The sequence below is a fragment of the Symsagittifera roscoffensis genome, chromosome 9 (assembly GCF_963678635.1).
Source record: "Symsagittifera roscoffensis chromosome 9, txSymRosc1.1, whole genome shotgun sequence".
Classification (NCBI taxonomy): domain Eukaryota; kingdom Metazoa; phylum Xenacoelomorpha; order Acoela; family Convolutidae; genus Symsagittifera; species Symsagittifera roscoffensis.
Genome location: NC_087070.1, coordinates 658411 through 730499, shown reverse-complemented (window position 1 = coordinate 730499; position 72089 = coordinate 658411). Strand labels below are relative to the sequence as shown.

The 72089-nt window shown below is 34.9% G+C and overlaps 1 protein-coding gene across 1 annotated transcript; it reads left to right on the top strand.

Moving 5' to 3' along the window:
* The first annotated feature begins 13126 nt into the window (after positions 1 to 13126).
* Positions 13127 to 61417, top strand: LOC134853923 (ephrin type-B receptor 4b-like). The gene is made up of 15 exons (XM_063869894.1): positions 13127 to 14101; positions 16415 to 16491; positions 33323 to 33468; positions 35699 to 36340; positions 38078 to 38388; positions 40456 to 40674; positions 43114 to 43200; positions 45750 to 45962; positions 48077 to 48229; positions 49557 to 49722; positions 50685 to 50803; positions 54758 to 55026; positions 55340 to 55495; positions 58029 to 58258; positions 60661 to 61417. Exons 1-15 carry the CDS (start codon positions 14017 to 14019, stop codon positions 61127 to 61129), a joined length of 3342 nt encoding a protein of 1113 aa, XP_063725964.1. The 5' UTR covers positions 13127 to 14016; the 3' UTR covers positions 61130 to 61417.
* Positions 61418 to 72089: the final 10672 nt, after the last annotated feature.

The following is a 72089-nucleotide window of genomic DNA, read 5'->3' as shown; positions in this document are numbered from 1 at the left end:
GAACGCAGCGTGTGTTTTCGGCATAATAAATGACAAAATTATCTTCGACGAAATTTTTTATTTGTAATAGGTAATTAACTGTTTTTTCTTGTGTCGAGTTACGTGTTCTTTTTGAATTAACGTAACCCGTATCGTTTTTAAACTTAATCACATCAACTCTCATTATCTCTTCTTTATCATTATCACTTCCATAGCTAGAATGTTCATGGGATTTTTACTGCAAAATGCGATGAAGGGACTCCAGACTGTAACCTCAGTTACTATAATACCTTGACCTTCTGTTTAACACTTAATAAACTTATCGCAAAAATTAAAATTTCTGCATTTCGGCTGATCATGTAAAAACAGCAAAAGTACCCTAGATCAAACTCAGGTAATTCAAAAACTTTTTAAAGTCTTTTTAGTCGTGATTTTCAAAGAATTTGTTGCTTCGAGAATAGTGAGTTCAAAATCCACCAGCAACACCAAACTTCTACAAAATAATGGATAAAACTTTTTCTCTCCTTTAACTGCTTCAATTGTATAAGAGAGAGAGAGAGAGAGAGAGAGAGACTTAAGTTTAACCAGCAAGGGAGTTTACATAATGAAAAATAAAACAGAAAAGCTTAGATCTGCAGTTTATGCAGGGACAGTAGGTTAAGCTCACCATATTCGCGTTGAGCTTGTGTCTATAAAAGCTTAACACGTTTTCTTCGAACTTGGGAAGAGATAAATCACGATCTGGTCTCACTGTCCTCAGTATATGGACTGTTCTAACAAAAAGGTTTTTCCCCGTTGGTTCATATTTGAATGTAATTTTGATACCTAAATGACATTTTGCATCCAGATGAAGATTGCACATAGTCTAGCAAGTTTGGCAACTATCATAAAGTAGCCGGTAAAATAAAGTTAAATCATTTATCTGTAGTTAATAACAAATTGGAAATAAATTAAAATTCAAAAAGGCAGCTTTGTAATCGCCATGTTAAATCCATTAAAATATCTTCTGATGAAAATATCCAATTTAGATAAATCCAGTCTGATATGTGACCCAATAGCTTGAGGCACAGAAAATAGTGGTAATGGTTTACGACTTGTGCAAAGGCAATTTGCCAGCCATATATGCAAGAATTTCTTTTGATCATGTGGTAAAATTTATTACATTTACCTTAATTATCTCATACGTGATGTAATCATTCCATCACGTAGGAGATAAATTATCAAGTACTGTATCAAAAAAACTGCCTGGTTTTTAATGTAACTATCATAATTAACAATAGCATAGCTTAACGTAAAAAAAAAGAATTTGAAGAAGCGCACAATTTTACATTTCGTTGGATGTAATTGAAGATCATTGCTTAAACACCGGTATAAATACTATCAAAATTGTGCTGTACCGCTGTGTAATCCGTGCTGTTTTTTTTTGAATCGTCGGCTAAGATAAAAGGATGGGATGCAAAATTAACGCTAAGAATACCGCCTTGAGGAACTCCACTGGAAAAAAAAGCAATTTAGGAAAGGACAAAATTAACACGAACTCGTTTATTACGTCCAGATAAATAACTCTTGATGAGTCTAAGAAAAAAAAATCGAACTCAAGCGCTGCCAGCTTTGCATTTATTTTGTGATGAGGAACAAAATCAAACGCTTTCATAATGTCTGCGTAAAACACAAATAATGATAACTCAAGATGAGCACTTTTCAATATGATCGCACAACATTAGAAGTTGAAGAATAGTAGAACGCCCCGACACAAAACCAAATGTTTGTTCAAATATTTTGTGTCTTATTCGCATTTGAAAAAAAAACAAAGATTTGTCGTTCAAGACAGAGTGATAGGCTAGGTAAAATACAAATAGGCCGAAAACTTACCACCTCAATGTGACTGCTTTTTGACTTATATAAAGACATGATGTATGAACACTTCCAATCAGCAGGCCGATTGGGAATAACATCGTTGAATGGTGCTTCAACTATTGGCGTTAGTTGGCTTGCGCAATTTTTGAGATAACCAGAAGGAATATTATCTTACCAATTACGAGAATCATCAACCTTTTGGAGATAACCAGTGATTGCAGGAAAATTATTGATAAAATCATCTAGTTTTATTTCACAGCTAGTAGTGATCATATTTGGGGAACTCCTTTGGAAAAAAAGCAGTATAGGAAAGGACAAAATTATTACGAACTCGTTTATTACGTCCAGATAAATAACTATTGATGAGTCTAAGAAATAAAAATCGAACTGAAGCGCTGCCAGCTTTGCATTTATTTTGTGATGAGGAACAAAATCAAACGCTTTCATAATGTCTGCGTAAAACACAAATAATGATAACTCAAGCTGAGCACTTTTCAATATGATCGCACAACTTTAGAAGTTGAAGAATAGTAGAACGCCCCGACACAAAACCAAATTTTTGTTCAGATATTTTGTGTCATATTCGCATTTGAAAAAAAATCAAAGATTTGTCGTTCAAGACAGAGTGATAGGCTAGGTAAAATGAAAATAGGCCAAAAACTTACCACCTCAATATGACTGTTTTGTGACTTATATAAAGACATGATGTATGAACACTTCCAATCAGCAGGCTCAAGATCTCAATCTTATCGTTCTTCTTTCGTGTTCGTTTTTTGTTGCCCTTGCGAGCTGAGTCCTCAACAAGACCTAGGCCTTCCATGTTTTGTGATATGCACCAGTGTTCCCGCGAGGGAACATGCGGCTTCAGGTTGTCACGTGAGCGGCACTTCCTGTGCCTAAGCGATAGAACCTAATTTTTGTGGTACCTCTGTTATTTCAAAAGGTGCCACCCACTTCTTCAGTAGCTTTTTTTGTACCTTTCGGTAATCACACTCCGGAACAGCCACACGAACTAATCCACTGAGTAACGTTTGGCTTCCATCTTTTTTGATCGTACTTCTTCATCTGTCGCATCTACGCAGTGTTGCGTCTGCATTGTTGCGTCTTCACAGTTCATTCAACTCTTCTCTTGTTGCCTCAGGTAGTCTCCTTTGATTATGGTTGAGATGAAATCCTCTCGCCTTCGTACTCAGGAAAAAAAGACGGTCGGTGGCATCGCCCTTTTTTTTCCAGTCACCATCAGGATAGGGCTAAAGACTGTCGTGGAATTTTGTGTGCTATTGCAAGCCGCTACTACCTACAGCAGGTGCATGTTACAATTTTTTTTGCTGATCTATTTGTAAAATCTTGTTGAACTCTGCAATTAACATAACTTGGTTTCCCATCGGTACGCGATGCTTTTTCTCGCCGTTAAACATGTTCAAAAATATATTCGACAGTTTTCGCGTCTTTTTGAAAACGCGCATTGACAGTCTACTGAAAATTCTAGGGTATACATTGAAGACAAAATTAATCTTAATTTGATTCTTAAGTGTTTTGTGGTTGTAGTTGCTCATGTGTAAAACTCGACGGCGGTGCTTGGTTTTCAGCGTATTTGCAGCAGCTGTTTCATTGTGTGCAGTTGTTGTTTCAATAAAAGAAGTTACCGTTCACAGGAGATAACGCTTTCAGAATAGAACTGGTAGTAAGGACACGGGAAACTGCATCGCGCAACAAACAGATGAGGTTTTCGTTTTTCACAGAAGCAAGGAACTTGTTCAGTTAATCGGGTCCAGCCAGCAGAAGTCTGAACATCGTTGGGTAGTAGTCATTGGATGAGGGTAGCCGGCTGGAGTGACCCCAGTCACTCGAGCCCTGAAATATACCTGAAACTATTTAATAGATTTATCACATCAATTACACTAGTCAGGCACTTCTGTGCGCTTTGCAACGGCAACCGGTTTTTCTTTTCAAAGTTTTTACTGTTGATTTATGTGTTGGAGTGCTGTTGAAAAGACTAGGAATTAATCTATTATATAATCAAATGCGAGCTTCACCATCTGATCATTTTTATGTTTTTCAACCTATTTAGCATTCTCTCATAGACTAAACAGTGCCGGAGCGTAAAAAAGTTACCTATTGGCGACTGGCTGACATCAGTTACCTAAATTGTTCTCGTTTTTAACCGTCTAGATCTAGCCAGTTATTTTCTGGTTTGTTAAGAAATAATTAAAAAGTTATCATTTTTAGGCCATCAGCCAAATTACTTTTGATCAGCTTTCGTTTACATGCGAACACAACCACATGGCTGGGTCTCGGATCCACAGACTACGTGAATAATACAAAAAACTTTTTATGTTTTTAATGACAGTTTTATACTAAATCCATTGGAGATGGATTGACTCTTTCATCTTTTATAACTACTCATGCTCTGAAATACTAAACAATGTTTGAGTTAATTAAATCGTTCAGGGCATTACAGTAGCTAAAATATGTCCTAAAGTATCTGACAGGTTTTTGGCAAGGGCCTCTAATTCCGTGTTCCCCCGGGGATAATGTCGTTATTTCCTCAATTTCGTGGCACGGTAGGGTACAGATCCGCTCCGGAGGTCCCACTGGACCTTCCTTCCGTCGTCTAACCCTACAGTTAAGCGTCTTATCGTGTCGTGTTATCACGATAAGAGGCTTCGTTTTTCCCTTGTTTTCTTTCTACTGATTTTCGTCTCTTTAATCCGGTTGTCTGTTTTTATAGTATTTTTTTTGTGACAAAATGGCCGTTTTTACATTTTTCAGAATTATCTGCAATCGAAATTTTGAAAAATATTATTCTGGAATATGTTGACCCCCATTTTCAATGCGAACTCACTGTTAACGTCTTTAACGTCTTTTTTGTGTGCATCTGGGGGAATGGCAAAGTATTTTTATAAATGTTTTGCGAAAGAATTTTTTCACATTTAAGCTATATCGTATATTGCAATGCTTAGAATTTTCTTCAATTTTTCAGTTTCAATTCTGTTTATTTCAATAATGAGTTTAAAATGAGCAACCCAAAAGTGGGATGCTGTCAGAGTTGCCTCGGGGGTTTCGAATTTTAGCTCCAATTATTCAAATCCTTAAGCTTTCGAGATACGACAGTGTTTGTGATTTAGAAAACTCAAAAAATCTCTGAATGTAAAAGTCCCAGCCCATTAGTTGGCTGCTGGCAGTGATTGCGATTGTAGCCTTCAAAAATGACTGCTCAATTCCTTGCAGTTTTCGAGATCTTGAATTTTAAAAGTTTCGAAATCATTTGAAATTCCCACCTTGTAGTTGCGATTTTCAGAAAATCTCGGGGATTGTTAATCTTTCCTCCAAATAAGGTGCTCAAATCTTTGTAGGTTTTGTTATAGAACCTTTTATAAACTTATTAATTAGATTTGTTGTGTTTAATGTTTGTGCCTGTTTGTGGAGCGCCCTCTGAGGGATTTTAGAGACAGGTCTGTCAAGTGACTTTCTGTGGGGAGTGTGGGAAACTGGAACTGGCTTGAAGAATTTCGTGGTGAACCGCTGGACCTACTGAGCTCGGGAGAGATTGTTCCTTGTTTTTGATTTTTGTAATTCGATTTAAAAATTCAAATTAATTTAATTGTCTTTTATTTTTTTATTTGCTGATTTGTGAAATTCCCACTAACCGCTTATCATTTATGCTGCGTCAAGATGAGGAAAAACAACAAAGATTGTAAAAGCAAAGATTTCTTAAAACCTTCAGGACTGATAAATTGGATTGGATGTGATTGTTGTTCTAGTTGGTATCATATCATTTGTGTAAATATTCCTCTTAGCGACTCTAAGAAAACCCAATGGTTTCAGTGTCCTTTATGCGTTGATGTAAAATCTGTTAATAAAGCAACAATAGCTAATGATTTAGTGCTAGACAATTATGTTAATACAGCCATCTCAAATGTCCGAGTACTCAAGAGAGTACCAAAAGAATCCCGTCTTCCCTTGGCGGAAAGTCCGTCGGACAAAATGACTGACATCTTCTAAAATGTAGATGTTACAAAATGGCTAATTTTTTCAACGTCGTTCTTGTTTTTTTTGGAGCAACCAAAAAGAAGTGGACGCAAACAGACCACACTCATGAGCTCTTTGATAAATAAAAAAATTCAAGCAAATGACGTGTCACTTCCAAAACCCAATCCCCAAGTTTCAAGCCCGCCTCTGAGTGACCTCGAGCAGAGAATAAAGCTAATAAGTAGTAAGCTCGATGAAGGAAATATAAAGAGAGGGACAAGGCTTGCTGCTTCGGATGACAAAATTGCTCCTTTTTCAACCGATAACTATCAAAAATTGTTATCTAAGCACCCTCAGCGAGCCAAATTTGCAGCTCCAAATCCACAAAATTTAGACAGTTTTTTTGTAACCGAATTCGACCTATACAAAGCGATAATGTCCTTTCCGAACGGATCAGCAGCAAAACCTGATAAAATAGTTCCTCAAATTTTTAAAGATCTTGTTTATAAGTCGAATGGCAGTGCAGGACTTAATTTTCTGAAAACGCTTACTAAGTTGATAAACCTCATTGGAGATGGCAAAATACCCGAACCCCTAAGACCTTTCTTTTTTGGCGCAAAGCTTGTCGCCCTCATAAAGATAGACGGAGGTTTGAGACCAATTGCCATAGGCAACACGCTGAGACGTATCGCGTCTAAATGCGCTGGAAGCAAGGCCCTCTCCAAGCGACAAAATTTTTTCGGAAACGTACAGGTATGATGCGGTACCTAACGAGGAGCAGAAATAGCTGCACACTCGTTTCGAAAACTAATTGAACGCGACGACAATTCAAAGTGCTTTGTTCTTTTTCAAACTAGATTTTAAGAATGCCTTTAACTCTCTAAGTAGAGAAACAATGCTGAATCATGTTTTTTCAAATCGCCCAGAATTGTACAATTACACCCATTGCGCGTATAGTAAAACTAGTTACCTTTTTTACGGAAACTCTGTCATAATGTCAGAAGACGGAACTCAGCAAGGTGATCCTGAAGCCCCACCCCTTTTTGCGCAAACAATTCAGACACTAGTCAAACAGTTGGAGTCGAAATTTAACATCTGGTATTTAGATGATGGAAATTTAGCCGACGACTATAAGGTAGTACTCCGGGACCTTAAAAACATTCTGAAATTGGAACAAATATACGGCCTGAGCTTGAACCCTGAGAAGTGCGAACTTTGTTTTTTTTGGGACCGACTACGAGTACACAGGATAATTCAATTTTAACACAATTTCGAAAAATATGCGCCAAAAAAAATTAAAAAAAGAACTTCTCAATTTAGGATCTCCAATCGGCGAGCTTCACCGAAAAGAATGGCTCAATGAAAAATTAAGGAGCCTGAAAAAATCTCGGATGTCATTGACAAACTAGACGTCCATTTTGGTTTTTACCTACTGAAAAATTGCTTTAGCATGCCAAAACTCCTATATTTTTTTTGAGTAAGAGCCCTTGTGTTTTGCAAAATAGTTTTTTGGAACGGTACGACAAATTACTAAGAAATTCGTTACGCAAGGACACTAATAGGAAAATGGATGATAACCAGTTTTTACAAGCAGTTTTCCCGGCACTCAAAGGTGGCTTGGGCGTTTCTTCCGCTCATCTACTCGCTTTACCCGCTTTCTTAGCCTCAGCAGTAGGAGCAAAAAATGCCTTGAACGAAATCTTTGGTTTGGAGCATGTGGATGGAACCTATGATGATGCGCTTAAACGGTGGTTTGAACTTGGAAAAATTGAAATGGCTCCGGAAAATGAAATCCAAAAAAATTGGACAGAGCCAATTTTTGACCGCGAAATTGCAGACTTGATTTTACGACTCGAACCAACGGACGTAAAAAGATTCAACGCGTTTCAAGATAGATTTGGCCCCCAATGATTGAACGTCATCCCGTGCAAAAATTTGAAGTTAAAATTGTCAAATCAACAACTCAGAATTGCGATAGGACGTCGATTAGGCTCAAAAATATGCGAATGGCGTAAATGCGTGTGCGGAAAAGACGTTATTGGAGATGGTTGGCATTGTTTTTCTTGCCTCAAAAGTGCAGGGAGATTCTCCAGGCATTCAAACCTGAATGCCATTATAAAGCAGAGTTTATCTTCTACTCTTATTCCGTCTGTTTTAGAACCACGACACCTCTACAGAAGGGATCAGAAGCGAACAGACGGTTTGACGCTCATTCCATGGGCTGTTGGTAAGCAGCTCTTGTGGGATGTAACGGTAGTAGACTCCTTAGCTCCTTGTAGGATTAATGCCGGGTCTGTTTGGAAACTCTGTTGCGGCTGCCACTGAAGCGGAAGAGCAAAAAAATGACAAGTATAAAGATCTAGTAGATGATGGGTATCTTTTTCAACCGCTAGCTTTTGAGATTCAGGGCGCGGCCGGCCCCAGCGCAGAATTTTTTTTGAGCAAGCTTTGTAAGAACCTAAGAATATGAACTGAGAAACCCAGAGCAGGCAGCTTTTTAAAACAGAGAATCTCCCTTGCAATACAGATTGCGAACGCCGCTTGCGAACTCGGAACAACAAATGATAAAACAACTGTCGACGAAATTTTTTATTTGTAACACTTTATTTTATACTTTCTCGTGTCGAGTTGCGTGTTCTTATCGAAGAAACTTTACCTGTATCGATTTTAATTGTAAGGACATCAACACTTGTCATCTTTTTCTATCATTATCACTTACATATCTAGAAAATTCCAAGCATTTACAGACTCCTGACTGTAAACTCTGTTTCTATGCTACTTTTGACTTTCTGATTATTACATTGCTGAAACCTCAAATTTAAAATGTTTTATCAAAATAACAAAATTTTTTGCCCTGTAGTTGGAGACTGTTTAAATATATTCAGGTATTGTGAATTTTGCCTCCAAATAAGACTGCTCAAATCTTCGTAGTTTTTGAGACATGACGTTTTTTCTTTAAGAAAGCTTTAGCACAAAAATATAGGGCTAGGAATTTAAAATTGAGAAAATGTTCAAACTTAAGTTTTCTAAAAACTCCAAAAACCATAAAAAACTTCATATCTTTAAGTTTTTAATGATTTGAGCAGTTTTACTTGGAAGCATGATTCGCAATTCTCAGAGTACTCTGACAGCTTCCAACTAAAGTGTAAGAATTTTCAATTTAAAAAAAAAGAATTAGAGTATTCTGAGAATTGCGAATCATGTTTCCAAGTAAAACTGCTCAAATCATTAAAAACTTTAAGATATGAAGTTTTTTATGGTTTTTGGAGTTTTTAGAAAACTTAAGTTTGAACATTTTCTCAATTTGAAATTCCTAGCCCTATAGTTTTGTGACAGTACTCACAGGAAATCGAAATCTTGCGTTCAAATGCGACTGCTCTTTGTTTAACATTTTGATGTGAAGTTTTTTATTTATTTTTAAAACTTTTTTTAAAGTACTTGAGTATAAAACACTTTACAACACTTTACAAATTTATGATTTTTTAAAGTTTGCATTAAAAAAAACTTGAATACTAAAGATTTACAAAATTTGAACTTACCAACCCAGTAATTGGGTGCTGTCAGATTACACTCAAAGGATGCAGATCTTATTTCTTATATATGCGGTTTTTTGTGAGTGTAACATTCGCCCGGAAGTACATATCGACGGAAAATAAAGCTAGGTTCTAAAACGACTGGCTAGCGTCTAAACACAGCTCTACATGCTTTTCACCGTCTCTGCCACAGCCAGTTTTTTTGGTGGTCTTTCTCACATCGGGTCGACAAAAACGTTACTGTTTCCGGCTTCGGTCAAAACACTCAAACTAACTTAATTATATGCAAGAATAGTGAGCTCATGGCTGGGTTTCAGTATCCCCAGACCACGAGGTCACTCCTAAAAACAGGGCTACTACTAATTATTATATTACTACTGTTTTTGTTCAGTAGATAAAAATCATCATCTCCATCGAAGATGGATCAACCCTTTCCCTCACTCCTTGCTTCTCATTCACTGAAAATAAATCTGGATGTTAATAAAATTTAACTCAGGACATGACCAGTAAGCTAAAAGTTTATATAAACTAGTTTGAGTTCTGGGCCCGAGACCCCTCCGGATTCTGGAATCCGGGGAAATAACGTCCTTATTTCTTTTAGGAAGGCTGGACACGTCGTCCCAATACCCTTCCTCGTTCGTGTGAATTGCTCGGTAACGATTGTAGCGGCACAATCGTTACAACTCGGGGCGGTTTCTGACAATTTCCAGTTATAACATCAATCTGTCGTTGTTTTCTCGTTGTTTTCACTGCAACTCTTGTTGTTCTGTTTTTCTTCCGTATTCCGTCCCAAAATGGCCCCTTAACACCTCTCAGAAATGGGACGTCACTATTCGAGTTTTTAAAAATTAACATGTCAGTCAACACCAACCCTTCCCGATTTGTCTGATCGTTCAAATAACGTCACTAATCTGTTAAAACCATCAATCTTCCAGGTTAGCTGCTCTTTTTCTGCTCCATAAAAATTCGAATGCGAAACTGCATTTTCGTACATTCTGGTCGAATGTCACAGAGTTGTCAAAAATTCGAAGAACCGGAGTTGCGTTACACGCTAGTCTTAGTTATTTGAAAAACTTTTTACAAAATCTCACAAAAGAGTTTCAGTTTCATTCAGTGTCAATGAACTTATTAAAAACACTTATAAAGGTAGTGATGATTTTTTTCTTTAAATAAGAAGTCCCGAATCCTGGTCTTGCGATTTTTTTTATTTAATTTTTTTTCTGAAGTTAAAATTTATGTCTGGCTTTTTGGCTTGTGTTTTTTTCAAGCTTATTTCGAACTCATTTGTTAAGTGGACGGCAACTTACGCTCTTAATTTACGAAAATGCTTATGGGGTTAAAATGCTTAAAAGATAAATTCATCCATTGCTGTTTGCATTTTTCATAATTGCATTTTTCATAATGTTTTGTTCTCTGTGAATCTTAGGTTTTGCTACGTTACAGTGTGATCCAAAAGAATTATGACGCAGGGTGACTCTACTCCCAAAAAAAAACGTTTTCAACGTCAAGAGTAGTTGGTTCCAAAAAAGTACCCCAGGTCAAATTCAGGTAACCCAAGAACATATTAAAGCCTTTTTAGTCGTAATTCTAATCCCAAAAGAATTTTAATTTCGAGAATACTGAGTTTAAAGTCTTTTTAATTTTAACGATGGCTTTATTGGGTTTCAATTTAATAGGATGTTGTGGTGATGATGAAAAGATAAGAAATTAATTTTGGTTTCTTTGAAAAGTTTTTTGATTTAGTATGACTACTTTTTTTTCTGAACTTATTCGCAAAATAAAAGCTCATTTGGAGGCAATTTTGCTAAAATCACGAGATGTAGTTTTGGGAATTTCATGAATCTGTTCTCTGTTTTGTTGGTGGCTTGTGTTTGCCGTTAGTCAAGCGTCTGTGGCTCGGTGGGAAGGACGTGAAAATCCTCGTCTTTTTGTCCGAGGATCAACGCAGTATTTACCTTTTATTTAATTTAAAATTGGTGGCGTTTTTGCTTTAAAGCATAGACAATTTATTATTATCTCTAGCAGCCTCATTGGAGGCTGTGTTGTCACATCTCAAATTCACGTTGAGCTTGTGCGAGTACGTGAGACTCTAAATCTCGAGATGGCAGTTTCGAATTTGAACTTTTCTTATTTCTTTTTTTTTTCAGAGCTACCTTGTGTGGTTTTATCGCTTGTGTTTGAGAAGCGCAGCTTCGCCTCTGCGCCTGGGGTTTTGACAAATTGTTGCTTTATGGTTTCTATTGAGTACAAAATTTTTTCGCTTCATTTAAGGTTTTTTCAAAACTTGAATACTAAAGTTTTACAAAGTTTGAAGTTACCAACCCAGTAATTGGGTTGCGGTCAGATTACACACATAGGATGCAGATCTTATTTCTTATATATGCGGTTTTTTGTGAGTTGTCAAAAATTCGAAGCACCGGAGTTGCGTTACACGCTAGTCTTAACGCAGTTTCTTGCTTTCAGTTTCTTGCTTTAAGATGGGTTCCTCCGGTTCAGGCACGTTTTGTTTATGTTCTTTTGAATTCTAGCTACCCTTGCGATAACCAAGGGTGTAGCAACCGGGTAATGCAATTTTTCCCCGTTAAAAATTTTGTTTGCTCACGTGAAAACGTTACACATATTTCAACTTTCCACATAATAATTGCAATCAACCATTCAGCGCATCTGAGTAGAGGTAAAACACGTGTCTAAGACGACAAAGGTTTGTAGTTCAAATCTGGCTGGGACCTGTCTTTTTGCGAACTAGAAGTTTTTTTGGTTGGTCGTCCGTCTGATTATTTTTGTCGGCTTAGTTACCGTAGTCCGCCTTTTTTTGTAGGTTCAGCTTTCTTCTGATTTTCTGAATGCCCTTTTAGAACCCCGTTAGTGGAGTTGATTGAGTTACCAGGCTTATTGAGGAATTTTAGCTCAATTTTTATGAAAATTTTTTGATCAATTTTTTTTTCAAATATAAAGGTTTTTAATTTTACTGATTTTTTTGAGCGTAATGAATTCGGAACACATTTTTTTTTTGTAAACAACTTGTCCAATAGAATCATTTTCTCAAATCTACAATTTCATCAGCCAATAGGATTATTTTGATCATGTCTGTATATCGAAAACCTGTTCTATTCAATATTAAGTTTTTGTTTGTTTCAATTTTACCAACTGTTTCGGTATAATTTCCGTTTTTTTTTGCGTTTTTTCTTTAAAAATTTCCGTTTTAAATCTCATGGCTGAGTGATCTTATGTTGCGCAGTTGTTTGAGAAAAACATTTTTCTTATGCTTGAATGTCTTTTCATGGGTTAATATATTATTATTTTTTAAATTTTGGAATTTTTTAAGGAAAACAACGGGTTTTGCTGCTTAAATAGTTTTTCTTCTACGGGTATCTGATTAAAAATTGTCGGTTTTGTTACCAAATTGAGACAAATATATAAAACCTTTTTAAGGATTTAGCGGTTTTCGTTTCAATTTATGTCTGCTAGTTTGTCATGCTATATTTGTGTTGTATCGGAAATGGTGCGAAGCTCCTGCTTCGCCTCTGAGTTCATTATGTTGCTGTTTTCGTTGCGAGCAAAGCAAAGCTTCACCTGGTTTCTGTAAAATTCTCAGACTGTAGGTGGCTACATGGTAATTTTTAAAATTAATTATCCTGGAAGTTAATTAGTTAGTTCTTAAGAAGTGAAAAAAGTAGTGGTTTCCAAGAACAGTAAAATGTAAAAAAAAAGAGCAATAACGAGTTTTTCACACCTTGCAAATCTATACTTGCTGTAAATGGCTTGCGATGGCATATCGTTCGACCTCGTTCTAGTATTCTTCGGCGAAAGAATTAGCTGCTGATAGCTCAAATAACAGTTGAAGATAACTTATCAACGAAATGGTTGAAACTTTTGAGAAAGTCTACCGTAACCGCAAATCGGCAGTAAGAAACGAAGTCACCATCTATCTCTATTGAAATATGTTAAATCCCATTGAATTTAAAATGGCATAGGACTTTATTTGCTTGCCTTATTTTATTGACCGAATCACATGCGACGGATCCTCAGTTGATAATTTTAACCAATAAGAGAGTAGTAAGTACGTATCATTTAAATACTCGATATATTTGACTGAGTTGCTGTTTAATAACTTGTTTGAGAAAAATATAATCCGTCTTGAAGACTAGTTTATAATCGAAGATAGATAAAGACCATTTTAATTTAGATCTATTCGAATCAAAATTGTTAGAGCTTCTTCAATATTTTACCAGTTTCAAAATAAAACAGGTCCACCGATTCAGCCTTTGCTTCCAAAATGAGTTCAGAGTCATCGACTGGTTTTGTTTAAATTACAGTCTGAAACCCAGCTTCAAATTCCACATAGTACCATTTTCATTTTGAGTTATTGTTTGTCTCTTTTTGACCGACAAAAGAGAGTTCAGAACCCGGTTGACTCTTCAATTTGACCTTTCGGCGCTCATCATCTGGAGGTCAACACAGTCCGAAGAAGCTTTATTTTTGACGCACGTGTGAAACCTAGACATCCAATGTTGAAACCGCGATTGAAAGAAACAAAACTTCCAAAGAAAAATATCTAATCATTTCGCAAATTTCCTGTACTATTTCCTATCCAGTGGAATACTATTATAATTGCATCCGCGCCACCGTAGCTCAAAATTTAATCACTTGTGGCATTTTCTACTTGTTCTGAAATATGAGTGCTAATCAAAAAGTTTCTTTATGCATTGCCCAAATTGTCTTGTTTGGAATCCTTTTTCTGCATTGTTCAGCGATTCAACGTAAGTAAAAAAAATGTTGTAAAAGTAATTATTCCTTATCAGATAATGATTTTAAATTTTTTTAATGAACATTATTAAGTATAATTAAGAGAATAATAATTTCAAATATGAGAAACCTTTTGCTGTCGAACTATCACATAACTATTCAAATGACAGTTATCGTAGCAAAATTCATAAAACGAAAAAAAGGGCACTGTTTTTCCAATTTTCGATACATTTTCTTAACTCTTCTGCTGTTCCCGACAGATATGAACATCATTACTTTTACGAAGTTGTATATCAAAAAACCATGTTTGCAATTGTTAACAATTGTTAACCCATGAGACAGTTTTTACCACAAGTGAACCACGTGAACAAAAGTTTTAAAAATATAGAAAATTGCAGACGGGAGCGGAGGGGGAGTGGTTTGGTGGAGGAACTTTTTTGCCCAAAAAGGGAGCAGGGAGGTGTCAACTGAAACCTCAAGAAATTAGTTTTACTAGCTCGAATTGCAAAAGGGGTAATCATTTCACGTTACCAAGTTGTGCATATGTTTAACCGTTGAATCAGTTTTTTTGGGGCGAAACTTTTTGACTTGATATCATAGGAGGTAATTAAATCTCGCTTTTTAAAATGAAGCCTCTTAAAAATTGACAGGGCATGGCTCTTTTAAGCCGCTATATCCGTCTGTTTTCAAAACAGAATCCTCTAAAAGTACTATTTAATTATTAACGATCTTAACTAAGACTCAAGAATGTCATTATTTGAAGCTCAGCAAATACCCATTTATCCCATTACATAGACGTTTTCGGGAAGGAAAATAAAAAAGGGCTGAGCCTTTTGACCAGAACTTTGCTTTGCTCCAATTTCGATTTCTTGTCTTTGATGAATCAATTACACGTCTGATATGGTTTACAAAAGATTCCCCAACTTTGAATATTTGTGACTCTGTTGTTTGAAATTAAATTAAGCATTGTTAAATTATCCGCCATCAGTTTTAACGCAAATGCCGGAAAGCGATAAGTTGAATAATGTAAAAATATAATGGGCTGAATTTCTTACTGAAGATTATTGGGGCATTTCGAACATAGTAGACGAAAAAACGAAAAAATTTTTAGAATGAACAAAAAAAAAACTTTTTTTTTTGCGTTTTATAGGTCTAAGTCTATTCGTTTTCTTGCTTTTGTATCAATAATTTAGTTTACGATAAAGATGGTGAAATAATCGTTTAAAGATGCTGAGAAAAATCAATTATGAAGAAAGTTCTTGTTAAATTGAAAATTGGTTTTCTGCATTTGTGATGTTCTTTTGCGTAGCTTATGGGTGTTTGAATTTCCATGATTTTAAATTGCTTGCTATCAAATTTCAAAGACATCTTTTTGTAAGTCAATCTAGCCCAAGTATCTTTTTCCCTCGGTTATTTTTGTCGTCAGGCATCAATTATCCTCAAGGCACATTTCACTCCATTACTTGAATTGCCCAATTCCCAAATGGGTTATTCTATATGTTTATGAACGCCTTCTGTTCTTGTATCTTCAACAGAGATAAGACAACTGTTGGATGTCCTGGAATTTTTTTAAAGGATATTTGTACAGACGTGGAAATTTTTTAAAAATTCTGCAGCAGAAATATTCGACCGTCAAACGCGGCATGAAATTGTTTTGATATTGAAAAATATCGTTAAAACTCGTTTTCTCTTTCTTATATTTACTCGGAACTACGTAATTCAAAATAATAGTTTTACCATATGCTGGTCTTCAACAAAATAGCTGTAAGAAAATATCTGAGTCGCAAAAAAAAATTACAATTCCCTTTTAGTGATGGAAATTGTGGAAATCATATGCAAACTAATGAAAATTGAGATAATATAGTTAACGAAAACAAAAACTTCTAAAAATTTAGGATTTTGTTATGAAATTAAGAAAAATAGTTTGATTAAAACACGGAAAATGAAACAGCTGCTTTGAAAAAATATTAAAGAGCTATTGAATTTTTCGCCAATCCTTGATAGTGTATTTTTTCTTTCAAGTAAAAATTGTTTAAGAGTAATGAACGTAGTGAAGACTCTTTTATAGTTTTTGCTGATTTTTTTTGTCTGCTTATATTAAGGTGAATGATGTAACATAAGTTATTTTAAATCTGCAGAGGCAAATTTTTAGTCATTTTGAATACAACTATTTAGAAAGTATTATTTTTTCTTATTTTCTAATTAAAAGATTGCTAAAAGTTCACAAACTCTTAATAGATTTAAAATTGCTTGACATGACTCAAAATGTTAATTCAAGTAGCGTAGATGATGCTTTGTTTGTTGATGAGTCATGGTTTGTTTTTCAGGTGTGTTGTACCAGTCCGATTTCTACAATGCAGATGATTGGACCCCAGTCAGCATTCCTGGGAGATCCAAAGACGGGGTGAGAATAGCTGTTGTCTTCCTACCATCCCTACTCTGCAGCACTTAATTTCCGAGAGATTGGACATTTTTTTATTCTGAGGGGGGGGGCAAATAATGGGTTCTACGAATGTATTATTACGAACATTCTTTTTTCTAACCTAACTCGCAAATGAAATTGTTCATTAAAAGTGTTCACTTATTTGGAAATTTCACTGCAGCATAGCATCTATGCTGCTTTACTTGTGGCCAGTGTTTGGTGCCTAATGAATTTCGGGTTAGTGCATGAGACTCTTAATCTCTAGGTCGCTGGTTCGAATCTCAGAGGTTTACGAATTTTTGCTAATTTGAGGCTTATTTCTGATTTTTAATATTGCATTTTATTTTTCGCGGTGTTATGGCTAAATGCATAGTGTTGCAATGTAAAGTATGGAGAAAAAAAATAGTTTGCAAAATTTAACCTGTTCACCATGCCAAGTTTGGTTGCATTATGACAACATTAAAGTAGTTTTTAAAAATTGAAAATGAAATAAGGAGAGTGTAAAATTGTCCGTTTTTGTTTAGAATTAACATTTGGGAATAAATATGAAATTCAGATTATAGCATTTTGTGATTCTTCAATTTAATTTAAAAAAAGTCATTATTGCGATACTCGTGCCCTCAAAGATGAGATTTCAAAAATCTCCAATATGCCTCCGACCGACTCCCCTCTAGTGTTCTGATTTCAAATAGAAACAGAAACATGAATTATTTTATTGCGTTCACAAAATGTGACGCCGCCGCCACCACCAAAAGAAATATGTTTTTATTCCCTTGCAAAAGGAAGGGAAATGCTATTGGAATAATTCGTATAACGTTTTAAGCATTGAGAATTCAAACGACTATTCTCATTCAATACGAATATTAACGATTCCTCTCGTAAAATACGAGCATACGAAACCTTCTTCTCGTAAAATACGAATGTACGAATAAAGAATACGAAGTTAAAAGAAACTTCTCATTTGATACGAAAAGTGGCGTGATTTCCCAATCTGAGTATAAATAGAAGCTCAAAACTACGGGAATTCATTCCAACAATATCTCTTCTAACACCAACACCACTCTCTTCTACCACCCCAACCAATCTCTAAAAAATATCTCTAATCTCACCGTTAAAATAGATATTGAGTCAAAAGGCAACTTGCTGTAAATTCATACTTCCTTCTTTTTTTAATAAAATATTTCTCAGCGAATTTTAGATTTACTTTCTAAGATAGAAAGTAGAAAGGACCCTTTATTCCTAGCAAGCGTTTTGTCCGACGTCTATAGTATTGCTAGCGTAATAAATTGGTGCGACCAGTGAGGCTTACCTTCTAAAAATTCGCAAAAATTGCTAAAGTCTCAAAAAGAGATAAAAAGCAAAAATTCCAATTCTCAAACTGGAGAATTGTTGAAATTTCTTTTACAAATAAAGAGAAGTAATAAATTTCCAAATCGGAAATTTAAGTTTTCTAAACAAATTTATAAAACTTTCTATCTTTCTTTTTTAAGTTCTAAACTAAATATAAAATGGCTGATACCCCAATATCCCATCCCAACTTGTCTTTAATGACATTTTCGGGAAACGATCCGAACCAAAATGCTACAGCATTTTGGAATTCAGTTGAAAACAAAATTCTTTTCTCATTAGGTCAAAGACCTGCTGATAATGATGCACGACGCAGCTATGATAGCAGACAACGATCCCTATTCGGATCATTGTTAACTGATACATCTCTTGAATGGTTCAATGATAATGTAACCAATGCTACCACATGGGCACAACTCAAAGATCTCTTCCTAAACAGATTCACTGACGGACGAGATCAATTCAAACATAGAATTGATGCTGAAAATGCAGCTCGCCAAGATGGCGAATTAATAAAAAATTACTTCCACAGAATTAAATCTTCTGTAGATAGAGGATGGCCCGAAAGTATTGATGAAGCCGTTCATGCTACTGAAGCTGCTCAAAATGCTGAGAGAACTATACAAAACAGACAAAGAAGTCAAAAGTATATTGATTTCTCAATTAAGGGACTAAGACCTCTAGCCCTTAAACAAAAAGCTCATGAATACATGATAGAGCATCCAAATGCCAACTGGGATCAATTCACAAATCATGTAATCACTAAGGATCTAACATTCATTGTTGCTACTGATCCTGCTAATAAGTCAACAACGGATAAAATGACTTCATTAGAAACTCAAATTAAAGAACTAACAAAATTGATCAAGAATCAAGAAGTTAGTGCAATCAATGATCAGAATTCATTTCAACGACGTCACCCTGACATCAAGGGAAGACCTAATAGTACACGATTCTGCGAATATTGCAGAATGAATGGACATTCTATATCTAGATGTTCCAAAAAGCAAGTTCAGGACGAAGTAAATAAGTTGCGAAAAGAACTCACAACAAAAAATGAACGAAGAGTTTCATTTGAAACTGATTATAAACGAAATCGAAGACCGAATAACTTCCCTAACCAGAATAACCCTAACCCAAGTAACCGGTTTTGGGATAACCAAAACAGAACTACTAACAATTCAAATCCTAGCCAAAATAACTATGGCATTCGCCATAATTATAACTACAACGGAAACAATTTCCAAAAGGCTAATGCACAATCGTCTTTCAATAACAAAAGACCCCAAACCTATGATGATAGGTATCCCAGAGAAAACAAATTCAGAGAAAATGAACAAGTTGCTAAACAGTTCTACGACCAAGAAAATAGGCAATTCAATAGTAATCCTAGAGGTCGACCATATAACACTGGAAGCTATAATAGCAATAACAGTCGAGACTCAACGCGATCTCAATCACCAAATTTTAGATCGAATCAAATACAGTCTGAAACTACCCACTGGGTTGAGGAAGAAGTCAATTACTGTGATGCGATCACTGATTTCTTTCCTTTAAACTATTAAAGTCTCCGAAACCGAGCGATGATAGTAATCCTAAATCAAGGATATATCTTAGCTTATATCATTTTGCCACCGGAGACAAAAATAATAATAGTGGACTTGAAATTGAATTCATGATTGATCCAGGATCAACTTGTAGTATCATAAACTACCCAACTTATCAGGAATTGGAAAAATTAGGTCAAAAAATGACAATCTACCGATCCAAAATTAAAGCAAAGACTTATAATGGATCTGATATACGTATGTTTGGCCATACATCTATCCAATCTTGTTTCGACACTGATGGAAAATATCCATCTAACCACAAAGTGTGGATAACTGAAGAAAAGACTGCTAACCTATTAGGAGTAGACTTTTGTCATCTCTTCTTGAAAGCTCTCTACTTTGATATCCCAGCAGTTGAGCTCAAATCAAAAGAAGGTGTAATATCCTACGGGTTGATGAACAACGATAAAGAATATCCTAACGTTTCAAAAATTGTCTCAATTAACTTGAAAGAACCCTTGTTCATTCCAGCACGCTCTACATACTTATACAAACACTTGGCTGAACCAAATTTATACTTCGAAAAAGGGACTACATTCCTGCCTCATAAAAATACAACTAAAACCGAATTGGTTTTCATTAATACAGTTTGTACTCAAATTGAGCAAAGCCTACCTATCCTAATTGAGAATCAGAAAGATCATCCTGTCACACTAAACAAGTGTGTACTAGGCTATGCAGTAACTGATATTCAAGGATACGAGGAAAAAATATTTGCTATCCACGATTGTGATGAGTTCACAACGAGAATTTTAAATGAAAGTTCAGAATTCGATAGCTGTTTCATGCTGAACACTGTTGTCAATACAACACAGGAAAGCAATACTCAATTATCCGGCCCCTGTCTACAATATGTAGACTTCAAAAAAAGGTCCATATTCGAATCGAATATGCCCATTGCCCATACAATCTCTGCAGATAGAGCAATGAAAAAAGGATTTGCTGAATCAATTAGCAAAAGGTATCCTGAGCTACGACACTTTTGTAACTCAATACATGCTAACATTAACGATATTCTCATCTTCACTGATCCAAAATCTGGACAAATCATATATAACCTGATTACCAAACAGAGGTACTTTCAGAAACCCACTTACGACGCTATATTCAATACCTTGTCCGAAATGAAAGATCATGCTATAGCAAATAACATTCGATCTATCGCAATGCCCAAAATTGCTTGTGGCTTAGATAAAATGAATTGGGAAGAAGTTTCCAAAATCATTCTCGATGTATTCCAACATTCTGGAATTACTATATTTGTCTATGTTTCAGGACAAGAAATCAAGGACATGCCTGCCCTTGAAGTGTTTGATACAGAAAACGTATCAGAAATATTTGAACAAATTGGTTCAGATATAGTCAAAGTATGCAAAAATGAAAACGAAATAGCAACCGACTTTTCTAATGATGCAAAGAACCTTTGCAGGCCTCCCTTGAAAGAACAATTTAAAAAGTACCGAAACAAAGAACATAATGATCGGCTAATTGCCTTTCTTGTCAACGAAACGTTTACCCAATACTCCTCAATTGATAAGGACAATAGTAGCACTTTGGAAAAAATCGAAACTACTATTAAATTCTTATCTGACTTCGATTTCACACAAAGTGATATATCGGATGATGAATTTGCTGATCTAATTCAAATGCTGATAGATGATCAAGACGTTTATTCTCATCACAAATATGATATTGGAAAAACAAAACATAAATTCCACATACCACTCAAAAAGGACGCAACGTTCAAAAAACAACGACCGAGTAAAATCCCAGTCCATCTAAGAGATAAATTGGACAAGTTAATGGATGAGTTAATCCAAGCAGGCATAGTCAGAGAACTAAATGAAAAAGATGATATGAACTCATGGTTCGTAAATCCAGTCATCATTCTTCCAAAAAAAGACTACGTTAAGTTGGTCTTGGATGCTAGGTATCTAAACTCAATCACAGATACTAGCAATTGTAGTTGGCCATTAGAACCACTACAAGTTCTCATGACCCGAATAAACGGATCATACTTCACAAGTAGTGATCTCTCTTGCGCCTACCATCAAGTACCTCTAACAGATGAGGCTCAGAAATTAACAAGCTTTATTGTAGGAGGTAGACAATATACCTACCAAGTTGGTTTTTATGGCTTGAAACCACTTCCAAATTTCTTCAGTAAACTAATGAGATATGCCTTCGGACCTCTCATTAAAGGAAAAAAAGCAATTACTTACATAGACGACACTCTGTTACAGAGTCAAAGTAAAAATGAAATGTTTGACACAATTCGAGAATATCATTCTCTTTTACGGAAGGCTAACTTAAAAGCTGCCCCTGATAAAACCTTTTTCTTCCTAAGAAAAGTTAAATTTTTAGGCCATGTTGTCTCTAAAGATGGTCTTTCCCCAATCGCTTCACGAATTGATGACATAAAAAGATTGAAATCCCCTGAATCAAAAACAGAAGTCCTAGGAGTATTAGGTGTCATGGGATTCTACAGCACATACATCATCAATTTTCATGTGGACGCAAAATGTCTATATGAATTGGCAAACAGTAGTGATAAGTTTCAATGGCTACCATGCCATGAAGAAGTTTTTCAAAAACTGAAAGACAAATTCTGTCATGATATTTCAAATGCCATACCCGATGTAAACTACCCATTCCACATTCACGCCGACTCCTCAAATGTAGGAACCGGATGTATACTCATCCAAGACTTCCCTGAAGGGAAAAGAATTGTTTCTGCCAATTCTAGAGTCTTTGATAAAGCTGAGCAGAAAATGTCTACTCAACATCGTGAATTATGTGGAATAATATCTGCTTTGCAAACCTATGAATTCTACATTATAGGTTCACCCTTTCCTCTATACCTATATTGTGATCACAGACCTATTCTCTTCTTATGGTCCAGAAAAGGACAACTTTCTCATAGATTTTTCAAATATCAAGTCGTATTGACAAAATTCAACAATTTGAAAATAATCTATACCCCAGGTTCAAACCTAGCCTTTCCTGACTTATTGAGCCGAAATGTGCCCATCGCTGATATCAAAAGATATCAACTAGAACACAAAACCATTCCAAATGATATAAAGTTCATCCTAGACAATGGAGAACAAATATGTTATTCAGTACTCCACAAAGATGATAACATATTTCAAAACGATTGCTATCCAGTCATTGCTCAAGTGCAAGGCGGAAAAAGAAATTAATCAACATAAGTGACAGAGGAGACTTCAGCATTGAAGATGCTCCAGAATATTTTGAAGAATCTTGTAGTGCGATACAAAATATAACAGATTTCTTCCGATTTGGCAAACAAATTAACCAAATCAAACGGCTATCTATACCAGATATAAACAATGAAAACATTTATGAAGAAATTCCAGATGAAGTATCTGCACTTGATGATCCTTTGGAAAATTCAGAATGGCTTGACTTATATGAAGGCAATGTTGAGAACAACCTTCTCAACGACCTGGTTAAAGCAAAAAATGAATTTGCAACCAAAACAAAATCCTTGAGGTTAATTGAACCCCTAAGTCTCCAATCTGAAGAGAATAAATCAGATTCTCTTGAACTGATAGCAAAAATGACCGACTTTGCTAAAGAAGCAAATTTAGACGTTGAAACAATTATGCAAGAGCAGTGTAACGATACTGTAATCATAGATATCAAAAATTGCATAAAGCAAAACGAAAAGCCAGAAAGAAACAAAAAAAATCCTTATCGTGAAGAAAAAGGATTAAAAGCCTATATCAGGCAGTTCGAATTATTATTCATTGAAGACCAACATGATCTTCTATGTATTAATGAATATAATGATGACTACACTAAGAGTCCAAAAATTTGCTTACCCATCTCTCTAGTGCTAAACTGCTTTGAGTTAGCTCATAAGCATCCTCTTAGCGGTCATCACGGCGAAACAAAAACTTTGGAAATAATCAAAAGATATTTCTATTGGCCCGGACTCTATAAATGGGTCAACATGCTTCTTCATGATTGCCTAGAATGTCAGAAAAATAAACCTAAACGAAAAGACCTGAATGAAGCTCCATTACAACAATGGGGACAATTAGAAACAATCCCAATGAAAACGATCCACATTGATCATAAAGGTCCACTTAGACCATCAAGTCACGGCAAAAACTTTTGCTTAGTTGTGATAGATGCCTTCTCTAGATATCTTCAAGTATATCCATGCACCCATGCAGACTCTAAGGAAACCATTAAGCTCTTAGAGAAATACATAACAACATTTGGTATTCCACAACAAATTATTCATGATAATGGAAGTGCATTCATGAGTAATGACTTTGCTCATTGGTCCTCTGAATTGGGAATAACCCTGAGACCAAGAACTACTTACTCGCCTTGGACTAACGGAAAAGTTGAAGTCCAGAATAAACATTTAACCCAGTACTTTCGACATTTCTTGAGTACCTCAGGCTCAAACTGGTCTGAATTAACAAATAAATTTGCTTTTGCACATAACACCGCCATTAATTCAAGTACAGGTTACACTCCATATGAGATTGTCTTTGGCATAAAACCTCAGGTTCCCCTTAGCCTTAAATTAGGCCTCTACCGCGACCAAAACAAAAGATGTACCTCTGAATTTTGCGCTGGTCTCGAAAATCATGCTCATACCGAGCATAAGTCAAACAATGAGACCATAGATAGATTTCTAAAAAATCAAATTTCCGCTGAAATATTAAAAAGGGAAAATGATTTTAAGCTGATTTATAGTAACACCTATACCCATTGCCGCCGCATCACTAATAAGGCCCACATGTTCCGAAATCAATTTAAATTAGGACGGCCCATAAAAGAAGGAACAAAAGTGTTACTAGAAAATAGATCCAAACCACTATTGAAAAGTCAAAAGCTTTTAAATTTGAGATCTGGACCTTACACCGTAATTGAAAAAATCACGGAAGTAACATACGGAATTCAAAATGATTTCACTAACGAAAAAAAGATTGTCCACCGCAATCATATTGTTGAATACTTTCCTAAAGAACAACAAATGCCCAAGCTACTACAGGAGTACTCTAGTGATTTATTTTCAAGTGATTTTTATGATCATATAACAAATCATCAAATCGACTCTTTCAATAAACCGAAACAAGTTGAAAATCTACAATACCAGTTTTGGCCAGTAGTCAACAATGGTTATCAGCAAATGACTGATAATAATCCTACAAATGAGGATCAAAATAGAACTATTGTCCAAGATCAATCATTAGATTCAGGCAGAGAAACTATGCATCTAAGAACTTTGTTCGATGCGACTGCGATTGACCAGAATCTTAGACCTATTCGAAGTTCAACTCCCTATCCTGCTGATAAAACCCCTAATCCTTCAACTAGTCAATCTAGTAGTTATGGCCACCGCCGCCTACCTAGCCGCAGTATAAGTCCTAATACTAGTCTCGCAAATGACTTTGGCCGCCGCCACCAAAATATAACAACACAATATAATACTCCCCGTCCTCCTGATTTCCCTCGTTTATCTGAATCATCAGAAAGCTTTACTGACGGAAAAAATATTCCTCATAGCTCTCAAGAAAGCTTCTATGAAAATACTCGATCCGCACCTGGATCACTTTCAGAATCTAAAAAACCTAAACGAACAAATCGTCCTACAAACTTTTATGGAACTACAATTCCATCTAGCATAATTGGCAAATTTAAAAAGAAATAAAAACACTAAACCATTTATTTGGCCAGCATAATATTTTTTTAATTCTTTTTATTGGCCTTCTCTTTTTTTTCTTTTTCTACTTTATAAATATTTCGTTTCTAATAAAAGCACAAAACACCAAAAATAACATGTTAATAAATAAATTTAAAAATAACTTTTATAAATATGAGATTTAATATCTGAGTACGCTTTCATAAGTTTTAATGCCGCCATCTTTTCTAACGAGTTTTCCGCGGCCCTACTCAGGCTCCTCACTGCAAACTGCAGCGCTGAGTACGGCCGCCACCAAGCTTGATAAATCTCCTCCAGCATAATCTCAAGCTCTATTTTCCGTCTAAACTCTGCCTCCGCCACTGGCTTTTTGAAGAATTCTTCTTGAAACTAAAACAAATTTATATAGTATTTCTATGTTGCCATGCCACTTGAATAAAAAAATTTTTTTTATTTCTTTTAAAATTGAGTGTATTGTAAAATAAACTTACATCCTCCCCAAAGAATAAGGACAAAAAGTCCATTGTCTCTTGGGAAACCACATGGTTTCCACTCCATGGGCTCCGAATTTTCTTCGTGAAGCACCTACTTTGAATCGAGCCCAGCTCAAACAGTTCGTCAGTATTCAGGACCGGATACTTGAATATGTAACTCCGGTCCATAAATATCATGAACTCCATGGGTGTCAGATTAGCACCCTTCTCGACTAAATCGTCGTATATTCCCACTCTTCTCTCAACTTCCTTGTCCTCCAGCAAGGCTTCGTGTTTAAAATCCAACTCATCCCGCAAGTTCAAAAACTTCTCGGGAAAGTCCACCAGATTGTCTTCAGGCTCGATATAACTCATTTTTCAAGAAAGCAAAAATTTTTAAAAATACTGAGATAACAGATGAAGTTGAAACGGAAAGCAAACAAATGATGTTGCTTTTAGTCCTCTTTTATGAAGAGATGTTTTTTTTTCATTTTCCTCCTCCAATAAGGAAGGGGAATGCAGTTGTTAAAATTAACATCAGCATAAACGAATGATTATCATTCCACTGCTAGATCTCAACAAATCAAAAATAAGTGGAAAAACCACGACATTAAGCCAGATTGGAAAAAACCACAAAACGAATGGCGAATGAATTACGACTTAAAAAGAGTCACTTCCGAAAGACGCCGAATAACAACGGCCAATCAGAGCTTAGATTTGCAAAAAAGCAAAAACAGCCTTTAAAAACTAACTGATATACAGTTGTTTTCATTCTTGCTCAATTCCACATCTTTCATTCAAATCCTCCTCTCTCTCTCTCCAAAATATAAAATCTGCTGAATTCCTCAACAAAAATTGAAATCTAACTCAGATTTCCCTTCACAAAAATCCACAAAATGACAAATCCAAATAGTGAAATAGAGGAAGGTGAACTAATGGACCAAGATCCTGTTCTAACCACTCTCGAGGAAATGCTTAAAGTAAGTACTTTTAAAAATTATTCTACTATCATTCACCACCAAAAAATAAATTTGCAAAAAATTTATTTGGTTGGTCTTTTAACTCTAATGATACTTTCGAATCAAACCTCAGCATTTGATCCGAAAGAACAATTATATGCAAATACTGCAAATAATCTTCGGGTTGCTCATTATGATTGTCAACTAATGACTTCTAACAAAATGTTCTCTCTAAATAAAGTAACACCTTGCAAAGTCCAACCAGAAAATATTAAAGTAGCCCATGCTTATGTTACTCTATATCAGAGACATTATCGCACAAAAGTAAATGCGACAATGTGTCGAATCAAACACCAATCAATGCGTTGGTTTTGCGATTCTTTTGATTCGAGTGGTATTGACGCTCGACAAAATATGATCACTACTGATCTCCACTTATCTGCCAATGAATGTAAATTGGCCGCCGACAGAGGTTATCTTAACCTAGGCTATGCTAGTATTGGAAATATTCCTTTCAAATTTAATGTTAAAACAGTAACTAATGCCCATGCTGGCAAAGTTGACGGCAAACATCATAACGAATGTGATGGCCGTTCTTGGATTAAATTGGACACTTTTGAAACTTACATGCAAAATGTAACCCTGACTGTTAACCTCAAAGATGGAACAGTCAATAATTGGCAAAACATTCCTTTGCCCTGTCCAGTGTCTGAAAATGGATGTGAAACAACATCCTTAGACGCTTTTGCTTATACTTGGGAAGAACCCAACAATTGCATTTTCACTGTTTTAAACAGATTTCCGGCTAAAATGATTCAAAACGAAGAATCATACTACATAATTAAAGGCGATTCTAGCCCATCTATTCATTCTACCCATACAAGGGATTCTCAAAAATTTATGCTACAGGTGATGAATAAACCGCAATCTCTTTGTGGTCATCCCAGAATAGTGTATCCAACTTCATATGATTCACTTTTTATTGCATACACTGACGGTTTCAATATGGATACTGGAATCCAAGTTAAACCAACCCCAGAAACGGGAACTATTCATAATGCCGGCCAACCAAATTCTACTTTTCTCACATTAAGTGATGATTCGCCGCCACTCCAATTTTCAAGTCATCAAATTGACTACGAAGCTCATATAGGTACCAAATTGGACTATATTCTTTTTTATAGCTTCTACATGCTCAGAACGGCCGAGTTAGCCCTTCTGCAAAATCAATGTGAGCTAGAACGCTCCTCAATATTAAATACTTTAATGCTTTCGCTTGAAAGCCCACGTTTGGCTGGCTATATTCTAACCAAAAACCGCTCTATGTTCTTAGAGACCAATGGCAATGTTGCCTGGCTCTATCATTGTCCAAAATTTTATTCACCTTTGCAATTAATGGATGAATGCTATAATCGCATTCCCATTATGTATAAGGAAAATATTCAATTTGTCGATCCAATTACGCGACAAACTTTTCAGTCGGCAGATCTACAAGACTGCTCCGACAAACATTCGAATCTCTTTCAACTAGATGTTGATGATGATAAGTCCTGGATTGAATTAACCCCTCAAATTACAAGGGTTACAGGACCACATCTCTTTAAACCAAAAGAGATAATTCAAAAGATTAAGCATTCTCTAGCCTCTAGCCAAGGCGCTTCAATCTACACTTATGCTCAAATGCAAAAATTCTGGAATATGATTTCCGATAATTCAGAGATGAAAGGAATACTGCAAAAAGTATCCAGGTCCTTTCTAAATGCTAAAAACATTTTCTTCAAAGACTCATACAGCCCGCTAGGCTCTTCCCAAACAATTTATTTGGACTATCTCATCTCTCCAAACTTTTGGAAAAACGAATACACCCGTATATTCGGGAAAGTACAATACTATTTAGAAAAATGCGGAATAGTCTTCGCCTCTTTTCTATTTGTGAAATTCATACTAGATTGCCTAGTATTCATAATAAAGGCTATGCATATTCACAAAATCACCGGCCGCTCACTACATTTTGGCAAAGTATTACTTGCCGCTTCATATAATATACTTTTCACTTCCATAGTGACCTCAATTTTCACTCAAGATGAGCAAACTGAAAAAATAGAACAAGAATGTGATCAGAAAATACAAGCCCCTCTTTTAGAGGAAATTGATAAAATAAACCAGGATCGTATGTATCCTCACATCCAATTAACAAGTTTTGAGAGAAGAACTCAAAACTTGGATCACCCAACAAACCCAGTCTAATAAAAAAATTCTACTGTTCTAGGATATACCAACTGATTCAACTATGAACACAACACTTGATGACGACTTGAGAGATTTTGAAGATCTTCTCTCACTCCTGCCACCAACCGATCCACTGGACTCGCAGATTTCAGCACTCACTCAACAACCAACTGTTTCTTCTACTACAACACCCACTGCAAAACCGACCTCAACACGATCCTTCGTTGAGCCACTACTTCAAACTAGTTCAGCTGTCCCAATAACTACAGCATCACAGCCACCACCCCTAAAAATTTCACCCCCTGATTTTCAAATACCCCTGGTTCCCTCGAATTCTAAAATTAAAAAACGGACCCAGATTGTAAAACCATATAAGATACTAACGGCAAATACGCCGGTATCAACTTCTCATTGTCCAATGACCATTAGGCGACAGCCCTTGCACCCCACTGAAATAAACACTAGATTACATATTCAGTTAGAAAGGGAACGATACATTAATTCTAAAAGCAATCCTGGCTTCGATATGGATCTCAATTATGCTTTGAATCCATTAATCAATCGTTTTAAAATAGAAGCTTATCACCCTATAAAAAAAATGTATTCCATAACTAATTCCCTTCTTGAATATCAAAAAATCTATGTCCCAGCAAAGTATCTGACAGCAAAATTACAAACCCCCCAGTTAGATGACTATACTGAGCAAATTCAGCGCAGTCATATCCATGAAACGCACCAAATCCGGGAGCTGAAAAAGCAAATCCACAATTTGAAAACAAAAAATCAACAACTTATAGCCCGGTTGGAAGGAAAATTGTAAGAAATTTATCCTTTTATTTAAGCATTTATTCTTTCGCTTTATATAGCTATGTAGTATAGCTATTAATTTCCTTTTAACAATTTTGACTTTTATAAAAAACAAAAAACACAAAAAATACCCCCTTTGTATGAACCAGTCCTCCCCTTATTACGCGTGTGGACAGACTTCACATACTTCAGGAAGAAAAGGAGACTTCGGAAAAAGAATGTTTAAGGAATAAAACTAACCTTCAAACTTTTGAGAAACAGATAATTTTGATGTATTTAATTTTATAGTTAAATCCCTTGGTTGTGTAAACTCTATTTTGATTTATAAATGTAACTGATGTGTTTATATTCATTCAAGCCTGACTCAAAGTATCAGTTGTTCAAAAACATCTGCTACCTGTAATACCAACAAACTATTGAACCAACTTTATGAGATTGAAAGAAAAAGCTTCGATTGATCAACAATTACCCCACTATTCAAGTAAAAGTAATAAAAATGAAAGTTTCAGTTTTTTTCCCTCTCCAAATAGGAGGATGGATATGTTCTGATTTCAAATAGAAACAGAAACATGAATTATTTTATTGCGTTCACAAAATGTGACGCCGCCGCCACCACCAAAAGAAATATGTTTTTATTCCCTTGCAAAAGGAAGGGAAATGCTATTGGAATAATTCGTATAACGTTTTAAGCATTGAGAATTGAAACGACTATTCTCATTCAATACGAATATTAACGATTCCTCTCGTAAAATACGAGCATACGAAACCTTCTTCTCGTAAAATACGAATGTACGAATAAAGAATACGAAGTTAAAAGAAACTTCTCATTTGATACGAAAAGTGGCGTGATTTCCCAATCTGAGTATAAATAGAAGCTCAAAACTACGGGAATTCATTCCAACAATATCTCTTCTAACACCAACACCACTCTCTTCTACCACCCCAACCAATCTCTAAAAAATATCTCTAATCTCACCGTTAAAATAGATATTGAGTCAAAAGGCAACTTGCTGTAAATTCATACTTCCTTCTTTTTTTAATAAAATATTTCTCAGCGAATTTTAGATTTACTTTCTAAGATAGAAAGTAGAAAGGACCCTTTATTCCTAGCAAGCGTTTTGTCCGACGTCTATAGTATTGCTAGCGTAATACTAGAAGCCTTGGTACTATTTGAGGACATCAATATCTGACCGATCAACCTTAAAATTATTCCGAAGGTAACTTCTCTGTGGTCAACGCTTTCTACAAAAAGTGCCCAAAGATGGCGTTTTTGGTGTATTGCTTTCTAAATTTGCCCGAGGACCTTTTTTGACAAAAATTACTTTTTTTTTGTTTCGGGAGGGCTCTGATGAAGTCAGTTTGGTCGTCTAAAAAATCGTCAAAAATAGAAATTCTGAAATAAAATTAAACTGCTCGCATGCTGAAAGTTGGAAGGAACTTTGTCTTCGGGTGTTTTATATTTTGGTTTTTTCTCCCGAAATTAGGTACAACAAAAAAATAAATTTGCGATAGCAAGTGTGGTGTAACCGGGTACTAGTTGCAACCTGAATAGTATTTTTCCGATATATTTGCGATTTAGCTTTCGTTTTTGTTCAATTCGTCGCTTTTGTTTACTTTAAGTCAGCTTAGTTTCCAATTTTTTAACAAGCTAATTACAATTCTTAGTTGAATGCGGCTCAATCAATTTTAATATTGAACTGTTTTACGACTAAATTTCCAACTTTTAATTTGCAGCTTTTGGTTTTTGTCTGTTGGTTTTTCTGCAGTTTTTCAAATTCACGTTAGTTTTTTCAGTTGATAGCTCATCGTTGTTGTTTTATGCTTTGACCACATAGTCAGTAGTGTGTTTAGATATTGAAAACCATATTTTCGGTGTGAAAAAGAACCCGACAAAAATATGCCTCAAATTTCGTTTTCAGCGCTTTCTTAGCAATTTTCTTTTAAAATTACCTAAAAATGAATTTCTTGTTCTGTTTGAGCTCTTTAATTTTCATTTTTCGAAAAAGAGTGTAGTCGATTGTGTCTTATAATCTAATTTTTTTGTCTATTTGCTCTCATCGCACCTCACACAAAACGAAGCGATTATGAAAAATAAAAAAAAATTGTGTGTCATATTAATTTAGTCGGAACATTCAATGCTTTTGGACAGCGCCCAGCTCTTCTTATTCTGGAAATATTTGGTTGAACGAAAAAAAAATCAGCTTTCGATCAGCTGAACTAGTTTACAAATTGTCCAAACATTCCGAAAATGCAACGCTCCAAATGAGTCAAAAGTTATCTACTCTTTTTTTTATATATATTTTTTTATTTTTCACTAATAACTCTTGACCGAAGCGAGGCATTCTCAGGCATTTACTATTCGAGGATATTTTTTGTTCTCGTGCATGAGACAAAAAGATGGCTTGAATAATCAAATTCACTTGAATTTTCTTTGTTCTTTGGTTGTGATAAAACAGAATGGTCGTTGATTACTTCTGCGGGCGGACAGAGATCACTCGTGTGTATTGAGCCATTAATGAAAAAGCTAAGTACTTTTCGATAGAAAACAAGATCGCATGCAGAGCCTTTTGAAAATTAATAATCGATACAAATCATATTTATTACTTAATTAGCTTCACACGTTAATAGTCAGTGACAGATTTTTCAAGAGATTTGTCGTCGCTTTTTGATTTTTGATAATTGCGATAAAAACTTGATTTAGTGAAGTAGCAGAGTTTTCTGTTGCTGTGATGATTTGACCAATTCGTCAACTATTGATAAAACGTTTATCTTTATCTTTAATCACTGAAATCTTTGCGCAGCTGTGCGAGAAAGTTATAATGGAATTGCTTTTTTAAGCTCAAAAATAGTCAGCGTTCTATCATCATTTGGTAATAAATCTGAATTGATCTTGTATTTAATGAGCAAAAACTAGATTGGTTTGTCTGATTTTTTGATCTTCTGAATTTGAAGCTTAGCTTATCAAATCAAAAATCAAACTTATAATTGTACCCCTTTTTCTCAAACGTCAGTATTAATCAAAATCTATTCAATTGTAAATCTTTCTCGCAAAAAAATTTTGATTTCAACTGATGCTAGCTTTCGAATTACTGATACGGAGATGAGTACAATTGTGTTCTCTGTTAACGGAAGGGTTTTTAATGTGTGTTCATATGCAAAATTGTTGACATCATTAGTGAACTCTAATTGGTGTTTTACCTTTTGTTTATTAAGTATTGAAAAAAATCTGGTTTTGGGCTTCAAATAAACAATTTTTTGTCAATGAAAACAAATTGCATTTAAAATTGAATTAAAACTTTTAAAAAATAAAATTAACTTGTTACTAATTATGATTTGTGAGAAGTACAAGTAGTGATTTGAAATGGTTGAGTTTTCATCATCGCTTTATGACCTTTTTGATTTTTCCCCACTTAACATAAACATCAATTTTTGGACCAACTATAAGCTCTCCACGGCTAAGTACGAAAACGCTATATGGTTGGAACTACTGAAATAATCGGCATGCCAATTCTTGTAACAAACGGATATTTCACAATTTAAATTACACAGGTGGGGGCAAGAAAAATATTTTTCTTTTTTTGAATTTTATCTGAACGAAGTGCAAATATATTAAATTGCGTCCAAAACCAATTTTTACACATTTCCAATTGTAAACAGTGTTTTTAAAACGTATTAGCCCCGTGACTTTTTTTGCTTCAGTGGCAGTTGGTGTCTTCTGAGGGCGTGTACAGAGTGTGTGACGTGAACAGTGTGAGTAGTCAGTCTTCTGGGAGTGCCTTGAACAACATTCTCTCCAAAGACTTCTCGAAGGACAATGAATCAACCAAGCTGCTTTTGGAGGCAGAGTAAGTTGTTTTCAGTAGCGCGCACAGGATTTTAACAAGCTCTACTGAATTTTTTGAGCCCTGTTGATATCATAGAGTGACCATATAGGCCAAAGTTTTCCGAGCAGTCTTGGAATTTTTTTGGCCAAAAAATAGTTTTTTTTCGGCGAGCGCTTCCCCTTCAAAATTAGTATTTTTTGGTGGCAACGGCTATAAAAAAAACTGGTAGCTATGAACTCTTTCTGCTCAAAATGGCAGTTGACGCCAGTGAAAACAATTGTTTGGGAAAAAGTTAGGTTTCGATTTGTTTTCTATTCAATTTTTTTTTCATTTCAGCTTGATGTTTTTTTTTAAAAACTGGTTTTTCCTGCAGTCTTTAACCGCGGAACCAACTGTGGCGCGCTTGTGACCTCTTGGCATTTTAAGAATAATTTACCAAGTGCTACTTTAACTAAACGACGGATAAATTGGAGTTTAAATTAGTATCAAAGTTAGTTGGACGTTTTAGTATTTAAATATCTGGCCTCATGTTTTTTGAAGAGATTAAGTTTTGCAAGGTGGCCCATAGAATTTAAAAGTCCGTCAATAATTACTCTCACTGATTTACAAAGTTACAAGCTATTCAATTTTGTATTTTAAAAATATTCTGTTTCACGATTTTTGAGTAATTTGATTTTAAAAGATTTGTAAATGATTTGGGTTAGTTTTTTTCAACAGGTTTAAAGTTTGGTAAAATTTTAGGATAGTGTTCTGTTTCAGATGTAGTTCGTAGCAGATGTAATTCCATTGATCTTCTGTTGATTATTGAAGTGCTTTTGAAATTTATCAAATGATTCTTTCTCGCGCGAAAAAAATATCCTCAAAACAACATGTGTTACTGGCCCCTATATCTTTTTGAGATAACCTTGTTTGGATAGGGAAAAAAGTTTCATTTTCCAAATAACGCTATCTTTGAGACGTATAATTTTGTTAGCACATCAAGAAAATAAAAATAAGATGGTGGAATAATTTGAAATTGTCTCCTGAAAAAGTTTTTGATCGCCTTTCTTTTTTTTCGCTTTGATGAGGCGAGTCGATAGAATTCGAAAAAAAAAATTAAAGCAAAAATCAATTTGGGGCTTTTGCTCAAAACTTTCAATCTAAGTTTGGTTGATCAGTTAGCGGTTTGTTTTGTCGAATTATCCTCAAGAAAAGCTGTAGAAGAATTCAATGTTTTTCTTATTAAAAAGGTTCTTATTGTTTCTAAATTTTTTTTCAAAAGATTCAAAATTGAGCAACTCGTAGATTCGATTTTTATTATCCATAAGGTTGATTAGATTTTCGAGAGCTATGTTGAGCAGATAACTGTTAATGTAGAGCTAGCTTGTAAGTTTTCTTGCGGTTTTGCAATTCACTTGTATAAAACTTCATGTGTTCTGTGGTTCAAGGACCACTTGTATAGACCAACAAGAACATTAAAAATGTACCAGATGAAACAAAAGATTAGAGGTTAATATGAGATAATTTGGCTGAACAAAAACTCAAAATAATCTTTTAAAAATGAGTTGTAGAAGATAATTTGTTAGTTTAATGACAAGACCACTACAAATTTATACCAAGCTTTTAACGTCAGTTAAAGAGTTGGACAGTGTACGGACTGGGTTGTTAATGAACTAACTATTTGCAAAAGACGGCTCTACTGCAAAAGGCTACGTTATAACGAAGAGAAATGACCGTGCAGTTTTTTATGCTCCGACTGATCTCGGAGAATGGGAAAGAGTTGGTTTTTCCCGACCCGTCTTAGATAGCTTGCATAAATATCGTAGAGGGCTATCTTATTGGAGCAGTTAGCAGTGGTGATTTGAGTTTGGAAAGATATTACAAACACTCCTCGTCGAGGAAAACCAATTTGTTTTTTTTTTGTATTCAAACTTTCTCGTTTGGTCTTCTAGTCTAAATCTGCGGAAATGAAAAGAATTTTTTTCTATTGCTATATAAAGCGAGAGAAAAATCAGAATCAGTCGTTTTTTGCCTTAACTTTTTTAAAAAGCTTATTTATTGATTCTTAGTTTTCGGTTTTTCAATTTAGAAGAAAAAAATACTGAGGACAGGAACATTATGTAATATTTGCTCGGCAACTGGCTCATTTTTATTCGTTTTGTATATTGTAGAGGTTTATTTATAACCATTTCACGTGGTTTTCAAGTGGACAGATACGTTACTAAACTGTTAGCTTTCTCAGTTTGCAAGTGTTGTTTTTTTTATGTTTTAGTTTGCAAATCACGCCATGCAAAGATCTATCTAAAGGTGGTCCAATCGGTTGCAAAGAACAGGTTAAAGTTGACGTTAGCTATTCGGTCTCGGATAGCCCCGAAGGACAGAAGCAGAGTCTAGTTCTCGAGTCGGATTTAAACGTAATCAATATCGAATTTCCACCCGGTGTGACCGAATATACGATTAGGTTAATAGACGAAGGTGTTTGCGCCAAACTCCTGTCTTTCAAAGTTGCCTGTTTTGTATGTGAGTCGCAAATTGATAACTTGGTTCAATTCAAAGAAAGAGTCGCGAGCGGTGATATGGTGACGACTGAAGAAATATGTGTAGATAATGCTATCAGTGAAAAAGCGATCAAAGGGTTTTGTTTTGAAAGCGGTGTCTGGAAGAAGCAAGATCGCACTACATGTCAGTGTAAACCTGGGTTCGAACCCAGCCCGGACCTGAAATCTTGCTTGGCGTGCGGAGTTATGATGTACAAGTCGGAAACATCGAACGAAAATTGCAGTGCTTGTCCAGCGAATTCGGCTACGAAAAGCTATTCGACTGGGAGAGTGAGATGTGAATGTGAAGACAATCATAACAGAAGAGACGAGAACGATGCTTCACAACCTTGTTTGCCCATGCCCAACAAACCCAGGTAATTGAATATGACAACATTTTATACTCTCAGGCAGAAAGTATTGAAATGTTGAATCTCATTCCCCCTCACTCCTACAGTATTTAGTATTTTGTAAAATAAAAAAATGGAAAAAGGTTTTTAGTTTTAGGCACCTTTTAGAAAATTTTGATGAAAAATTTTGATTAATTTTGATTAAGGAAAGTTTTTTGCCCCCCCCCCCCCCCCAAAGTATATTTTGTGGGGGGGGGGGGGGGGGGGAGGGGGGCAAAGTGTCAGTTAGCCTAAAATGGATATCTCAAAATAGTACAAAGGGTCCGCCGACCCACTCCCCTAAATCCGCGACTGCTCATGAGTGAGTCTAGTAAAAGTAAAGAAGTAAGTCTAGCAATAATTTTAAAAAGTGAGTGAGTCTAAAAATAAAGTGAAAATAAAAGAGTAAAACGAGATACAAAGCTGAGATTTCAAAATTAATTTTTCTTAATTTGTGAAAGAAAATTAAATTTTTAAAAAATGCCATTTTTTGGTTTTTCTTTTTTTTTCTTTTTTTTTATTGTTTGGAACTTATGGCTATGAGTATTTTGATCTGAAGGGTTAGAAATACTTGCACACAGCCTTTTGTTATTGTTATGTCGTATTCATCTCAAACGAAGTTTCAAATTTGAAATGTTTCAGTTTCCAGTAATGTATTCTTACTTCTACTCGTAGTTGTGCTTTGAAGTTGGGCTCATAAAAATTTACTTTGCTGCGTGAAACTCAAATGTTTAATCTTGCTAATAATTTCCCACTATACACCTTTCAAACTTTTCCCAAGCTGTTCTTTGAAGTTAAACCACCAAAATTGTTTGGTACTTTGGTTTATAAATATGAAGCTACAATACATGCAGTTTTGAAGTTGGTATCATAATAAGAGATAACTTTGTATCCAAGTATTAAAGCCAGACCAATTCCACTTGACTGTGTTTCAAATCCACCCTGCTTGATCCCCTTTGCTAAGACGTGGACTGCAGGCATTGATAAATATCTCAGGGCAAATGACTTTCCTAGCTGAAATTACCGAAAGCCCATTTGGCGATAGAACATTTTTCTTGCTTTTTTAAGCTTTTGAACTATCGAAAAGTTTTAATTATCAGTGAAAAATCAAAATTGATAGAAATAGTGCTGAAAAAAGGAAATGACTTTCTTGGAATCTTGAGGTTTAATATTTTGTAATACTGGTGTTTCGGTTGTCTGAACTTGTTAGCAGTTTTAAAATGAGCAAACTGTTTTCCCTTTGCTTGGGTTAGGAATGCTTTCTTTGCTGTCTTTGCCGTACTTATTCGAGATTAAATGTCAAAAATAACTATAAACCGACTACAAAACATTGCCCAAGCCCCGTCTAATTTGCCAAGCAAAAGAACCTCCAACAGAGTTGGCAGTTAAAACAATTTGAAAGTCTACCTTCAAATGTCGATAAGCTTAATTGAGTTCTAGAACGAATGTTGTTGTCAAGAATCAGACGTTAGGGAAATTTAACTTGAAGCTCTTCAACAAACGAGTTTTAGCAAAGCTAAAAACTTAAAACTCAATTTTAACAATTTCAAACTAACGTAACAATAGTATTCAATGATTTTTTTGACTTCAAAATTTTAGTTTCTTGTGATAAAAATTTTTCCTACGCAGCACGAAAAAGGCGAATAATCAATTTTTGATTTAAGTTTTGACTTCAGGTTTCAATATTTGTTGTATTACATTCATTGAAAAATAAGCTTTTTTTAGAAACCTGAAGAGCACTTTTGCCACCCACAGTCAAATAGAGCTGTCCTGGAAGACCCCATATTCAACATTCTACAGACCAACCGAGTCAGATTTACAGACAGACTTTCTGTCGTACAGTGTCAACTGTGAAGCCCCGAGCGAACACTGTTTCGGCTTGCAGCACATTCGCACAAATGATACTCGAATTACAATTGAGAATCTAGTGCCCTCTACGGAGTTCACGTGGAAAGTGTGCTCGGAGAATTCGGTCTCAAAGGGGGTGCAAGAAGAGATAAATTGCGCCAAAGTTGTCGTCGCAACGCTGCAAAGAGGTAAAAATGAAAGAGTTCATTGAACGAAGTACTTATCACTTATTAAGGTTGTGTTGATTTTTTTTCGGGAAAATTCTGTCGAAATTGGTAATCTGGCTCTTTTTATCTTTCCCCACCGAATTTTTAAAAATAAATTTTTGTTCACGTTGGTTTGAAATCAAAATTCTCATGCGGGTTTAATAAGCCATAACAAACATAATTTAACTTCATAATCAATCTTTTAAAACCACTCGTTATACCGTAAATCTTCGATGATTATATGCGAAGTGGGATCGAAAAGAAAAAACTGATAATCTTGAAAGGTTTTTGAAATTCGAAGGGCTTCATCTTGATTGATATTTATTGTTTCCGGAGTAAGAAAGTTGAATAATATTCGAAAAAATCCAACATTTTTGTTTTTGGTTTACTTGAGTTCATTGACACTTTTCCCACTGTCTGTTGCCCATAAACATTTAATTAATAGCCAACTACATTTTAGGGCATGTTTATTGCCTTGTTAGTTTGTTCTTATCATCTTAATAGTTGTTAGGTGGATTTGATTGAAAAAATTTCATCATTTAAAAAAATTATTTGACCAATTAGTTGATGTTTGTTGCTTCGAGCTTGCTTGCGTTTGTCACTTCTATTGAAACCAATTTTTACCATAATGTAGTTATTATTTCAACTTCACAACGGCAGCTCAATCTTTTGATTTATGATGGCCCGAAGAAAGGATACAGTTATCTATTTGTTAATGTTCTCGTAGATCTTTTGATCTTTGAAACCTTTTATAACTCTCCGACATTTTTATTTTCAGATGTTTTTTCTACGACATTTTTTTGATCATTCACTCTTTAAAGTCTTCACATTTATGACTCAAAATGGGGCTCTGTTTTGATTTCTTGATGAGTGGTATAATTAGCCAATTTCTAGATCGTCCAGTTTTGCATGTTTTTTCTGGGCAATTTCTGCTACAAAATTTTTATTAACAAGGATAGCCGGCTTCTGTACAAAAGGCACATAATAATCCGACCATTTTATTTAAAAAAAAACATGAAAAATTCATGAACATTTTTTTTAAATGTTCGTTTTCATGTTTTTTATTAAAAAACAAACCTTTTTTTCAAATTAATGATGTTTTTGTCCGCAGTGTGATAATAGAATTTGAATAAAAGCCTAGAGAGTAGACCTATTCGAAAGGCATTGTAAAATTGGCAAATTGGACAACAGTTTTTGTCGAAAAAAAAACTAGAAAGACAAAAAAACTGTAACAAAAATCCAGAAATTTTTGGAATATTTGAAGTTTTTTTATTCTCAAGGTAGCGCTGAAAAAACATCGAAAAATAGTTTTACTGGCATTTTCAATGATTACTTTTGGCATTTGATTTTTTGCGGGAAAAAGGGGAAAAAATTAAAACCGAATACAAAGTTTCTCCTCATTTTCAATGGTCGGAAAAATGAGGAAATACATAAAATTATCAATTTAGCTAAAATTTTATCGTATGTTGAGAGGGTAGCAGACGGCCCACTCATGACTAATTTTTCCAAAGCGTTTTGAATTAGTTCTAACAATCACTAACTAAGAAATAGTGTAATGACACTGGCTAAGTGTCTGCACGTGTACTTGTATTTGGAAGTAGTGTGACTATTTTATCGACAGGTGGCCCTTTTCAATCACCACTCGATAGTATTTAAGTCAAATTGAGAGCTGCCAATCAAGCCTAAAAGGCAGATATACCACGACAGTCACGGGCTTTATTAACGTCCATTTCTTACCATAGTTTTGATACAATAGTGTCTTTAATCTCAATCATGGAGCAGAATCAGTTGCTGGCGTATTCGCTTGACTTGTTTTGCTTTAGTGAAATTTTTGACATCAATTTTTGACAATCTGATTTAAGCATTACGAAATTGCTTTCAAAATATCACACATAAACTTAGGACCGTGAAACAAAAGACCCTCCAAATCTTAGTAATACAATAGGTAGTGTTTTTGAAGGGTAGTTTTCAATTTGAATGACATTTTTTTGTAAGTGCAGATGATTTATGAAATACTGATTAAGATTTATAAGCTTTATTTCGTTTCAGTGACAGTTCAAGATGTGAGACTGGACTCAACTGAGCCCCACAAACTGCTGCTGTACTGGACTGAGCCGGATAACATCCGGGACTCTTCCCAGGTGAAGGGGGGCAACTCCTACTTAGTCAGATGTACCAGTGCGGCCATGCTGGATGGGGCCGGGGACAGAATGGTGAATGGAAGTAAACATTGTAGAAACAGAATGTGCACTTTCCCCATTCCTGCATGTGAGTTGAAAGTCTCGTTTCAAAAACATTTTAAAAAACTTTTTTTTTGTCGGTACTACGCTCAAAAAAGGGAAGGAACATTGGCCTAGGTTAGATTTTTGTCCGTGCTTCAGGTACTGATAGTGTATGGCGCATTTCAAAAATGTCATCATTTTGAAGTTTTTTTGGTCATGATCTCGATTCAAAAAAGATGTCGTAAAAGATATCTCAAAAAAACTAGATCAATATTTTTTAAGAAAAATTATTTTAAAAAATGTTGTTTGAACAAGTGAGGTGAGCTGTAGTTCTTAGATAATTTTTGTCTTTATATCCATCTTTAAATAGATAAATATGTTATCTTTTTTCGATCGCCCAACTTAAGTGACGTACGAAAGTAGAACTAGTTACTTTACTGGCAAGAAGTCACTTATGCAAAGTAATATTGTGAGATTTGATAACTTGTTTAAAATCTGCAAGACTGCTCCCAGCTTTCAGTTTATTTCGATAAAACGGCATCCTCGGGGCCATTTTTGGGCTGCACTGTGTAAATTTTCCTTGTTTGCTGTAGCGCTGCAGATAATACCTCTGCTTCTTTGCTTATATTGGGACTTATCAACCCTTGGGATTTAACTTGGGCTGTAAAAAGTTAGGAGGCTATTGTTCCGCCAGATATTTGAGATTTTTAACGCCCTCGCGAGGGAAGATTTGGCTTGGAAGTTAAGTGGTTGTTGATTTACTCTGATGATAAAAGCGGGAATATTTTGATTGATCGCAAGACTTTTGATTCGGTTGCAGTTTACAATAAAGGGAAGAATTGAAGCAGTATCAGCATTTCATTGAAAGCATTCGTTATTCTTTTTTTCTCGGTCAAAATTTTTTTTATAATTAAAAAATATATTTTAAAAATAAACATTTCAGATCAAGTATATCTTGTTCGGGTATGATTTATCTGCATGCATTTGTTTATTTCTCAAGTTCTCATGAAGATGGTTAATTATTATTAAATGTCGTAATCATTATCTTTGATCATAATTGTTCCCGTTTTGAGACAAGGATGGGCTCAAAATTGAAATCATTTTTCAGAAGCCATTGAGTCCTATATTTTTCCAATTTCACTTATTGAATGATTTTTTACGGAGAAAATTCAAGTTATAGGTTCTCAAGAAAATTTTAATGGCCTATTATTTGTAGTATCTTTGATCAGAAATATGCCGATTTTTAACTAGAAGTGGGCTAATGTTTGGGAAAAATAGATCTTTTGAAATACTCAACTAAGGCTTTTCCAGCCCTCTAATTATCATATTTCCTTTGTAAAGATTGAGCTTTTAAATACTTCCTAGGCTTTGAATTAGTTTGCTTTTTTTCCGTACTTAAAAAGGATAAAACATTACAATTGCATCCGTGTTTATAATAAGACCCAGGAGTATAAATACTTACAGGAAAATCCTATCTTTTGTTTTCAAATGAGCACTTTTTTATTCAAAAATAATTTAAGTATTTTTTTAACACTTCTGCAAGCAAATGATCAGAAGAATGTTAGAAATTTAAATTTCAGAGATAATGGAAAATATGAACAAGGCTTCCGTTTAACGGGTCGAAGCCTAAAAATTATGCCAACTGTGCTGAAATTAGATATAAACGCGATTTTCTTCATCCGTAACTCAGTCGCGTCTTAGAGTTGAGTTTCAATTAAGACTAAAAATCTGTGATGTTAATATAGCTTAACTTAATCTAAGAAATATTAAATGGGAAAAATTGTCAGTCACCTTTCAGATAATTAGTTTGGTAGCAAAATAATTTCATAAGTTTAATTAACCTTTCGGTTTTCTGTTTTTCGGGCTTCCAATTTCTGACAGGAAATAATAAATTCAAGTGATGCCTTCTGTATAACGTGGTACTTGAGTTCATTAAAAGTCAGCTTAGCTGGCGAAAATAGTTCATATATATTATTTTAGCTCGTCCTCATTTTGTAGTGCAATAACCCAACAAAGCTTTCGTTTGTGTACGGAAATTAAAGTTGCTGCGTTTTTTATTGATTACCAGCCTATAACTGATATAAATACTAACTTTTTCTAATGTGACGCGTCAACTGCGCCAATTGTATTCAGAAAAGAGTTCCATAGAACGAATACAAATTGATTCACAAAAAGTTTTTGCTCGCAAACGCTCAAGCTTACAGCTTATGATTTGTGGTTACTAATTTTTCCGTTGAAGTTGAAGGTGGAATATATCGGTGACCCTGAGCATCTAATTGGTCAAAAACTATTGCGTTTTAGGATAAGTTAGTTTTTTTGGCACTAGTTTGATTTGTTGAAATGAGTGGAAAATTGGTGTTTGGCGTCAAAGTGAGCAGTTTAAGGTTTATTTTTTGATCCAAGAGAATTTTGCCGACGATGTGGCCTTCCCTACAATCGATAGATTAGTTTTTATTTTGATACTATTTTTGGGTTTGTGTTTCAGCTATGCCTCCAGGAGAGTACTACTTCAAAGTGGGAATTGGAAACCCGCCAGTGTTCTCAGAACCCACACTCGTTACCATTAGCTCAAGTGAGTAGTCAATTTACCAAGAGACCAATCATCCGAAAAACTGAAAAGGATGTGGACGGACAATCATCCAAATTATGGTGAACATCGTTTTTAAGAGTCGATGAATGTATTTCAGACTTTTGAATAGGTTGCGATTTTTTTCGTTAAAATCTTAAAATTTGTTCAGGTTCAAATCGATTTTTCGCGGTTTGACTTACGATTTATTTTCAAGTTCAGTTCAGTTCTTTTGTTAAAAGTAAAGCAATTTCCATTATGGAACAGCCAAAGTGTAAAAGTCACAAAAAACGTGATCGTATATATTCTAGTTTCGAAAGCCTATGTTCTGAAACAAAGGCTAATCACAAACTTTGAGCCCCTCAACGATCCTCGCTTTTTCATGAAATCCTATGTGTTTAACTTTTTCAGGTATTTGTGGTTATATTTGATTTGGCAAATTTGTCTTCTCGTTTTACTCAATTCTTAATTCAGCCGAATCAACTTGACTGAGAATTCTTGTCGGTTAAATTAGGCATTTGAAACTGAGTAACCAAACTAAACCTTATCAAGACTGAATAAATTTGAAATGGTTCAGCTCAGTTTTGAATGATCTAAATAAAATCAGAAAAACAAATAATTCTTATTAAAACACAGTCTGATTTTCGTTTCATTTCGTCCATGACTGAAGTTGAAGCTTAGCCATTCTTTAGAGAGTTTGCTTGTCAACATGTGTCCTTGTCTGATTAGGTACTCAGCAAACGTCCCAAAGGATCAAGTGTCGCAAAAATAGTTCACGACCTCGAGATTTGATTAAGAAATACTTGTTTTGAATTGGAAAATATCAAATTTTGTCTTGGATAATACTCGTGGAAATTTCTGATTTTTTTTATAGTCGATTAATCAATTTGTTTACTGGTCTAAAAAAAAACAAATTAAGAATTTTCGCATACTTGGATTATATGGAAGCTTCCACTGGAGTTTAATTTAGCCTGCGAATAGCAAGTTTTTGCAACTCCAAACAGGTTTTTTCCGTTTTAACAGTTTGTTTAACAACATTATTTGAGTTGTTTAGTCGGCTCTGTGACTTAACAAAAGACATATTTGAACATGTTTGCGTTTTAAATACCCTTTTTGAGTTCTTTTTAAAAAAAAAATTGTTGGTTGTTAATTAATCAAATTAGTGTTGGTCTATGTCAGTTTTTACATTTATTTGCTTCGTTCGGTATTAAAGCGGTATCAAATCGGAATATAGACTTTTTCAGGTTAATCTTTTGTTTAACAAAAAAATCACTTGAATCATTAGCGGCTCTCCATAGCGGCTTTTCATTTTCTGTCGGCTAGCTTGCCATGCTTTGTATCGCAAATGGTGCGAAGCTCTGTTTCGCCTCTGTATCACACATTCTTGAACCGTGTTATAGTAATATAGCATTTTCTGCTGTAAAAATTGACAAAACCAAGGTTAGAGGTGAAAAAAGTTATCCCATAGAATTATGCTAATTGCCGCATTATGCTAACTGATACGAACGAGTGAAAATTTGAGCAAACTCTGATAAACAGCAGGTGCTATATCCTTCGGGTGAAAATGGGACGTCTATTTGTTCTGAATTTTTGCCAAGTAAACAACCAGGCTGGGATGCCAGGGAATTTATTCAAATATGCACAAAATACAAACAGATCGAATATTTTTCCTAAAAATACCAGACGGTTTGGTTTGTGTTCTCAGTTGTAAAATTATCAGCAAACTTATTCACCCATTTTTTTAAGTTCAAATTAATGTCTGAATGAACTGAAAAATAAAAATAAGCTTAATACTAAATGAAGGCCGATTTTTGTAGACTTTTAGTATTCTTGGTCATGGGTTCTTTTTTCTTGCTAAAGTGAGGCAATAAAAAGTGTCTCGTAAATTTTAGCCCAATCCAGGTCTAAGAACAACCAGGACTTTTTCAGAATAACCGTCGAGGTTAATTTATGATCCCATTAAGAAACTTAATTTAGCAGCCTGTAAAAACGTCACTCTGGGTAATGCTTGTGGATTCATTTCCCAATTATCCTGAAAAGTTGTACAGTTGAATAGGTTACACCCGTGAAAAGATGGGTATTAACAAGGGGGAGGGTAAGAATGAGAATGAAAGTTTCGTTTAAAACACTAGTTTTATTTGACCTTCATTTTTTTTATCATTTAATTCTTTCGAAATGATTGAGATTACAACTTTAGTGGATGTGCTCCGTAATTTGGGAGTTGGTTCTTGTCACTTTTCATAATTTTTTTTGTTTTCCCGGTTTTTATTTTTGGTTTGTAATGTTTTCGCTAAGGACGCTTGTATGACTTGAAAACTGCGTTGAAGATAAGTTACAAATAATATGCAACTAGTCTCTTTTGGCATACAAATGTTTAGTTGAATATCAATTACGCTTTTCTTTTTCCATATATTATCATGGATTTTGTTAACTTACCCCCTTCCCTTATTGAAATACAAAGTATCAATTTTGTATATGCTTAACCATTTAGTTAGTCCTTAATATAGGGATGGAAATTATTTAAATGTAGGATCCAACTTTTTTTTAAAATTTAGATCTTCCGGTTAGCGAGGAAATCAGACGTCTGATGATTACTGTGGGACTACTTTTTGCAGTTCTTCTCATGATTCTAGCATCTTGCATTGCAATATTCTGCTGCTGTAGACAGAAAATCGACCAAACTCACCCTCGATTCGCCAAAGGAGCACTGTCGCCTAATTTCTACGCCGAACAGTACACCACTATAGCGCCGCCAACTATGCATGAATGTGAGTGTTACTTTAGCTTAAATTCAGCAGTTATCAAAGACATTTTAGTTCAAATTTAGACAGGCTAATTCAAAACAATTAGTGATTTTAGCGACTTTTTTCATCTATCTAAGTATTCAAAAAAATCCGCAGGGGTTCAATTGAGATGATTTTTCTCTGAGTGATTGTTTTTCTGGCCTTCGTTGTGAGTAGAACACATCAAATATTAACAGTTGGCATATGTTAATGTTTTTTGAACTTTTCATCCTTGAGGCGATCAAGTCGCGATTTTGTTTTCATGCTTAGCTGGTCTTCTGTTTTGTAACAGCGATTACCAACCGAGACAAAAGTTGGCAGTATTAACTAAATATGAATAAAACATCGTGTTTTTCTATTTTGATAGATCTTCAGTTTGTTATATATAACACATTAAGACTTCGCACAATTATAAAAAAATTTGCGCAGATTTTAAGCATGCTGTTTAATCTCAAATGGGCTGGAGGACCTAACAAAGAAAGGTATAATAAAGTGAAGGGCCATTTAGTTTTCAAAGTTAAATCTGATTGTTGTTAATGAGGCAGAATTTGATTTTTCGGTTCAATTATTTTCATTCATGATTTTCAGCGCATTGATAACACTTTTCTCTGAGTCGTTCGTCTTTGCACAGATATGCTAAATTGCATATTTTTGGTCCAGTTTATTGTTATAATCTAAACGAAAATTGAATTTTTAGCACAACTTGGTAATAAAATTGAATTGATCTTCAGTCTGATGAAGGAGCCGAAACCACGTCTGATTTTCGATCTTCAATTTGTCAAGCTTGAAAATTTAAAGCTTGTAGATTTAGAAGCAATCATTCGAGGCGGACTACTTGAAGCGCTCGAACTTTGACTAAGTGTAAAAGAACGAAGTCGTTCTTTTTTTCAGGAAGAAGTAAAATTTGTTCATGCTCAAATTTAATTTTTTTGCGGTTTGACTTTTGATTTCTTGTTAAGTTGAGTTAATCTCCTTTGTTAAAATGTAAACAAATTCAACAAATTTATCATACGTTTGTGGTCTGAAGCTGTAGCTGATAAAATTCGAGCCCGTATGACCATATTTAAGATTAAATTGGTAGTGGTACGGGGGTTTTCGCGGTGAATTGAAGCCTAACCATTACCCCAAAACCATTAGTCCAGGGGATTCAGGTCAGGACTTGGGGCGAGCCAAAGAGTTTAAGAATGGCGACTGATAATGGGGTCAGAAAAAAAACCGTCTGTAGATATTGCAATACTGCGGGGATAGTTTGGCATAATGCGCCGTCTTGGAATCAAAGTCTCCTGATATCTCGGAGGTGCTACACAAGGGGGTATACTTGATCCCTTAGCATGTTAAGATAAACTATCTGGTTGACCGTCATTGCTCTTGCGTTCTCATCTCTGAAACAGAAAGGGCCTATGATTTCGCCTTGAAAAAGGTCAACACCGAACTTTATTTTAGTTTTGCCTTGATATCGCGTTTCTTCGAAATCACCAGAGTTGCAACGCGGTCAAATCCGCTAATTTTGACTATTCTACTCTGGGTTCATAACCTACCATTTTTGTCACTCCAGAGAACTTTGAAGTGAAAGTCTTGGTTCTGTGATAAAAACCACAAGCAAAACGTTTCTCTCATTTCGTTCTGATATTTTATGCATTTTTTTTTCACTTTGTATGAAAAAAATTTCTCAAATTTTGCCCCACAATCCGCCATAAACTGTTTTAGGGGATATCGAATGTTTCTCTGTTGTGATTTGTCTCAAAAGACTAACTGGGAAACGTTCCCACTCGCGTTAAAATCTGCTACGATAAACTTGCTTTTTTGCCTCCCCAGTATTGCGTATTCTCCGAAAAAAGCGCGCAATCTTAAGCAAACTGGCAAATTATTCCGAATGCTCTTTATAGAATTATTAATGGTGCAGGTAATTGAGTTACAAAATTTTTGACATTTGTTCGAAATTTTTTCTTTTTGACAAAAAAAAACGATTTTTTTTTGGTTTGTCTGTTCATTTGCACTTCAACATGGTGATTCATTTTTGTTTCGCATGTGGTGCAAAGCTCCACTTCGCGTCTCTGTAATTTTTTAAAAACAAATAAGTTAACGGATTTATGTTTCAGACTCGTTTAAGACCACATCAGGAGGTGGGGGGTTTGGCGGTGCCTCGTCTTTCGTGGAACCCTGTCTCCACCCCGACCCCGAATCGCTCCTCGCAAAGTACACACGGGAACTGAATGAGCATCAAGTTTTGTGCAACTACTACAAACTAAAAGGTAACGGACATAACTTATCTTCGTGTGGAAGAATCACAGCACTGATAAGCATTTTAAACTGCAATTTAGTTTAGTTTATTGCCTGCATTTAAATTGTATATGAATTTTTTAATTGCTCATCACTGGCTTAGAAAAAGAAAATATCTCACTTTTAAGTAGCAAACATGGATTCCAATAAAGTTTCGTATTATCTCGAATTCTTATCTTCTGAAACTCCTTACTCCTTTTGTATTTTTTAAAAAGAAATATGGATCTGAAACTTAAGCATTAAAAAGTCATTTTAACCAATTTGTGATCCTAAGTTCCAACTTGCTGATAAATTTAAATTATAAAATCACTCTCAAAAATTCGAATTCTGAAAGAAAGATGTCTCTTTTTTTCATGCATCTATAAGTTGTCCAATAGAGTTTCAATAATTAATTAATTATTTTGAGTTATGGGTTCTATTTAAAAGGTTGATTTTGAAGCGTCTAATTTTGAAGATTGACTTCATGATCATTGGTGAGAACATTGAAATGAGTCTAACATAGTTATGTTTGCTTGATTTGTCTTCCTGTTTCTCTAAAAAACATGTGCAAGGAAATTTGAATTCCATCGTTTCCATGCCTAAATGTCTTTTTAGCAGAATTATGTACTTGTGTTAGATGCACTGCTATCGATCGTCAAATGTAAAATATGCCCGGTTTTATTAGTTGAATAAAACGCGAAGGTAGATTTTATTAAACTTGCTCAAATTCTATGTAAATTAGGAAAATATAGATATTTGTGTGTGTGTCTTTATTTTCTAGTCTCCATTTTCAATCTCTCGGAACTTCAATTCTGGGGCCGAGGTTATATTCTTTGTAATCACAGGTACCAAAGCGCTGTTGTAAGAGGGGATTAAATTGTCTGTTTTTATTTCGGACGGATCCCAACTTAAAACAAACACCATTGCCGCCTTAAGAGAGATAAGCCTGAAATTTTGAGGTGAATTCTTTTGTCGGTCGGGCTCTTAATATTTTGGTATCTTTCGACAAGATTTTGCAATGAGATATGAACAACTTTGCTTAGTTAAAATTACAATGGGTTTTAATAAGTTCAAAGAGTAATTCAGAAGTCGAGTTAATATTGAAGTGTGGAGGTTTTGAAAATATAATTTTTTTTTATTTTGAGACTTTTAAGCTTCAGAGCAATCATTTGATTTTGCGAATTGATCAAATAACCAATTAATTGTGTTTTTTTTTTCTATTTTCCGCGTAATTTTTTCTCAGAAGTTGCATAAACTACCCAACAAAACTGCGTGTGAACCTTTTTTCGCATATATTTATATACTTAATTTTCGTTTCAGGAAAATTCAACGAAGCAGTTGAGCTCGGAACATTCTGCGAGGATAACTCGGAAGTCAAAATCTCTGTGGGGCTGCAACACTTTGTGCCTCTGGAGACGACGAGTTGCGGAGGGGGGAGCAGTGGAATGGGGGGAGGCGGGGGAGTAGAAACTATGTCGTTGAATGGGTGTGTTATTTTGTACTTGATACATAATCAAGTACTTATATGATTTTTTTGTGCTTAATCAAGTGCAAAACATAAATTTCCGTTAGATTCGAGTGATTATATATCGTATTAAAGCCGTTTCAAGCGTGAATCAATTGATATTTATAATTTGCCGAAAAGGTTTGTGTCGAGACAAACCAGTTGGAAAAATTTAATGTGAAGATCTCGCTTTAAGCTAAGATAAGTTCAAATGCTTAATTAATTTTAAGAGTCGCTGAACGTAGTGAAGACTCGTTTATAGTTCGTGATGATTTTAAGTGTTTTTTCTTTTTTTTCAGGAAAAGCCTTAAAATTGTTCAGGCTCAAATTTACTTTTTTGCTGTTTGACTTTAGAAGTTCAGTTCTTTATTTAAAAAAAGGCAAATTCTACTTTCGAACAGCGAAAATGTAAAGGTCACGAAAAATTTGATCGACTTTTAGTTTCGAAAGAGGAATTTAATTTTCAGATTTTCCTGCGAAATAAAAACTTTACCTATTAATCCAGTTTTCTCAAATTGGGTTAATTTTATTTAAAATGCGCCAAACATAAATTGATCTTGAAACGTAAAAAGCTTTAAGTGCATATGTGTTTTTTGAAATTCGCAAGTTGTTGGCTATGTTAAGTATTTGTTAACGGATCATTTGATTTTTGTTGTAAGTTTGTTCTCAATTCGTCTCCCTTCACGAACAAAACAAACGATGAAAATAATGGGAGGGGTGAGTGAAGCTCTGCAGCTTTTGATTGTTACATTTGAATAAATCAGTGTGCGAATAATGGGTCAAAATTATATCACAGCTCATTTCATAGCGGCGAAGACTGACGATTACTATGAAACGAACTCTGATTTTGTGAATCGAAGGTAATTTGAACGGCAAAACACCGACGAATTCAAGAAATTGTTGCTTATAAAACAATTTTGTGATGTTTATTATTATTTTTGCAGATGTGCTGATTTGGACCAGTATAATCATCAGACAAGACGGGAGTTGGTGGTCGCGGCTGCCACCTGTGCCCAGCTCATTCACCCCAATGTTCTCAGTCTGAATGGATTCGTCAAACGAGGTGGGGGTAATGCAAAATAAGGCGAATCCCTTTTTAAGGCCACAAGGACCGAACGTTTTGTCAGCCAATCAGAATTCAGTATTCGATAGAAATAATGAGCGATAAAATCAGTCTGTTTAAAAGGGAATCAACCAATCCCATTCGTCCTTCTTGCGCATTCGGTCCATTTGTTATAAGAAAACCCTCGGAAATTAAGCGTGCTATTAATTTGAACGGTGAGGTGAATTAAGGTGTCTTCTTTCTTATTCCAGAAAGTTTTATCCTAAGTTTGAAGACAAACGAGTCATCCTAAAGATTCTTCGCTCCATTATATTTAACGATATTTGACGACCTTATTGAAAAGATAGGAATAAGTAAAGTACGAGGAAGTATGTATCACAGAATATGTTGGGAAAGTTTTAGTGGGAGTTTTTTGTTGACGAATTTTGTGGATTTCTTCGCTGTAGTAGGTGTTGATTTCGTTGCAGAACCTAATTTTTACGTAACTATTATATATAATACGTATTGTAATATCATTTTGCTTGGCGTTTTTCATAGAGTTGTTTTTCATTTGAACTACTCTTGCTCATATTTTGAGTGTTTTGCTGGCTAACAATTTACCAACTTAGTTTTTCATTAACAAAAACTTGACTTTTCAATGAATGAAGGCTGAATCATATTTTAATAGTCTTGCAAAATGATAAATCCTGTTTAACTTTTTTATTCCTTTTTGGTTATTACTTAATCAATGCATCACAAATTAAGTGTAAAAACAATTTTTCTTTGTGTGAAAAAATGCCTGCTGAGATTTGACAAAAGCTGAATATTTTTGCCAGATGGTTCTTAAAAGGCTCTTAAGGCTCGTAGTAAGCGTCGAATTGGAAGCTAAATCCTTTATTCAAGTGTAAACATTTCGAGAGTGTCATCCCCTTCTCATGGTTAAGCCTTACAAGATGAATGAAGCCTGGTTTTTCGCATTGTTTATACTTCAAAAAATGTTCTCTTACTTGTAAATCTGCTAAATATGTTGCGAATCGATTTTCATCATACCATGATTCGAGCTACTTCAAGGAAATTCAAGTGTCGATGTTTAGAAACCGGCTTGTTTCAGAATCAGATGACCCCAAGGGGTTTTATGTATCTCGGACTCATAAAGCTGTTAGTTATAATAACTAATATCTTTAAATTCCCAGGCCATGTATCGAAGCATTAATGATTAACGCCTGGGGACATTCTAAACATTAGCATTAGAATTAGGTGGGTGATTTTGGTCGAATTGTTTATTTGTGGTGCTTTCAACTGGAAAGTTAAGACTGACTGCGAGGTAAATGAGAAGATAGGATTGGTCAAATTGATAGCACAAAAAAGCACATCAAAGTAGATAATAAATGAGCCAAAAATTAAAAGCCAGTCTCTTGAACGCAACTAATGGTGCGCCTAGGTGTGATAAGAACTCGAAAAAATCATGATCAGTATGTAATTACAAATTTGATTTATGTGTTTTAAAAATTTGTCTTTCGAGTTTGACAGCCGATTTATTTTATGGCTCCTCCAACGAGTTTAAAATGCCAAAATGTCTAAGACCAATCGTTTGAAAAAACTTTTTTTTGTCTCAAAGCTGCTCAATTGCCGAAAATTAAATTTTGTTGAATCATGGCCCTAAACATTAAATTTTCTTGGATGGTGGGAGTTAATTATCATAATCGAAGCTAATTGCTTCCAACTGAGATAAGTGTTCAAGCTATTGTAAATATGTATCGTTCTTTTACAATAGCACAATTGAGAGCGAGAATAATCAACCAATGTGTTTGGCTTTGTGGAAGGTGTCCAATAGCATACAGTTGAGAAGAAATACTTCGTGTTTGATTGAAATAGAGTTTATGGCTGTCCAAAAATCAAAAATTAGAAGTCTTCAAATTATAACCAGTGGCTTTTGGTTTCCTCGAAAATCTTAGATCTAAATTTAATCCGAAGTTTGGGCGCGGGGTCTTCAACTAGGGATAAATCTGTCAGAAGAGTTAAGTCTTTTAATTTCTCCTATTTAGCTGCAAATTAAACCCGGCAATTTTCCAGGGAGCGGATTTTATTCGTGGATAAAGTTGAGTGAAAACAACCGTATTTTACAGTGGCGTGGGCTAAAGACAACTGTTCAGTACATTTTGGACCATGTTTCCATGTTTAATTTTTAAAAGCCTAATTAGAAGCAAATTTGAGCCCAACTGGAAAATGTTTGTACCGTTATAACATTTCACGCAGCTTGTCAAATTGTCTTAACTTGGTAATGTTTTCACCTGAACGTAGATTTGTTTTCGCTTATGTAGTAAATGTTTTGGCTCTTGCATACTGCTTTGTATTAAAAACACGCAGAGAAATGTTACAATTGTACCGTGAAAACTAACGGATTTTGAAAGATATCGAAGTCAATTTAGGCAACTAAAATTGATCTCATTGACTAACATTTTACTATAATAAGTAACCAGAAATTTTTATAACAAAAAACATCTAGATTCAATTTCCAATGTAACGACGAGCTAAGCGAATGATCATTCATTGTTCCGACTATTGAAAATGGAGAGGAACTTTTGTATTCGGGTGTGTTTAAGTTATTTCTTTTTTGTTTTTCATACAAAATCAGGTACCACAAATAATCATCGGAATGAGTCGAGTGATGTATCTATCATATTGAAGCTCTGTCAGTCGCGATTGGAAAGACATAAAAATTTTGAAAATTTGCCTGTGTCGAAAAAAAACTAATTTAAAGTTGTTTAATTCTGAGCGAGTAAATGGAGCGAGCAGGCTTATTAGAAAAGCATAAGCCGTGAAACTTAAGTTTTACTCCATTAAAAATTTAAACTTTTAGCGCCATCTTGGGAATGAAAAGTTTTCTGCGAAATTGAAAAAAAAATACATTGGTTGAACGTAGTGAGTACTCTTAGATAGGTTTTGGTGTTTGTTTTTGTTTTATTTTTCCGGAAAAAGTCTTAAAAATTGTTCAAGCTCAACTTTGATTTTTCGCGGTTTGACTTGTGATTTCTTAAGTTCAGTGCATTCTAATTGTTGAAAGGAAGGAAAACTCCGCTTTTAAACAGCAAAAGTGTAAAGGTCACGAAAAACGTAATTGACTCCTTATTTCGAAAATGAAATTAATTATCAGATTTCCCAGCGAATAAAACGTTTACCTATTGATCCAGTTTTCTCAAATTGGGTTAATTTTAACGAAAAAGTTTCCATCATAATTTGTTCAAAGAGTTTTAAGGTCATCTATATTCTTGGAAATTTAAAAGTTGAAGGGTTTTGAAGAAAAAAAAACATGTCAGTTTTTTTCAGCTTCCTTGCGTTCATTACTCTTTTCCAACTGTCAGTTGTCTATGTTTGACTTTTATGTTTTTTTTCTCTCATTTTTTGACATCAACTGTTGTCCAATTTGCCTATTTTACGATGGATGTCGAATATCTTAAAATTCTAGGCTTTCTTACTGATCCTTTTTTGTTCGAACCACGTGCAAAAAAAATGGTACTATTTTGAAAAAAGTTTTTTTTTTAGTTTGTTTAGAGTAAGGTCGGAACATTCTATACTATTTCTTGCACAGCAAGCTGAAATTACTTTGGAGACTTTGGTTGATCAAGGAGACTTTGATTCATTTGCAGCTGAAAGTTTAATAGTTGTGCTTTCTGCTATTCACCGATGATCTATCGAAGGTTATCTAGCCTGTCTAAGGGTATTTCACCACTTTTCCAGACTAAGTTAGTTTTGTTGAGCGAAGCTCATTTTGTTTCGACTTAGGGCTCTTTGTTTCGTCTCTAACTTTCACGTGCTACCACAATGGCAGCCGAAATCGTTCCAGCTGTGGTAGACCTTATACGAGTTTGTTTTTGGAAAATTCAAAATACAGTGACCTTGTCATAAAATACACGCGTTTGAGGGTAAAAATTAATCAAATATTTGACTGTTACCAAAAAAGTTGCTTCGTTTTAGACGACGAGTCTCTGACGATAGTAACTGAACACGCGGAACTGGGCCCCCTATTATGTCTACTCCAACAGGGACATGTAAACAGCGTGTCCACACTTATTCACATGGCACGAGGCGTGGCTTGTGGAATGAGATACCTTGAAGAGGAGGGCTACATCCACAAAGTGCTCAAGACGGGTAATATTCTTGTGAGTCAGAATCTGGTGTGTAAGATCTCGGGCTTCTCCCAACGAGCCAAGATCGAAAGTCAGGATCCCAGTTCAGGGCTCATGGTTAGTTCGTGTTCTTCTTACTGCTTTTAGTTTATAGACCTGAACAAAAAGATGGGTAATACTTTGATAGTATTGCTCTTTTTAGTGAATCTGCACATGATGGTTGCAGTTTCTGAAAGTTATTCCATTTTTAAAAAATTAGTTGACACTTCTGACAAGGAGAAATATTGTTTGATTAAAGAAAAAATTTCAGCTACAAAAACGAACTTAGCTGGAATTTTTTTTGTTCGCGAGAGTGGACGGGGGGTAAAACAGAGCCTTAAACCGTACTCGTAACGATTTGTATTCATTGCCGTTGTCGTTTGTTATTCAGATCCCGGAAGACGTGGTGCCGTGGACTGCTCCAGAGGTGCTCCTGTTCCAACAGTTCTCGTGGGCCTCGGATGTATGGTCTTTCGGAGTGGTACTCTGGGAGATGTTGTCCCAAGGAGGAATGCCATACTACGACCAGGAAATACCAACCACTCAGGTACACGACACAAAAAGAAGATTTTTAATGTCAATCATGTGGTGTTTAAGTTAATTTGCAATTTTAATCGCGTTATTTGTCTGTGATCTGCAGATTTTCAGGCTCTCGAAATTGTTTGTTTTTGCTCCTTCTAAAAATCAATTTAGCTCTCAGGGAAAGGCAAAAAATGAAAAGTTTCAGAAATACAAGAAAAAAGGATAAGCATTTTTAAAATGAAACTTTCTGGATGTTGTACTTTCTGTGAGTGTTGGGAGATTTTGTTGAAAAAATTCCTGTTTGCCTCGAAGGAATTTAATATTGCTCAACCCTATAATTAGCAGGCGAAAAGTTCCCTCCATGTGATAAAAAAGGGTTTTTGATAAGAGTGTTCAACTTTTATTTTAAGTTTTTACAGTTGATTTTGGTCTGTTGATTTTGATCTGATTATTCAGAAACATCAATATCGAAATTAGCGAGTGAAATTGAATTGTCAAATCAATTCGTGTTATGGCATCTTAAATCATGAACCATTCGAGCCAGTTATCTGGCGTAAACCAACGGCCCAGGTTTATTTACTGTTTCTGTTGAAATATCTATCAGTTAAATAAACTCATAAAATTGTTCGAATCAAAAGTCAAGATGTAAACTTTGGGGTGGAAAGTTTGCATAGGTGGCCCAAATCCAAACTTAATCTGTCTTAAGTCACCAAGAAATACACACTTGGTTTTGGATTGGTTTGTCCTATCTTTAAAAGGTCATCAATGTACATATTTCAACTATTGAGGGTGCGCTGCGATTCTTTTATCTGTAAATCTATATTTAGTTTTATTATTATGTAAATGTTTGGTGAGAGGCGGATTAAATTTTTATGAAAGACAATCAAGATTCAGAAATTTATTAAATGAAATATCAATGTTTTGTGTTCTCTTGTTCACATACCTGTTACAAATTAAGAATTTTGTGAGTACTCTCACACAGTCGTGTCTTCAAATTCAGCCTGTTTCCTTGTTTGATGTTGTGAATTTTCGAATGATAACTTCATCGATTTTATCTTTTTGATGTGACTGATTTAATGAACTTAAAGCTTTGTTTTCAAGTTGTAGAATTAAGTTAACATTTTCTGAAAGCTACATCTGACTATCCATTCGATTTTTGATTCTCTAATCGAATGAAATTGTTACAGCGAAATTGATGATCTTAAGGGTTTGAACCAGATTCGTGTCATCGCTTTTTAAAACCGCTTTTCGCTATCGTCGCTTTTTAAAAAATCGTTTTCGCAGTTTCGCGCATTTAAGTATACCGCTTATTTGCTTGAGATTTTCCGCAATGTTCAGTATGGAAAGTTTCTTTACAATGAATAAAAGCTGAGAAGAAATATTTTTACGATTTACGAATAGCACAGCGCAATTTTTGTGCCTAGGTTTTTACTGAGACCATTTGAGTGATCAAATTTTTTTTCAAAAAAAAGTTATGTTCAAATACTGATATCGACTCCTAGAGTTTAAGATTTAAATTATTACCTGCGATCATTTTTGGTAAACTTGTGGGATTTAAAAACATACTACTTTTCCGCTTTTTTTTCTGCTTTGGAAAATTGAAAAATCGCTTTCAAAAGTTATTTAGTCTGTGATGGTTTGCTAAAAATGCTGTCTCAGAAGGATTTAATTGATCCATACTTCGCTGATTTTGAAAAAAAAGCGAAATAGTCCTAAAGAAGTCTTAAAGCGAGAAAATTTGAAAAGCAAAGGGATCTTGTTAGCTATTTCCCCCTATGGTACCTTGTAACGAATTCTCTCCCCCCTTCTCCTATTGCAGGGGGGGGGGGGGTTTGTTAAAAAGATCCGAGCAAAGATTTCAAACCCAGTTTTTTCCTCGTTTTTTAATGTTAGAAGTTTAATGTTATTTAATGGTTTTTAATGTTATTTTTTATGTTAGAAGTTAAGTTTATTTTATTGAGAAATTAAGTTATTCGAGGTTATTTACGCACGATAAGCATGTTATACTACGCACGAACTTTTTCTAACCAGAGTGGCAATTATTACTACTACTTTTGGTGGTACTTTTGAAGTAGGTAGCATTGGCATCTTAATAGCATATGCTTTGAAATTTGATTTCTAATAAGTCATTACATTAATGGTTTTTTAAATCATCAAATGAACCAACAAAAATGGTTTGTTTCATACAGCAGTATAATAATAAAGTTTCCACTTATCAAGTTTTCTAAATCAAGGTATTTGCGACATTTTCAAATGCATAATTTATGCACAATTTGTTTTAATACATTCCTATTTAGAATATGCAAAATTAGTATTGCTGCATTTAGTTTATTACATTCCCAGTTAATGCATGGTTAATTTATTTTATGCACAACAGTATGATAATAAAAAAAATTTCATTTCAGAAGTTCTCTGAATCCATGTATTTCGCGAGATTTTTGAAATGCATAACTGATGCACACAATTTGTTTTTAAACCTTCCATTTTATTATATGCGAAGTAATCGCGTGTAAATAGTTTTTCCAACTTTGCGGCTAATTTTTTTAACTACTGTTTAGATCGTGCGTGTGCTTGAGGCTGGTTTCAGACTGCCCCCTCCCCCTCAATGTCCCCAATTGGCATTCGATCTGATGAGTCAGTGCTGGTGTGGTGAGGGTAACAGAAGACCCCACTTCAGTAGTGTAGTCGAAGTACTCGAGACGCTCATGAGGAAACCACTTGACCACTGTGCTGCGCCACAACAAATAGACAACTTTGATCATGCGTCACCATATGCCAATAATCAGTGGTAAGTTACATTCTTTAAAAAAGTTAAAAGATAATTAAGGGATTGAGGCTTGTGGTAGTGAAGCTTGCTACCAATCATAAGGTTGTTGGTTCGAATCTCGCAACTGAGCTATGAAATTTGCGAGGGTAGCTTTAGCAAGTATGCCATAGTTTAGTATTGCTGGAATAATAAATGTAGTTTTTGTTGTTAAAGGAAGATGTAAAGAGTTTTTCAGCCAATGTACTTCACGCTGGTGCAAGTTTTGACCGATTGCTAATGTGAAACAAGAATAGTCGGTTTCTGTGCAGTAGCACAGAATGTTCCGAACACAATCGTTAAAGTGAAAACATTTCATAAATGCGGAAACGTCATTTAGTCTCCAAAAAAACTTAGTTAAAGGGCGGATAAGAAGGGTAAAAAACTGCAAGAATTTGAGATTATCCTTGCATGAAAACAGTGAAAGTTGCCGAATAATTAATTAAGTTCAGTGTTATCAAACTCATGAAAAAGTGAAATTTGGTCTGCGGAAATGTCGGACCATTTTTTCGGCACCGAGACAACTTTTTTGGGTGCAATATTTGCATAGGTGGCAATTTATGGAAACATCTGCATTCCCCGTCAGTTAAATGAGTAACTATAATGTGCAAATGTTTGATGTTTTTGTGGAAGTGTATCTCTTTGCTGTCAGAATTGCGAGATATCAATTCTTAGGTTTTTTGTTTTTTTTTTAATCTCGGTTAAAACAGGACCAGAAGTGATCCAGTGATGAATGCAATATTAATTCAGACCTGATAATATATATTACTCTTTTTGGTGTTTCTTGAATCCCAATCACGGCCTATAGGTCTTTAATATGATACAAATTTGATGGCATACGAGCTTCTTTCTTTGAGGTAGTTCTTTGAGGTAGTAAAATAAGGCGGGAAAAACACTTGATAAGGCATAGTTATGTTCCACCCCTCTAGGTGGGTTGTCGGTACAGAAATGCTTAATCTCGAAAAATCCAACATTAAAGTCTACGATAATTTCGTTTGTATGTATTAATGCATTAATTAAAGGCTCAAAATTGATTGAAAGCTCATTGTGCTTGAGTTTAGGTACAAGGTTAAAGTCAAAACTTAATTTAATTGACGCTGAAACTGACATACAAAAAAAAAACAATTTTTATTTTTGCCTAAATAATTTATTTGAGCTGAATAATGTCAATTATAGATGACTCGGTGTGATGAAGATATCCCGTTAAGCTGGAAATTGTTTTGAGAAATTTCTTCTGTGTCGGAGTTAAGTATGCAACTCCATTGAATTATGGAATGTTCTTATCCAATTGATTATACGTTCATTTCTTGAAGTATGTCTGAAATTCCCGCGATTGCTTTGTTAGAACATTCAATAATCCGCGCAACAAGACCACCTTTTATTAATCCTAAAACAGGAAACAAAAACCACGTTATGGATTAATACTGAATAAGTAGTTGTACCGCGGTCAAAAACTTTAAAATGCGTTTTTTAGCACAACGAAAAATGATTGTCAATTGAAAAAAATTATAACATGACAGCTATTTTAAGTTGCTGAGTTAGATTTTTACTAAAATTTTTTTGATGGCTTTTTTAGATGTTCTATAAGTTTTCGCAAAACAATTGGGATCTAATTAACAATCTCTTCCCCTTCAAGAAAGAAAGGGGGAGATTGTTAAGAAGATTATGTTTGTCGAATTTTTGACCAATCAGAATGCAGTAAAATTAGAATTCTCAATACAAAGCTTTAGTGCTAATTTACTTTATTTTTTGTAGGGGTAGAGGTTCTTTTGTAGACACCATAGGGGAGGGGGGAGGAGAGGTTGTTAAGTAGATCCAACAGTTGAAAGATGTCAGTTTTCTATGGTTCGAATTAATAATTTTGATTATGCGTTAAATCGTTTTTTTTCTTCATTTTGATAACCAATGCAAGCGTGAGCTAATAAGCAGTTCAAATATTTGTGAAAGCGATCCATTCGTAACTGTTTCTCAAAATCCATAGCACTAATCCCACTAAATCGGACAAGTTTACGCAGTCAAAGGTTAAAAAAGGCTAAAAGATACTGCAGGTCAAATGTTTTTTTTTTGTTTCTGAATCTTTATATAGGAGCATTCCTCAGAATGGGAACTTTACTACAGAGCTTCGATGGCAAAAATGAATTCTTGGAAAAGCGCTCAAATGTTATGCGTTATAAATGCCGGTCGCTTTTTTTGTGGTAAAATGGTTTAAAAATTTTGTATGAAGTCAATAAATTTTCAATCATTTTCGATTCTCTGACAATCGAAGTTGATTATAGAAATCTGTCGTTTTTTGGTTATTTCTCATCAGCACTTCCAAATATTCCGTTTGTTTAAATTGATGTAATAATCTCGAAATGTGTTTTTTAAGTTGGATTGTTTATGTTTAGGTTCGGTTCTTCAAACTATGCAATGTATAACACATCTAACAAACAGCCGGGTTTGTTCATGTCCAGCGCATTTCGCGGACACAATAGTCTGACATCCTCCAACCCGAATAACGCCGCCCTCTATCATCAGAACCCATTAGCACTCCAACCTAGCCCGGTTTCCAACTTTTTAGCCCAACTGGGCTTAAATCAATACGAAAATCTACTGCTGATGACAGGAATCCAAACTCTCGAGGACCTGCAAAGACTCTCCAACGAGGACCTCAAAGACATCGGCATCCGGTCATCAAAACATCGAAAGAGAATTGTCCAATCCTGTGTTAGGTTGAGCATTACGGGCGTTAAACAGACAGTTAATTTAGACTACAATTCATCATACCAGTCGTCGTCACTGAACACGAAAAGCTGGAACGGAAGTCAAATGTCGCCTGAAAACCCACGTGAACAGCTAATGAGTCAGTACGTATGAAAAAAAAACACGACGAAGTTTGAAAAATTAATAAACTGCGTGCTAAAAGCTCAAGCGTCTGTCACGTGTGTAGAAAATGACCATTTCGAGTGATGCCGAAATATGATGAAGTTTGTTTGAGAGGTCTGCTGAGATTAGCAGCACTTTTCTGAAATACAAGCTGTTTTTGATTATGAGTTTGGTAGTACTCAAAGTGCAATAGATTTTTTGAAATGAAAATAAAGGACGTTCATAATTAGCTTTAATTTGCTATCAAATTTGTATTTTAAATTCAATTTTTTTTCTATATTTTTGATCTGATCGTGTCTGTAAGTGGGTATCCAGGACTAATACGTAGTTTGTACTACAAGAAACCAGATTGGAAGAGCGTAAGTGTTTAACGGGGAAAACAAAAGTCAACACTTGAAAATCCATATGGGCGATTTTAAAAAAGCAGCACAAATTAGCTCAAAAAGATAGCATTCAAATAATGGAATTCATGAACAGAAAGAACCAAAATAGTTGAATATGAACCTGATGAGCATAGTAGCATGGAGAGCGTTATACTTAAGAAGTAAAAACTAGAAGTCAATGTCTTGGATTACGAAATTCAGCATCAAAAAGCTATTACCCCACTCAAAAGAAGAAATGTTATTCCATGAATTCATTGAAGTTAATGTTCCGGCCATTGAAAATGGGTAGGAACTTAGGATTAGGGTGTTTTAGTTTTTTTTCCACGCAAAATCAGCTACCACAAATAATCATCGGACAGGGTTGAGTGATATATCATATTAAAGCCCTTTAACTTGTGATTCGAACATTAAAAAGTTTCAAAGCAGTTTTCAGTGTCGAGAAAAACCGGTTTGAATTTTTGTCTAATTTCGAGCTAATTAGTAAGATAGTTAGTAATTGCAATAGCTTAGTTTAAGCCGTGAAAACTTAAATTTATTCTGGTAAAGGTAGTTTTTGGAGTTCTTCGCGCAATTTTGGGAATCAAAACTTGAAAATTCAAAAATTTTCTGCATAGTTTGTTTCGTTTTATTAGTCATTTTTTTTTCAAAAACTGTTTTCCAATTGACTTATTTTACTATGACTCTCAAATATGCCTAAGTTCTTTTTTTTTCGTTTAGATTATTTTTATCACATGCAGAAAAAAACGACACCAATTTGAGAAAACATTTTTTTTGTAGTTTTTTAAGACTGGTCGGAACATTCTGTGCTATTTGCACAGTAACCGGATATCGTTGTTATAAATAAGTTTATGTCCATGATAAATGCCGCGGAAAGAATCTGCAACACATAAGCTGCTACTTGCAAGTTTACAAGTTTCTTAAAAATTTTATCTTTTTTCATCTTCATTTTGATTTGCTATGTTACTTCTTAACTTTCTCATATAGAACAAATTGCAGAAGCGCTGAGTTCAGAGGCAGACATGAAGCCTTTCCGCCCCAGATATGTTTTGGGTCGGTCAAATTTAAAAACAGTAATAAATCAGCTATAGGCATCAATCTTGTGAATTTTTAAATATTCCTCACAAGGTGGAAAACAGCAGAAAGCCTCGTTTTCCAGTTACCAGAGTTTTAAATTACACTGGCCATCATCGTTGTATTAATTAATACGAACCTTCTTGTTTTTTTTTTCAACTAACTCGCAAATAAAAGTGTTCATTGAAGGTGATCTCTTATATGGTAATTTCACTGTTGCATTGGAAATTACTTAGCATCTCTTCTCGGCTTTATTGCTGGCGTGTGTTTGTTCGTTATTAGGCGTCCGTGGCTGTGTGGTTACTGCGGTTGACTAATAATATATAGGTCGCAGTAGGTTTTAGGTTCGAATCCGAGACGTAGCCGAATTGTTACTAATTCGAGGCTTATTTGTACTTTTTTCTTTAATTTTGTGTAGAGCTGCTTTGCTGTGTTCTCGCTAGTGTTTGCGATTTAATTTCCTCAAGGTTACTTAAGTTTTTGCTGGTTTTAAACATTCCTTTTTATCTTTTTGCAATCAGTGCTGTGTTGACGTCCATAGGCATGAAAAAGTTGGGAAAATGGAGAAGATTTTGCCAATAATCTTAGAATCTACACAATAATGGGCTGTCTAAATCTGTTTCTGTTACAATAAATAAAATTATTTACAAACAAAAATAAAATAAAATTTACAAAAAATAAAAATTACAAATTACAATGCTTGTTTTGGCAAAAATGTCAGGGTGAACATGAGATGGCGTCGTTTAATAAGCAAAAAGTATTTGTGTCTGTGGGTGTGTATTTAAAGGGATTGGGTATTAATAATGTTTTGATTAGTTGTTTTTTTTGTCAATTTTGTTTTCTCGGCTTAATAAATTTCGGCTTATATTATATTGGCTTATTGCCTTACATTGCGTCGCTTGCTGAGCAAAAAACAAATTTTGTGTTTGTCTGTGTGCATTTAACGAGATGGGGTTTTAACAACTTTTTGTCCGTAAAGATTTCCAATTTGTTTTGTTTTTCTCTTTTTTTTGGGTTAAAAAAGTGTCGTCTTATATCATATCGGCCTACTGGCCTCGTATTGCGTTGTTTGATGAGCGAAAAAACTTTTGTGTGCGTGTGTGTATTGATGTGGATGGGGCTTGAACAATTTTTTATGATTCAATAGAAGTCTTTTTTGAAATGTTTTTGGCTCAAAGGGTTTCTGCTCAGGTATCTTAGGTTTTTTAAAGCTTGGTTAGTTTTCTTGCTATGCTAATTTTATTTTTTTTGTCTTGGTGTTTTTTTTGGAAAACTAGTTTTCGATATTTTTTTTAGTTAGCGGCTGTTTTTTTATATTGTATCGCTCGCTAGTGGTGCTAAGCGAGGCTTCGCCTCTGTGTAGATGCTTAGTAGTACGCTTTTAGCCAGAGATAGCAAACTCAAAAAGAACCTAAAATGAAATTTATTTTCGTTTCTGCGTTTCCTTATGTTTATGTTTGTTCAGGTCCATGTTAAATACCGTCAAAAATCTCCCTGTAGTTTCCTAAATGCTTGCTTAACTTTCTTAAATGTTCTAGTTCCTGTTACAATAAGTCTGTATGTCCTAAATTTTAACAATAAGGCAAGGATAGCACTCAATAGGAAAAAAATCAAAATTTATATTCGGTCAGCGCTGACAATCTTGACAGACCAGTGGTGTCTAAAAAAATTTTTATGTTGCATTGTGATGAAAACGAGAGGATCTTTATCTTGTTTGCTCCGTCTTTTTACGCAGATTTGAATTTAGGACGACAAAAAACCTTGCACGGCTGCTTAATAACTAGATTATTTGGTCACAACATTCTAAACATAAAAGAGCTCAAATTTCCGAATTAAGCAGGTTTCGAATAAGCAAGTTAAGAATATGATTTTAAGTTTGAATGTTATTTTGCTTATCAAACAATTCAGAACTTGCGTTTTGATCATTTTAAGCGATAAAAGTTAAACTTGAAATAAAAACTTTCATTTCAGCTTTAAATTTTCCTCTGTGTTTATTAAATTTTTCCTAAACCTGCAGAAGTTCAAAGGAAAAACCGTGTTAGGTGTGGTGCTTTTTGAAGCAAACGGAACCAAAAAACTATTATGAAAACCACGGAAAACTCGATGTAAACATCATCAAGTTGCATTCAAAAAAGAAAAAGTTGTCTCCAAACCACCAATTCTATCACAGACGCTGTTCTTAACGAACTGGAAACCATCTTGACATGCGGTATCCCTACTAACCCAGCTAATTGTTTGCTGCAAATTCTGTATGATCTGTTTTTCACATCAATAAAATCTTTGTCGAAGATATAGTAAAGTAGATTTATCTGAACGCTATTGCTTCAAATACTCGAATGTTTCTCAAGACAGAAAAGTTTAGAAAAGAACGCCGGCAATGCAATAAAATTAACGAACAAAATACTAGCGAAATAGATTTCAGGGTGAACATGAGATGGCGTCGTTTAATAAGCAAAAAGATTTTGTGTCTGTGGGTGTGTATTTAAAGGGATTGGGTATTAATAATGTTTTGATTAGTTGTTTTTTTTTTGTCAATTTTGTTTTCTCGGCTTAATAAATTTCGGCTTATATTATATTGGCTTATTGCCTTACATTGCGTCGCTTGCTGAGCAAAAAACAAATTTTGTGTTTGTCTGTGTGCATTTAACGAGATGGGGTTTTAACAACTTTTTGTCCGTAAAAATTTCCAATTTGTTTTGTTTTTCTCTTTTTTTGGGTTAAAAAAGTGTCGTCTTATATCATATCGGCCTACTGGCCTCGTATTGCGTTGTTTGATGAGCGAAAAAACTTTTGTGTGCGTGTGTGTATTGATGTGGATGGGGCTTGAACAATTTTTTATGATTCAATAGAAGTCTTTTTTGAAATGTTTTTGGCTCAAAGGGTTTCTGCTCAGGTATCTTAGGTTTTTTAAAGCTTGGTTAGTTTTCTTGTTATGCTAATTTTATTTTTTTTGTCTTGGTGTTTTTTTTGGAAAACTAGTTTTCGATATTTTTTTTAGTTAGCGGCTGTTTTTTTATATTGTATCGCTCGCAAGTGGTGCTAAGCGAGGCTTCGCCTCTGTGTAGATGCTTAGTAGTACGCTTTTAGCCAGAGATAGCAAACTCAAAAAGAACCTAAAATGAAATTTATTTTCGTTTCTGCGTTTCCTTATGTTTATGTTTGTTCAGGTCCATGTTAAATACCGTCAAAAATCTCCCTGTAGTTTCCTAAATGCTTGCTTAACTTTCTTAAATGTTCTAGTTCCTGTTACAATAAGTCTGTATGTCCTAAATTTTAACAATAAGGCAAGGATAGCACTCAATAGGAAAAAAATCAAAATTTATATTCGGTCAGCGCTGACAATCTTGACAGACCAGTGGTGTCTAAAAAAATTTTTATGTTGCATTGTGATGAAAACGAGAGGATCTTTATCTTGTTTGCTCCGTCTTTTTACGCAGATTTGAATTTAGGACGACAAAAAACCTTGCACGGCTGCTTAATAACTAGATTATTTGGTCACAACATTCTAAACATAAAAGAGCTCAAATTTCCGAATTAAGCAGGTTTCGAATAAGCAAGTTAAGAATATGATTTTAAGTTTGAATGTTATTTTGCTTATCAAACAATTCAGAACTTGCGTTTTGATCATTTTAAGCGATAAAAGTTAAACTTGAAATAAAAACTTTCATTTCAGCTTTAAATTTTCCTCTGTGTTTATTAAATTTTTCCTAAACCTGCAGAAGTTCAAAGGAAAAACCGTGTTAGGTGTGGTGCTTTTTGAAGCAAACGGAACCAAAAAACTATTATGAAAACCACGGAAAACTCGATGTAAACATCATCAAGTTGCATTCAAAAAAGAAAAAGTTGTCTCCAAACCACCAATTCTATCACAGACGCTGTTCTTAACGAACTGGAAACCATCTTGACATGCGGTATCCCTACTAACCCAGCTAATTGTTTGCTGCAAATTCTGTATGATCTGTTTTTCACATCAATAAAATCTTTGTCGAAGATATTGTAAAGTAGATTTATCTGAACGCTATTGCTTCAAATACTCGAATGTTTCTCAAGACATAGAAAAGTTTAGAAAAAGAACGCCGGGAATGCAATAAAATTAACGAACAAAATACTAGCGAAATAGATTTTTTTTAAAACCATTACTATGTAAAAATTATAATGATATTCATATGAATGAACATGATATCGAAACATATTCTCTAGACATTAGCAACGCACTAAAACAGGCGATTGAAAGTTTCAACGCACAAAATAGGACAAAAAATAACTCGAACAAGTAAATACACTACGAAGTTGCAATTGTCGCCGCAGAATATAAAGATAGATGCAAAAATTCATAAAACCAAAATAAAAGTGGAGCTGCTTGGCTAACAAAAGATTTCAAACTTTTTTTAAAAGAAAAGTGGCCATCAAACCGTCAATTGGAAACTTCGAGCTTAACTCAGCAAAAATTAACCTCTAATTAATTCTTCTAAGTTCTCTTACATTTTGAGTTCTCTATCTCTCCTGCAAGACTGAGCCAGCCAGCCCAAAAAATTAAATTTGTGAAAATGCTGAATTTTCAAAAATCAGTTTGCACTATCGGAAGTGCATAATCCAAAAATAAACCAGTTTAATTCCGATCACAGTCAAAAAAACCTGTTTGCTCTCATCTATTTAGAAAAAAAATACTACAGAATTTTTAATTACTATCGGCACATACATACACAATTCCAATTTTTAGGTAAAACGAAAAAAATTGAGCGCAATTGTGCCGCTGATGCAGAAGAGTACACTCGAACTAATTAGTCATGCTGATACCGGTACACAAATTTTTTTTTGGTTTTCATTCGGTAAAACATTTACTAACGTTACGTGGGCTTTCTTGGACCTAGAAAACATTTTACAATCTTAATCAGTTCAAAATCTGGCAACGAAAACAAAACCTGAAGAAGGCTACTTTCCATGCGAGCGAAACAGCCATTAGACTGCTGCCAAATGTTCAACAAAACAAAGTTACGTCAAAATGTAACGAATGAGACAACAATTGGCTATGCTAAAAATTTTCCACCCATAGGCGACAAAAACTAGTCAATTTAGGCACAGTTATTTCACAAGTATAAAAGTTACATGCTTCTGGTTTTGCAGAACGAGATAACTGATTTACGCCATCACAGACAACGTCAATCATCCCGCTTGAAACTAAACTCGAAGAATTTAGCAAAAAACATTTTCGCAAGACAATGAAAGGATCCATACTGGACGTACACTTGGATTTTTCAGGTTTCCTAGCAGCCAAGTTGTTCGCATACAAACTCGGAATACTATTAAAACATCCAATAGAAATCCGCATAAGTGGAATCCAAAATTGTCGATTCAGGATTCTAAAAACATTAATAAGTGTTACTGAGACAATTACCCTGCAGTTCAAAATCATCGCGAACCGAAACTGAATTGGGTTAGCACCGAAATTCCAAAAGATCTCTTCAAACAAAAGTTAGACAAATGTACAAACAAGATCTAGCAGCTTTTCGAAACTAATCGTAATTTGTCAAAATAGCAAGAAAAACGAGTATAAAAATTTCAAACACAAGTTTTCAGAGAAAGTTTTGTTGGGTTTTAACGCAATTTCAATTTTCGTTGAGGCTTACAAAGTCAAAGCGAAGTAAATATACAGCCATTTTATTACTGTTTTTGACAAAGTTTTTTTTTCATTTTCTGTAACTTGATGAGGAAATGTGATTTTCCGAGCCATATACTTTGCTGTCTGCGAATATTGCTAGTTTTATTTTTGGCTCTTTTTCCTTCTCGCAACCTCACATAAGCATCATTTTTATTATGGAACGAAAGGTTTTAACAAGAACAAATATGCATCAAATATGATTGTCAAAGCGTAACCAACCCGCATGCCAATTTTTGGTAGAACTCGACAACGTATTTTTAATTGCTCTCTCCTTCAGTAATTTGACCCCTCACAACCCAATTTATCCCCCCCCCCTGGCTTCTACTTTACGATATTCACTTACCGCCTACCGAACCTAAGTTTCTTAACATTGACGCTTTTCACTAATAGTAAGGAGAAACGTACCACAATACTTAATTTTTTCGTTTCCGTTATCAAAAATTGCCATTACGATATCCATTTACGGCGCACCGAAAAATGTAATTTTTTTAAAATAAGACAAAAAGTTCTCAAAAAAGGCCATTTTCCCCTATTTTTAAAAAAATTTGCTGCAACGCAGAACGTTATGTCAGAGTAGGGCTCAAAGTCTCCCATCTCCTCGTAAAATGCAACATAAAGCTGTTAGAAAAATGTTCATAGGTAAACTGCATGTAAGAAATGCTGTATAAACTTGTTCATTTGTTCACGCTGACACGTTTTATCGAGCATTAGAACATCAAAAGTCTTTTTAAATAGGCTTTCGTAAAAAGAATTTCGAAAAGAGGGTGGGGTTTGGAACTGGACAAGAGCCCAAAATAAGGTTTTGACTGTTTTGGCCTTTTTAGATACCCACACCCACACAGTTGAAACTTTAGTTTTAAAAAACCATTTCAGCTTGAAACTTGGCATGGTGAACACACTATCTTTTGCAAATAGATTCGATTTTCATAATTCACAATTCTAATTTGCACATTCATTTTTAATATTGCGTAAAAAAATTTAGGAATAAAGATTTTGATATGTGGGAAAAAGAAAAGAGCTTTTGTTTTTTAAGAGAGCGCGGAAAATCTTTTAGGTCAAACTAAAAAAAAACTTTTTTTTCTCTAATATCCGGCCCCTGGATAAAAACCTAGATCTGCCGCGAAAAAAGACAAAAAAATTCCTATTTTTGCATTTTTCTCAAGTTTATGAAATGTAAGTTTATGTCTATGATAAATGCCATTAAAAGAATCTGCATTACGTGTGCTGCTACTAGCAAGTTTTTAAATTTCTTAAAAACCTTTTCTTTTTTCATTTTTATTCTTATTGGTTCTCTTTAATACATAACAGAAATTTTCAGAAGCACTGAATTCCGAGGCAAGCATGAAGCGTTTCCGTCCCACTTTTGTTTTCGGTGGGTGAAATTCTTGACAGAGTGAAGAGGAAGAATATTGCAAACAGATTGGCACAGATATCTGTTTTGTAATGTAGTTTTTCGACCAATCAAATTGCGACCTGCTGAACAAGTTGAAGGCTCCTGGTAATTCTTGCAATTTTGATTCTCATATCGAGTTCTGTTGCAATCTGGTCGCAAATCGGTTAATTGACCGTGTATGCTGCAGTGATTGCTTCTCATTTTTTGGCAAGTTTTCTGGTACGCTAGTCTATTGTTGGAAACGCGAGGACCTATCCGACTGACCGAACAATGATTTGACCTACATACTGATTTACATACGGGGCCAGGCCAACAGTTACTATGTGGAAAGTGGCATTTCGAATAGCTTGGGCACCAATGATTCTTTCCTCCATTTGAAGATTGGCTTCTATTGTGGTGGCAATGGCGGAAATTCTGTCATTGGGTTTTGAATACCTTCTGCATGTTTACTTTCTGAGTTTGTCGTAACTCGTAGCAAAAAACTACTTCAAAAAGAAAAAGTGGTTGCTTATTTTTACTCTTTCCAATTTTAGCATTCCCCAGTCAAATAAAAAGAATGGTCATTGTCCAAAAGAGCAATTTTTGTTTTTGAGGGGTGATGGGTTACGAATAACCGGCTCTTTTCCACTCCCCCCACTTTTGAATTTCCATTTTGAAAAAATGTTTAAGCATTGTCATAACGCAATAAAACTTGGCATGATGAACAAACTAGCAAGTGTGAATAGATTGGTACTTACTCATTCCTTACATAGTAACATCAAGCGTTTAGCCATAAGTACACGTAAAACGACTATGAAAACAGAAAATTCGAAAGGTAGGGGGGGAGTTGAAAAGAGCCGAATTACCGAGGGACTAGATTCTACCGCTGAGTCACAACGGCGCGGAACTTTTTCATTTAAAAGACTTCAAAAGCAATTGGCGAAAATTATTGATGCTTTATTTGACATCTGCAGTTACTTACACACGACAACATTTTGTTTTCTTCGCCTAAAATGAATCACTGGAACAAGAAAGTCATCATGAGGTAAAGGTGCTTCATTTAATTTAAAACTTAAAACCAGTCTGATGTGAGGGGAGGTCAGGAGAGAGAGGATGGGGGTGTTATGGCAGGGAGAACCATCAAAACTCAAAACATTAAAAAGGCTATCTCGCTACTCTGATTAAATCAGAAGGGATGCAAATTGGCTCTTTTCCACTCCCCACTTTAATTTTTCTTACTAAATCTACTTCTTACTAAACCTACCTAATCTTACTAATTATACCATACTAAAAGCTCCCATGACAAAAATATACCGAACCATAAGATCCCATACCAATTAAAAAGATTCCATGAATTATGAACAATAGTCATGATCAAAGAGTAATCAGAAATAAACCTAGTGCAATGATATCAATTAGGTTCGCGCTACTGATGAACAACGCAAATCTAAGAAAACTAATTTTAAACTGGACTAATTTCTTGGATTACCACAGTGTTGAACTGGATATTTCACAAAACGATCTCGAAAAACTAGACGAGCTCCCGACTTATTTCCAAAAAAAAAGTATATTGAAGGGAATTTGATTGGCCGAAAAACACTCTTTCGTATTTATTTATGAATATCAAAATTATCATGCGGTTATCAAAATGCGGTCTGTTATCTCGCCCAAACATCAAATGCAGTTGAAGGGTGTCATTTAGGTGTAACCGCTTTGTTTCAAGCAGCAATCCATCAGCATATACGTTTCTTGAAACAATTCATCTGGATCCAGCGGTACTATCAACTTATCCCGGAAAAAGTACCGTGATCTGAATGAAAAGTTCAATTGATAACTAGTTCATACACAGGCTCTAACATATGTTCTTATATCCGTTCAGTTGCTCATGAAACCTATTAACTTTTTTTTTAGCTTTTACCTAATATCTGCTAATTTGAAGTTTGTTAGATCAATTTTTTTGACTTCTCCTTGCACCCTCCAGCAGAACGCCAAAACTTATTAGTACGACTCGCATTCGAAAATTCTCGGCTCTTTTCCAGTCCCCCCCCCCCCCCCACTTTCAAAATGCCGAGTTTTATGTTTGTTTTACGTGTTATTACGGCTAAATGCGTGATGTTACGCTGTAAAGTATGAAGAACAAATCTGTTTAGAATGGTCGATTTGTTCACAACACCAAATTTCATTGCATTATGACAACGTTAAATAGACTTTTCAAATTTGAATTTGAAAGGGGGGGGGACTGGAAAAGAGCCAAATTCTCTATCTATCAATTTAATCCAAGAGCAATTGCCCTTAATTGCGCTAAGTTGGGGGTAGGGGCCTGTCGGCTCTTTGAGTATTGCGTCTAGCAAAAAAAAGGTGAGCAAAAAAAAGAATTTGTTGTTTTTCATCAAACAGAATGGCAAGTGATTCGCAATGAAAAAGATTTCAGAGCTTTAAAATTTTGCCAAATTTCAATTTCTTTTT

Coding starts and splice junctions, on each gene's coding strand:
- LOC134853923 (XM_063869894.1), top strand. CDS start 14,017: ATGAGTGCTAATCAAAAAGTTTCTTTATGCATTGCCCAAATTGTCTTG. Junction 38,389..40,455: donor CGTCGCAACGCTGCAAAGAG/GTAAAAATGAAA, acceptor ATTTCGTTTCAG/TGACAGTTCAAGATGTGAGA. Junction 58,259..60,660: donor CCATATGCCAATAATCAGTG/GTAAGTTACATT, acceptor GTTTATGTTTAG/GTTCGGTTCTTCAAACTATG.